We start from the raw sequence: 65,186 nt of genomic DNA, 5'->3' as shown, positions 1-65,186 counted from the left end.
CAGCCTCTCTGTTCCTCGCCCTCTGTTTCAGCCCCTCTGATTCAGCCCCTCGGTTTCAGCCCCTCTGAATCAGCCCCTCTGTTTCAGCCCCTCTGTTTCAGCCCCTCTGTTTCTCGCCCTCTGTTTCAGCCCCTCTGTTTCTCACCCTCTGTTTCAGCACCTCTGTTTCAGCCCCTCTGTTTCTCGCCCTCTGTTTCAGCCCCTCTGTTTCTCGCCCTCTGTTTCAGCCCCTCTGTTTCAGCCCCTCTGTTTCTCGCCCTCTGTTTCAGCCCCTCTGTTTCTCGCCATCTGTTTCAGCCCCTCTGTTTCTCGCCCTCTGTTTCAGCCCCTCTGTTTCAGCCCCTCTGTTTCAGCCCCTCTGTTTCTCGCCCTCTGTTTCAGCCCCTCTGTTTCTCGCCCTCTGTTTCAGCCTCTCTGTTTCTCGCCCTCTGTTTCAGCCCCTCTGTTTCAGCCCCTCTGATTCAGCCCCTCTGTTTCAGCCCCTCTGATTCAGCCCCTCTGTTTCAGACCCTCTATTTCAGCCCCTCTGTTTAAGCCACTCTGTTTCAGGCTCTCTGTTTCAGCCCGTCTGTTTCAGCCCCTCTGTTTCAGTCCCTCTGTTTCTCGCCCTCTGTTTCTCGCCCTCTGTTTCAGCCCCTCTGTTTCTCGCCCTCTGTTTCAGCCCCTCTGTTTCTCGCCCTCTGTTTCAGCCCCTCTGTTTCAGCCACTCTGTTTCAGCCCCTCTGTTTCAGCCCCTCTGTTTCTCGCCCTCTGTTTCAGCCCCTCTGTTTCTTGCCCTCTGTTTCAGCCCCTCTGTTTCTCGCCCTCTGTTTCAGCCTCTCTGTTTCTCGCCCTCTGTTTCAGCCCCTCTGTTTCAGCCCCTCTGTTTCAGCCCTTCTGTTTCAGCCACTCGGTTTCAGCCCCTCTGTTTCTTACCCGCTGTTTCAGCCCCTCTGTTTCTCGCCCTCTGTTTCAGCCCCTCTGTTTCTCGCCCTCTGTTTCAGCCCCTCTGTTTCAGCCCCTCTGTTTCAGCCCCTCTGTTTCAGCCCCTCTGTTTCTCGCCCTCTGTTTCAGCCCCTCTGTTTCAGCCCCTCTGTTTCAGCACCTCTGTTTCAGCCCCTCTGTTTCTCGCCCTCTGTTTCAGCCCCTCTGTTTCTCGCCCTCTGTTTCAGCCCCTCTGATTCAGCCACTCTGTTTCTCGCCCTCTGTTTCAGCCCCTCTGTTTCTCGCCATCTGTTTCAGCCCCTCTGTTTCTCGCCCTCTGTTTCAGCCCCTCTGTTTCAGCCCCTCTGTTTCTCGCCCTCTGTTTCTGCCCTCTGTTTCAGCCCCTCTGTTTCAGCCCCTCTGTTTCTTGCCCTCTGTTTCAGCCCCTCTGTTTCAGCCCCTCTGTTTCAGCCCCTCCGATTCAGCCCCTCTGTTTCAGCCCCTCTGTTTCTGCCCCTCTGTTTCAGCCCCTCTGTTTCTCGCCCTTTGTTTCAGCCCCTCTGTTTCTCGCCCTCTGTTTCAGCCCCTCTGTTTCAGCCCCTCTGTTTCAGCCCCTCTGTTTCTCGCCCTCTGTTTCAGCCCCTCTGTTTCTTGCCCTCTGTTTCAGCCCCTCTGTTTCAGCCCCTCTGTTTCAGCTCCTCTGTTTCTCGCCCTCTGTTTCTGCCCCCCTGTTTCTCGCCCTCTGTTTCAGCCCCTCTGTTTCTCGCCTTCTGTTTCAGCCCCTCTGATTCAGCCCCTCTGTTTCAGCCCCTCTGATTCAGCACCTCTGATTCAGCCCCTCTGTTTCTCGCCCTCTGTTGCAGCCCCTCTGTTTCAGCCCTTCTGTTTCAGCCACTCGGTTTCAGCCCCTCTGTTTCTTACCCTCTGTTTCAGCCCCTCTGTTTCTCGCCCTCTGTTTCAGCCCCTCTGTTTCTCGCCCTCTGTGTCAGCCCCTCTGTTTCGCACTCTCTGTTTCAGCCCCTCTGTTTCAGCCCCTCTGTTTCTCGCCCCCTGTTTCTGCTCCTCTGTTTCTCGCCCTCTGTTTCAGCCCCTCTGTTTCTCGCCCTCTGTTTCAGCCCCTCTGTTTCAGCCCCTCTGTTTCAGCCCCTCTGTTTCAGCCCCTCTGTTTCTCGCCCTCTGTTTCAGCCCCTCTGTTTCTCACCCTCTGTTTCAGCACCTCTGTTTCAGCCCCTCTGTTTCTCGCCCTCTGTTTCAGCCCCTCTGTTTCTCGCCCTCTGTTTCAGCCCCTCTGATTCAGCCCCTCTGTTTCTCGCCCTCTGTTTCAGCCCCTCTGTTTCTCGCCATCTGTTTCAGCCCCTCTTTTTCTCGCCCTCTGTTTCAGCCCCTCTGTTTCAGCCCCTCTGTTTCTCGCCCTCTGTTTCAGCCCCTCTGTTTCTCGCCCTCTGTTTCAGCCTCTCTGTTTCTCGCCCTCTGTTTCAGCCCCTCTGTTTCAGCCCCTCTGATTCAGCCCCTCTGTTTCAGCCCCTCTGATTCAGCCCCTCTGTTTCAGACCCTCTATTTCAGCCCATCTGTTTCAGCCACTCTGTTTCAGGCTCTCTGTTTCAGCCCGTCTGTTTCAGCCCCTCTGTTTCAGCCCCTCTGTTTCAGCCCCTCTGATTCAGTACCTTAGTTTCTCGCCCTCTGTTTCAGCCCCTCTGTTTCAGCCCCTCTATTTCAGCCCCTCTGTTTCAGCCCCTCTGTTTCAGGCTCTCTGTTTCAGCCCGTCTGTTTCAGCCCCTCTGTTTCAGCCCCTCTGATTCAGTCCCTTTGTTTCTCGCCCTCTGTTTCAGGCCCTCTGTTTCAGCCCCTCTGATTCAGCCCCTCTGATTCAGCCCCTCTGTTTCTCGCCCTCTGTTTCAGCCCCTCTGTTTCAGCCCCTCTGATTCAGCCCCTCTGTTTCTCGCCCTCTGTTTCAGCCCCTCTGTTTCTCGCCCTCTGTTTCTGCCCCTCTGTTTCAGCCCCTCTGTTTCAGCCCCTCTGTTTCTTGCCCTCTGTTTCAGCCCCTCTGTTTCAGCCCCTCTGTTTCAGCCCCTCCGATTCAGCCCCTCTGTTTCAGCCCCTCTGTTTCTGCCCCTCTGTTTCAGCCCCTCTGTTTCTCGCCCTTTGTTTCAGCCCCTCTGTTTCTCGCCCTCTGTTTCAGCCCCTCTGTTTCAGCCCCTCTGTTTCAGCCCCTCTGTTTCTCGCCCTCTGTTTCAGCCCCTCTGTTTCTTGCCCTCTGTTTCAGCCCCTCTGTTTCAGCCCCTCTGTTTCAGCTCCTCTGTTTCTCGCCCTCTGTTTCTGCCCCCCTGTTTCTCGCCCTCTGTTTCAGCCCCTCTGTTTCTCGCCTTCTGTTTCAGCCCCTCTGATTCAGCCCCTCTGTTTCAGCCCCTCTGATTCAGCACCTCTGATTCAGCCCCTCTGTTTCTCGCCCTCTGTTGCAGCCCCTCTGTTTCAGCCCTTCTGTTTCAGCCACTCGGTTTCAGCCCCTCTGTTTCTTACCCTCTGTTTCAGCCCCTCTGTTTCTCGCCCTCTGTTTCAGCCCCTCTGTTTCTCGCCCTCTGTTTCAGCCCCTCTGTTTCGCACTCTCTGTTTCAGCCCCTCTGTTTCAGCCCCTCTGTTTCTCGCCCCCTGTTTCTGCTCCTCTGTTTCTCGCCCTCTGTTTCAGCCCCTCTGTTTCTCGCCCTCTGTTTCAGCCCCTCTGTTTCAGCCCCTCTGTTTCAGCCCCTCTGTTTCAGCCCCTCTGTTTCTCGCCCTCTGTTTCAGCCCCTCTGTTTCTCACCCTCTGTTTCAGCACCTCTGTTTCAGCCCCTCTGTTTCTCGCCCTCTGTTTCAGCCCCTCTGTTTCTCGCCCTCTGTTTCAGCCCCTCTGATTCAGCCCCTCTGTTTCTCGCCCTCTGTTTCAGCCCCTCTGTTTCTCGCCATCTGTTTCAGCCCCTCTTTTTCTCGCCCTCTGTTTCAGCCCCTCTGCTTCAGCCCCTCTGTTTCTCGCCCTCTGTTTCAGCCCCTCTGTTTCTCGCCCTCTGTTTCAGCCTCTCTGTTTCTCGCCCTCTGTTTCAGCCCCTCTGTTTCAGCCCCTCTGATTCAGCCCCTCTGTTTCAGCCCCTCTGATTCAGCCCCTCTGTTTCAGACCCTCTATTTCAGCCCATCTGTTTCAGCCACTCTGTTTCAGGCTCTCTGTTTCAGCCCGTCTGTTTCAGCCCCTCTGTTTCAGCCCCTCTGTTTCAGCCCCTCTGATTCAGTACCTTAGTTTCTCGCCCTCTGTTTCAGCCCCTCTGTTTCAGCCCCTCTATTTCAGCCCCTCTGTTTCAGCCCCTCTGTTTCAGGCTCTCTGTTTCAGCCCGTCTGTTTCAGCCCCTCTGTTTCAGCCCCTCTGATTCAGTCCCTTTGTTTCTCGCCCTCTGTTTCAGGCCCTCTGTTTCAGCCCCTCTGATTCAGCCCCTCTGATTCAGCCCCTCTGTTTCTCGCCCTCTGTTTCAGCCCCTCTGTTTCAGCCCCTCTGATTCAGCCCCTCTGTTTCTCGCCCTCTGTTTCAGCCCCTCTGTTTCTCGCCCTCTGTTTCAGCGCCTCTGTTTCAGACCCTCTGTTTCAGTCCCTCTGTTTCTCGCCCTCTGTTTCAGCCCCTCTGTTTATCGCCCTCTGTTTCAGCCCCTCTGTTTCTCGCCCTCTGTTTCAGCCCCTCTGTTTCAGCCCCTCTGTTTCAGCCCCTCTGTTTCTCGCCCTCTGTTTCAGCCCCTCTGTTTCTTGCCCTCTGTTTCAGCCCCTCTGTTTCTCGCCCTCTGTTTCAGCCCCTCTGATTCAGCCCCTCTGTTTCAGCCCCTCTGATTCAGCCCCTCTGTTTCAGCCCCTCTATTTCAGCCCCTCTGTTTCAGCCCCTCTGTTTCAGGCTCTCTGTTTCAGTGCGTCTGTTTCAGCCCCTCTGTTTCAGCCCCTCTGATTCAGCCCCTCTGATTCAGCCCCTCTGTTTCTCGCCCTCTGTTTCAGCCCCTCTGTTTCAGCCCCTCTGTTTCTCGCCCTCTGTTTCTGCCCCTCTGTTTCAGCCCCTCTGTTTCAGCCCCTCTGTTTCTTGCCCTCTGTTTCAGCCCCTCTGTTTCAGCCCCTCAGTTTCAGCCCCTCCGATTCAGCCCCTCTGTTTCAGCCCCTCTGTTTCTGCCCCTCTGTTTCAGCCCCTCTGTTTCTCGCCCTTTGTTTCAGCCCCTCTGTTTCTCGCCCTCTGTTTCAGCCCCTCTGTTTCAGCCCCTCTGTTTCAGCCCCTCTGTTTCTCGCCCTCTGTTTCAGCCCCTCTGTTTCTTGCCCTCTGTTTCAGCCCCTCTGTTTCAGCCCCTCTGTTTCAGCCTCTCTGTTTCTCGCCCTCTGTTTCTGCCCCTCTCTTTCTCGCCCTCTGTTTCAGCCCCTCTGTTTCTCGCCTTCTGTTTCAGCCCCTCTGATTCAGCCCCTCTGTTTCAGCCCCTCTGATTCAGCCCCTCTGTTGCAGCCCCTCTGTTTCAGCCCTTCTGTTTCAGCCACTCGGCTTCAGCCCCTCTGTTTCTTGCCCTCTGTTTCAGCCCCTCTGTTTCTCGCCCTCTGTTTCAGCCCCTCTGTTTCTCGCCCTCTGTTTCAGCCCCTCTGTTTCGCACTCTCTGTTTCAGCCCCTCTGTTTCAGCCCCTCTGTTTCTCGCCCTCTGTTTCTGCTCCTCTGTTTCTCGCCCTCTGTTTCAGCCCCTCTGTTTCTCGCCCTCTGTTTCAGCCCCTCTGATTCAGCCCCTCTGTTTCAGCCCCTCTGAATCAGCCCCTCTGTTTCAGCCCCTCTGTTTCAGCCCCTCTGTTTCTCGCCCTCTGTTTCAGCCCCTCTGTTTCTCACCCTCTGTTTCAGCACCTCTGTTTCAGCCCCTCTGTTTCTCGCCCTCTGTTTCAGCCACTCTGTTTCTCGCCCTCTGTTTCTGCCCCTCTGATTCAGCCCCTCTGTTTCTCGCCCTCTGTTTCAGCCCCTCTGTTTCTCGCCATCTGTTTCAGCCCCTCTGTTTATCGCCCTCTGTTTCAGCCCCTCTGTTTCAGCCCCTCTGTTTCAGCCCCTCTGTTTCTCGCCCTCTGTTTCAGCCCATCTGTTTCTCGCCCTCTGTTTCAGCCTCTCTGTTTCTCGCCCTCTGTTTCAGCCCCTCTGTTTCAGCCCCTCTGATTCAGCCCCTCTGTTTCAGCCCCTCTGTTTCAGCCCCTCTGTTTCAGCCCCTCTGTTTCTCGCCCTCTGTTTCAGCCCCTCTGTTTCTCGCCCTCTGTTTCAGCCCCTCTGTTTCAGCCCCTCTGTTTCAGCCCCTCTGTTTCAGCCCCTCTGTTTGTCGCCCTCTGTTTCAGCCCCTCTGTTTCTTGCCCTCTGTTTCAGCCCCTCTGTTTCTCGCCCTCTGTTTAAGCCTCTCTGTTTCTCGCCCTCTGTTTCAGCCCCTCTGTTTCAGCCCCTCTGATTCAGCCCCTCTGTTTCAGCCCCACTGTTTCTCTTCCTCTGTTTCAGCCCCTCTGATTCAGCCCCTCTGTTTCAGCCCCTCTGATTCAGCCCCTCTGTTTCAGCCCCTCTATTTCAGCCCCTCCTTTTCAGCCCCTCTGTTTCAGGCTCTCTGTTTCAGTCCGTCTGTTTCAGCCCCTCTGTTTCAGCCCCTCTGATTCAGTCCCTTAGTTTCTCGCCCTCTGTTTCAGCCCCTCTGTTTCAGCCCCTCTGATTCAGCCCCTCTGATTCAGCCCCTCTGTTTCTCGCCCTCTGTTTCAGCCCCTCTGTTTCAGCCCTCTGTTTCTCGCCCTCTGTTTCTGCCCCTCTGTTTCAGCCCCTCTGTTTCAGCCCCTCTGTTTCTTGCCCTCTGTTTCTTGCCCTCTGTTTCAGCCCCTCTGTTTCAGCCCCTCCGATTCAGCCCCTCTGTTTCAGCCCCTCTGTTTCTGCCCCTCTGTTTCAGCCCCTCTGTTTCTCGCCCTTTGTTTCAGCCCCTCTGTTTCTCGCCCTCTGTTTCAGCCCCTCTGTTTCAGCCCCTCTGTTTCAGCCCCTCTGTTTCTCGCCCTCTGTTTCAGCCCCTCTGTTTCTTGCCCTCTGTTTCAGCCCCTCTGTTTCAGCCCCTCTGTTTCAGCCTCTCTGTTTCTCGCCCTCTGTTTCTGCCCCTCTGTTTCTCGCCCTCTGTTTCAGCCCCTCTGTTTCTCGCCTTCTGTTTCAGCCCCTCTGATTCAGCCCCTCTGTTTCAGCCCCTCTGATTCAGCCCCTCTGTTGCAGCCCCTCTGTTTCAGCCCTTCTGTTTCAGCCACTCGGCTTCAGCCCCTCTGTTTCTTGCCTTCTGTTTCAGCCCCTCTGTTTCTCGCCCTCTGTTTCAGCCCCTCTGTTTCTCGCCCTCTGTTTCAGCCCCGCTGTTTCGCACTCTCTGTTTCAGCCCCTCTGTTTCAGCCCCTCTGTTTCTCGCCCTCTGTTTCTGCTCCTCTGTTTCTCGCCCTCTGTATCAGCCCCTCTGTTTCTCGCCCTCTGTTTCAGCCCCTCTGATTCAGCCCCTCTGTTTCAGCCCCTCTGAATCAGCCCCTCTGTTTCAGCCCCTCTGTTTCAGCCCCTCTGTTTCTCGCCCTCTGTTTCAGCCCCTCTGTTTCTCACCCTCTGTTTCAGCACCTCTGTTTCAGCCCCTCTGTTTCTCGCCCTCTGTTTCAGCCCCTCTGTTTCTCGCCCTCTGCTTCAGCCCCTCTGATTCAGCCCCTCTGTTTCTCGCCCTCTGTTTCAGCCCCTCTGTTTCTCGCCATCTGTTTCAGCCCCTCTGTTTCTCGCCCTCTGTTTCAGCCCCTCTGTTTCAGCCCCACTTTTTCAGCCCCTCTGTTTCTCGCCCTCTGTTTCAGCCCCTCTGTTTCTCGCCCTCTGTTTCAGCCTCTCTGTTTCTCGCCCTCTGTTTCAGCCCCTCTGTTTCAGCCCCTCTGATTCAGCCCCTCTGTTTCAGCCCCTCTGATTCAGCCCCTCTGTTTCAGACCCTCTATTTCAGCCCCTCTGTTTCAGCCACTCTGTTTCAGGCTCTCTGTTTCAGCCCGTCTGTTTCAGCCCCTCTGTTTCAGCCCCTCTGTTTCAGCCCCTCTGATTCAGTACCTTAGTTTCTCGCCCTCTGTTTCAGCCCCTCTGTTTCAGCCCCTCTATTTCAGCCCCTCTGTTTCAGCCCCTCTGTTTCAGGCTCTCTGTTTCAGCCCGTCTGTTTCAGCCCCTCTGTTTCAGCCCCTGTGATTCAGTCCCTTAGTTTCTCGCCCTCTGTTTCAGGCCCTCTGTTTCAGCCCCTCTGATTCAGCCCCTCTGATTCAGCCCCTCTGATTCAGCCCCTCTGTTTCTCGCCCTCTGTTTCTGCCCCTCTGTTTCAGCCCCTCTGTTTCAGCGCCTCTGTTTCTTGCCCTCTGTTTCAGCCCCTCTGTTTCAGCCCCTCTGTTTCAGCCCCACCGATTCAGCCCCTCTGTTTCAGCCCCTCTGTTTCAGCCCCTCTGTTTCAACCCCTCTGTTTCTCGCCCTCTGTTTCAGCCCCTCTGATTCAGCCCCTCTGTTTCTCGCCCTCTGTTTCAGCCCCTCTGTTTCTCGCCCTCTGTTTCAGCCCCTCTGTTTCAGCCCCTCTGTTTCAGCCCCTCTGTTTCTCGCCCTCTGTTTCAGCCCCTCTGTTTCTCGCCCTCTGTTTCAGCCCCTCTGTTTCTCGCCCTCTGTTTCAGCCCCTCTGATTCTCGCCCTCTGTTTCAGCCCCTCTGTTTCAGCCCCTCTGTTTCAGCCCCTCTGTTTCTCGCCCTCTGTTTCAGCCCCTCTGTTTCTCGCCCTCTGTTTCAGCCCCACGGTTTCTCGCCCTCTGTTTCAGCCCCTCTATTTCTCGCCCTCTGTTTCACCCCTCTATTTTAGCCACACTGTTTCAGCCCCTTTGTTTCAGCCACTATGTTTCTCGCACTCTGTTTCAGCCCCTCTGTTTCCGCACCTCTGTTTCAGCCCCTCTGTTTCTCGCTCTCTGTTTCAGCCCCTCTGTTTCCGCCCCTCTGTTTCAGCCCCTCTGTTTCAGCCCCTCTGTTTCTCGCCCTCTGTTTCAGCCCCTCAGTTTCTTGCCCTCTGTTTCAGCCCCTCTGTTTCTCGCCCTCTGTTTCAGCCACTCTGTTTCTGGCCCTCTGTTTCAGCCCCTCTGTTTCTCGCCCTCTGTTTCAGCCCCTCTGTTTCCGCCCCTCTGTTTCAGCCCCTCTGTTTCAGCCCCTCTGTTTCTCGCCCTCTGTTTCAGCCACTCTGTTTCTCGCCCTCTGTTTCAGCCACTCTGTTTCTCGCCCTCTGTTTCAGCCCCTCTGTTTCAGCCTCTCTGTTTCAGTCCCTCTTTTTCAGCCCCTCTGTTTCTCGCCCTCTGTTTCAGCCCCTCTGTTTCTCGCCCTGTGTTTCAGCCTCTCTGTTTCTCGCCCTCTGTTTCAGCCCCACTGTTTCAGCCCGTCTGTTTCAGCCCCTCTGTTTCAGCCCCTCTGTTTCTCGCCCTCTGTTTCAGCCCCTCTGTTTCTCGCCCTCTGTAACAGGCGCTTTGTTTCACCCCCTTTGTTTCAGCCCCACTTTTTCAGCCCCTCTGTTTCTCGCCCTCTGTTTCTCGCCCTCTGTTTCAGCCACTCTGTTTCTCGCCCTCTGTTTCAGCCCCTCTGTTTCAGCCCATCTGATTCAGCCTGTCTGATTCAGCCCCTCTGTTTCTCGCCCTCTGTTTCAGCCACTCTGTTTCAGCCCCTCTGTTTCTTGCCCTCTGTTTCAGCCCCTCTGTTTCTCGCCCTCTGTTTCAGCCCCTCTGTTTCTCGCCCTCTGTTTCAGCCCCTCTGTTTCTCGCCCTGTTTCAGTCCCTCTGTTTCGCGCTCTCTGTTTCAGCCCCTCTGTTTCAGTCCCTCTGTTTCTTGCCCTCTGTTTCTGCCCCTCTGTTTCTCGCCCTCTTTTTCCACCCCTCTGATTCAGCCCCTCTGTTTCAGACCCTCTGAATCAGCCACTCTGATTCAGCCCCTCTGTTTCAGCCCCTCTGTTTCAGCCCCTCTGCTTAACGCCCTCTGTTTCAGCCCCTCTGTATCTCACCCTCTGTTTCAGCCCCTCTGTTTCAGCCCCTCTGTTTCTCGCCCTCTGTTTCAGCCCCTCTGTTTCTCGGCATCTGTTTCAGCCCCTCTGATTCAGCCCCTCTGTTTCTGACCCTCTGTTTCAGCCCATCTGTTTCTCGCCCTCTTTTTCAGCCCCTCTATTTCTTGCCCTCTGTTTCAGCCCCTCTGTTTCAGCCCCTCTGTTTCAGCCCCTCTGTTTCAGCCCCTCTGTTTCTCGCCCTCTGTTTCAGCCCCTCTGTTTCTCGCCCTCTGTTTCAGCCCCACGGTTTCTCGCCCACTGTTTCAGCCCCTCTATTTCTCGCCCTCTGTTTCACCCCTCTATTTTAGCCACACTGTTTCAGCCCCTTTGTTTCAGCCACTATGTTTCTCGCACTCTGTTTCAGCCCCTCTGTTTCCGCACCTCTGTTTCAGCCCCTCTGTTTCTCGCTCTCTGTTTCAGCCCCTCTGTTTCCGCCCCTCTGTTTCAGCCCCTCTGTTTCAGCCCCTCTGTTTCTCGCCCTCTGTTTCAGCCCCTCAGTTTCTTGCCCTCTGTTTCAGCCCCTCTGTTTCTCGCCCTCTGTTTCAGCCACTCTGTTTCTGGCCCTCTGTTTCAGCCCCTCTGTTTCTCGCCCTCTGTTTCAGCCCCTCTGTTTCCGCCCCTCTGTTTCAGCCCCTCTGTTTCAGCCCCTCTGTTTCTCGCCCTCTGTTTCAGCCACTCTGTTTCTCGCCCTCTGTTTCAGCCACTCTGTTTCTCGCCCTCTGTTTCAGCCCCTCTGTTTCAGCCTCTCTGTTTCAGTCCCTCTTTTTCAGCCCCTCTGTTTCTCGCCCTCTGTTTCAGCCCCTCTGTTTCTCGCCCTGTGTTTCAGCCTCTCTGTTTCTCGCCCTCTGTTTCAGCCCCACTGTTTCAGCCCGTCTGTTTCAGCCCCTCTGTTTCAGCCCCTCTGTTTCTCGCCCTCTGTTTCAGCCCCTCTGTTTCTCGCCCTCTGTAACAGGCGCTTTGTTTCACCCCCTTTGTTTCAGCCCCACTTTTTCAGCCCCTCTGTTTCTCGCCCTCTGTTTCTCGCCCTCTGTTTCAGCCACTCTGTTTCTCGCCCTCTGTTTCAGCCCCTCTGTTTCAGCCCATCTGATTCAGCCTGTCTGATTCAGCCCCTCTGTTTCTCGCCCTCTGTTTCAGCCACTCTGTTTCAGCCCCTCTGTTTCTTGCCCTCTGTTTCAGCCCCTCTGTTTCTCGCCCTCTGTTTCAGCCCCTCTGTTTCTCGCCCTCTGTTTCAGCCCCTCTGTTTCTCGCCCTGTTTCAGTCCCTCTGTTTCGCGCTCTCTGTTTCAGCCCCTCTGTTTCAGTCCCTCTGTTTCTTGCCCTCTGTTTCTGCCCCTCTGTTTCTCGCCCTCTTTTTCCACCCCTCTGATTCAGCCCCTCTGTTTCAGACCCTCTGAATCAGCCACTCTGATTCAGCCCCTCTGTTTCAGCCCCTCTGTTTCAGCCCCTCTGCTTAACGCCCTCTGTTTCAGCCCCTCTGTATCTCACCCTCTGTTTCAGCCCCTCTGTTTCAGCCCCTCTGTTTCTCGCCCTCTGTTTCAGCCCCTCTGTTTCTCGGCATCTGTTTCAGCCCCTCTGATTCAGCCCCTCTGTTTCTGACCCTCTGTTTCAGCCCATCTGTTTCTCGCCCTCTTTTTCAGCCCCTCTATTTCTTGCCCTCTGTTTCAGCCCCTCTGTTTCAGCCCCTCTGTTTCAGCCCCTCTGTTTCTCGCCCTCTGTTTCAGCCCCTCTGATTCTCGCCCTCTGTTTCATCCCCTCTGTTTCTCGCCCTCTGTTTCAGCCCCTCTGTTTCTCGCCCTCTGTTTCAGCCCCTCTGTTTCAGCCCCACTGTTTCAGCCCCTCTGTTTCAGCCCCTCTGTTTCTCGCCCTCTGTTTCTCGCCCTCTGTTTCAGCCCCTCTGTTTCAGCCCTTCTGTTTCAGCCACTCGGTTTCAGCCCCTCTGTTTCTTGCCCTCTGTTTCAGCCCCTCTGTTTATCGCCCTCTGTTTTAGCCCCTCTGTTTCTCGCCCTCTGTTTCAGCCCCTCTGTTTCAGCCCCTCTGTTTCAGGCTCTCTGTTTCAGCCCGTCTGTTTCAGCCACTCTGTTTCTGGCCCTCTGTTTCAGCCCCTCTGTTTCTCGCCCTCTGTTTCAGCCCCTCTGTTTCCGCCCCTCTGTTTCAGCCCCTCTGTTTCAGCCCCTCTGTTTCTCGCCCTCTGTTTCAGCCACTCTGTTTCTCGCCCTCTGTTTCAGCCACTCTGTTTCTCGCCCTCTGTTTCAGCCCCTCTGTTTCAGCCTCTCTGTTTCAGTCCCTCTTTTTCAGCCCCTCTGTTTCTCGCCCTCTGTTTCAGCCCCTCTGTTTCTCGCCCTGTGTTTCAGCCTCTCTGTTTCTCGCCCTCTGTTTCAGCCCCACTGTTTCAGCCCGTCTGTTTCAGCCCCTCTGTTTCAGCCCCTCTGTTTCTCGCCCTCTGTTTCAGCCCCTCTGTTTCTCGCCCTCTGTAACAGGCGCTTTGTTTCACCCCCTTTGTTTCAGCCCCACTTTTTCAGCCCCTCTGTTTCTCGCCCTCTGTTTCTCGCCCTCTGTTTCAGCCACTCTGTTTCTCGCCCTCTGTTTCAGCCCCTCTGTTTCAGCCCATCTGATTCAGCCTGTCTGATTCAGCCCCTCTGTTTCTCGCCCTCTGTTTCAGCCACTCTGTTTCAGCCCCTCTGTTTCTTGCCCTCTGTTTCAGCCCCTCTGTTTCTCGCCCTCTGTTTCAGCCCCTCTGTTTCTCGCCCTCTGTTTCAGCCCCTCTGTTTCTCGCCCTGTTTCAGTCCCTCTGTTTCGCGCTCTCTGTTTCAGCCCCTCTGTTTCAGTCCCTCTGTTTCTTGCCCTCTGTTTCTGCCCCTCTGTTTCTCGCCCTCTTTTTCCACCCCTCTGATTCAGCCCCTCTGTTTCAGACCCTCTGAATCAGCCACTCTGATTCAGCCCCTCTGTTTCAGCCCCTCTGTTTCAGCCCCTCTGCTTAACGCCCTCTGTTTCAGCCCCTCTGTATCTCACCCTCTGTTTCAGACCCTCTGTTTCAGCCCCTCTGTTTCTCGCCCTCTGTTTCAGCCCCTCTGTTTCTCGGCATCTGTTTCAGCCCCTCTGATTCAGCCCCTCTGTTTCTGACCCTCTGTTTCAGCCCATCTGTTTCTCGCCCTCTTTTTCAGCCCCTCTATTTCTTGCCCTCTGTTTCAGCCCCTCTGTTTCAGCCCCTCTGTTTCAGCCCCTCTGTTTCTCGCCCTCTGTTTCAGCCCCTCTGATTCTCGCCCTCTGTTTCATCCCCTCTGTTTCTCGCCCTCTGTTTCAGCCCCTCTGTTTCTCGCCCTCTGTTTCAGCCCCTCTGTTTCAGCCCCACTGTTTCAGCCCCTCTGTTTCAGCCCCTCTGTTTCTCGCCCTCTGTTTCTCGCCCTCTGTTTCAGCCCCTCTGTTTCAGCCCTTCTGTTTCAGCCACTCGGTTTCAGCCCCTCTGTTTCTTGCCCTCTGTTTCAGCCCCTCTGTTTATCGCCCTCTGTTTTAGCCCCTCTGTTTCTCGCCCTCTGTTTCAGCCCCTCTGTTTCAGCCCCTCTGTTTCAGGCTCTCTGTTTCAGCCCGTCTGTTTCAGACCCACTGTTTCAGCCCCTCTGATTCAGTCCCTTAGTTTCTCGCCCTCTGTTTCAGGCCCTCTGTTTCAGCCCCTCTGATTCAGCCCCTCTGATTCAGCCCCTCTGTTTCTCGCCCTCTGTTTCAGCCCCTCTGTTTCAGCCCCTCTGATTCAGCCCCTCTGATTCAGCCCCTCTGTTTCTCGCCCTCTGTTTCAGCCCCTCTGTTTCTCGCCCTCTGTTTCAGCCCCTCTGTTTCAGACCCTCTGTTTCAGTCCCTCTGTTTCTCGCCCTCTGTTTCTCGCCCTCTGTTTCAGCCCCTCTGTTTCTCGCCCTCTGTTTCAGCCCCTCTGTTTCTCGCCCTCTGTTTCAGCCCCTCTGTTTCTTGCCCTCTGTTTCAGCACCTCTGTTTCTCGCCCTCTGTTTCAGCCTCTCTGTTTCTCGCCCTCTGTTTCAGCCCCTCTGTTTCAGCCCCTCTGATTCAGCCCCTCTGTTTCAGCCCCTCTGATTCAGCCCCTCTGTTTCAGCCCCTCTATTTCAGCCCCTCCTTTTCAGCCCCTCTGTTTCAGTCTCTCTGTTTCAGTCCGTCTGTTTCAGCCCCTCTGTTTCAGCCCCTCTGATTCAGTCCCTTAGTTTCTCGCCCTCTGTTTCAGCCCCTCTGTTTCAGCCCCTCTGATTCAGCCCCTCTGATTCAGCCCCTCTGTTTCTCGCCCTCTGTTTCAGCCCCTCTGTTTCAGCCCCTCTGTTTCTCGCACTCTGTTTCTGCCCCTCTGTTTCAGCCCCTCTGTTTCAGCCCCTCTGTTTCTTGCCCTCTGTTTCAGCCCCTCTGTTTCAGCCCCTCTGTTTCAGCCCCTCCGATTCAGCCCCTCTGTTTCAGCCCCTCTGTTTCTGCCCCTCTGTTTCAGCCCCTCTGTTTTTCGCCCTTTGTTTCAGCCCATCTGTTTCTCGCCCTCTGTTTCAGCCCCTCTGTTTCAGCCCCTCTGTTTCAGCCCCTCTGTTTCTCGCGCTCTGTTTCAACCCCTCTGTTTCTTGCCCTCTGTTTCAGCCCCTCTGTTTCAGCCCCTCTGTTTCAGCCCCTCTGTTTCTCGCCCTCTGTTTCTGCCCCTCTGTTTCTCGCCTTCTGTTTCAGCCCCTCTGATTCAGCCCCTCTGTTTCAGCCCCTCTGATTCAGCCCCTCTGTTGCAGCCCCTCTGTTTCAGCCCTTCTGTTTCAGCCACTCGGTTTCAGCCCCTCTGTTTCTTGCCCTCTGTTTCAGCCCCTTTGTTTCAGCCCCACTTTTTCAGCCCCTCTGTTTCTCGCCCTCTGTTTCTCGCCCTCTGTTTCAGCCACTCTGTTTCTCGCCCTCTGTTTCAGCCCCTCTGTTTCAGCCCATCTGATTCAGCCTGTCTGATTCAGCCCCTCTGTTTCTCGCCCTCTGTTTCAGCCACTCTGTTTCAGCCCCTCTGTTTCTTGCCCTCTCTTTCAGCCCCTCTGTTTCTCGCCCTCTGTTTCAGCCCCTCTGTTTCTCGCCCTCTGTTTCAGCCCCTCTGTTTCTCGCCCTCTGTTTCAGTCCCGCTGTTTCGCGCTCTCTGTTTCAGCCCCTCTGTTTCAGTCCCTCTGTTTCTTGCCCTCTGTTTCTGCCCCTCTGTTTCTCGCCCTCTTTTTCCGCCCCTCTGATTCAGCCCCTCTGTTTCAGACCCTCTGAATCAGCCACTCTGATTCAGCCCCTCTGTTTCAGCCCCTCTGTTTCAGCCCCTCTGTTTAACGCCCTCTGTTTCAGCCCCTCTGTTTCTCGGCATCTGTTTCAGCCCCTCTGATTCAGCCCCTCTGTTTCTCACCCTCTGTTTCAGCCCATCTGTTTCTCGCCCTCTTTTTCAGCCCCTCTATTTCTTGCCCTCTGTTTCAGCCCCTCTGTTTCAGCCCTTCTGTTTCAGCCCCTCTGTTTCTCGCCCTCTGTTTCAGCCCCTCTGATTCTCGCTCTCTGTTTCATCCCCTCTGTTTCTCGCCCTCTGTTTCAGCCCCTCTGTTTCTCGCCCTCTGTTTAAGCCCCTCTGTTTCAGCCCCACTGTTTCAGCCCCACTGTTTCAGCCCCTCTGTTTCAGCCCTTCTGTTTCAGCCACTCGGTTTCAGCCCCTCTGTTTCTTGCCCTCTGTTTCAGCCCCTCTGTTTATCGCCCTCTGTTTTAGCCCCTCTGTTTCTCGCCCTCTGTTTCAGCCCCTCTGTTTCAGCCCCTCTGTTTCAGGCTCTCTGTTTCAGCCCGTCTGTTTCAGCCCCTCTGTTTCAGCCCTTCTGATTCAGTCCCTTAGTTTCTCGCCCTCTGTTTCAGGCCCTCTGTTTCAGCCCCTCTGATTCAGCCCCTCTGATTCAGCCCCTCTGTTTCTCGCCCTCTGTTTCAGCCCCTCTGTTTCTCGCCCTCTGTTTCAGCGCCTCTGTTTCAGACCCTCTGTTTCAGTCCCTCTGTTTCTCGCCCTCTGTTTCTCGCCCTCTGTTTCAGCCCCTCTGTTTCTCGCCCTCTGTTTCAGCCCCTCTGTTTCTCGCCCTCTGTTTCAGCCCCTCTGTTTCAGCCCCTCTGTTTCAGCCCCTCTGTTTCAGCCCCTCTGTTTCTCGCCCTCTGTTTCAGCCCCTCTGTTTCTTGCCCTCTGTTTCAGCACCTCTGTTTCTCGCCCTCTGTTTCAGCCTCTCTGTTTCTCGCCCTCTGTTTCAGCCCCTCTGTTTCAGACCCTCTGATTCAGCCCCTCTGTTTCAGCCCCTCTGATTCAGCCCCTCTGTTTCAGCCCCTCTATTTCAGCCCCTCCTTTTCAGCCCCTCTGTTTCAGGCTCTCTGTTTCAGTCCGTCTGTTTCAGCCCCTCTGTTTCAGCCCCTCTGATTCAGTCCCTTAGTTTCTCGCCCTCTGTTTCAGCCCCTCTGTTTCAGCCCCTCTGATTCAGCCCCTCTGATTCAGCCCCTCTGTTTCTCGCCCTCCGTTTCAGCCCCTCTGTTTCAGCCCCTCTGTTTCTCGCCCTCTGTTTCTGCCCCTCTGTTTCAGCCCCTCTGTTTCAGCCCCTCTGTTTCTTGCCCTCTGTTTCAGCCCCTCTGTTTCAGCCCCTCTGTTTCAGCCCCTCCGATTCAGCCCCTCTGTTTCAGCCCCTCTGTTTCTGCCCCTCTGTTTCAGCCCCTCTGTTTCTCGCCCTTTGTTTCAGCCCCTCTGTTTCTCGCCCTCTGTTTCAGCCCCTCTGTTTCAGCCCCTCTGTTTCAGCCCCTCTGTTTCTCGCCCTCTGTTTCATCCCCTCTGTTTCTTGCCCTCTGTTTCAGCCCCTCTGTTTCAGCCCCTCTGTTTCAGCCCCTCTGTTTCTCGCCCTCTGTTTCTCGCCCTCTGTTTCAGCCCCTCTGTTTCTCGCCTTCTGTTTCAGCGCCTCTGATTCAGCCCCTCTGTTTCAGCCCCTCTGATTCAGCCCCTCTGTTGCAGCCCCTCTGTTTCAGCCCTTCTGTTTCAGCCACTCGGTTTCAGCCCCTCTGTTTCTTGCCCTCTGTTTCAGCCCCTCTGTTTCTCGCCCTCTGTTTCAGCCCCTCTGTTTATCGCCCTCTGTTTCAGCCCCTCTGTTTCGCACTCTCTGTTTCAGCCCCTCTGTTTCAGCCCCTCTGTTTCTCGCCCTCTGTTTCTGCTCCTCTATTTCTCGCCCTCTGTTTCAGCCCCTCTGTTTCTCGCCCTCTGTTTAAGCCCCTCTGATTCAGCCCCTCTGTTTCAGCCCCTCTGAATCAGCCCCTCTGTTTCAGCCCCTCTGTTTCAGCCCCTCTGTTTCTCGCCCTCTGTTTCAGCCCCTCTGTTTCTCACCCTCTGTTTCAGCACCTCTGTTTCAGCCCCTCTGTTTCTCGCCCTCTGTTTCAGCCCCTCTGTTTCTCGCCCTCTGTTTCAGCCCCTCTGATTCAGCCCCTCTGTTTCTCGCCCTCTGTTTCAGCCCCTCTGTTTCTCGCCATCTGTTTCAGCCCCTCTGTTTCTCGCCCTCTGTTTCAGCCCCTCTGTTTCAGCCCCTCTGTTTCAGCACCTCTGTTTAGCGCCCTCTGTTTCAGCCCCTCTGTTTCTCGCCCTCTGTTTCAGCCTCTCTGTTTCTCGCCCTCTGTTTCAGCCCCTCTGTTTCAGCCCCTCTGATTCAGCCCCACCGTTTCAGCCCCTCTGATTCAGCCCCTCTGTTTCAGACCCTCTATTTCAGCCCCTCTGTTTCAGCCACTCTGTTTCAGGCTCTCTGTTTCAGCCCGTCTGTTTCAGCCCCTCTGTTTCAGCCCCTCTGTTTCAGCCCCTCTGATTCAGTACCTTAGTTTCTCGCCCTCTGTTTCAGACCCTCTGTTTCAGCCCCTCTATTTCAGCCCCTCTGTTTCAGCCCCTCTGTTTCAGGCTCTCTGTTTCAGCCCGTCTGTTTCAGCCCCTCTGTTTCAGCCCCTCTGATTCAGTCCCTTAGTTTCTCGCCCTCTGTTTCAGGCCCTCTGTTTCAGCCCCTCTGATTCAGCCCCTCTGATTCAGCCCCTCTGTTTCTGGCCACTCTGTTTCTCGCCCTCTGTTTCAGCCACTCTGTTTCTCGCCCTCTGTTTCAGCCCCTCTGTTTCAGTCCCTCTGTTTCAGCCCCTCTGTTTCTCGCCCTCTGTTTCAGCCCCTCTGTTTCTCGCCCTGTGTTTCAGCCTCTCTGTTTTTCGCCCTCTGTTTCAGCCCCACTGTTTCAGCCCGTCTGTTTCAGCCCCTCTATTTCAGCCCCTCTGTTTCTCGCCCTCTGTTTCAGCCCCTCTGTTTCTCGCCCTCTGTATCAGGCGCTTTGTTTCAGCCCCTTTGTTTCAACCCCACTTTTTCAGCCCCTCTGTTTCTCGCCCTCTGTTTCTCGCCCTCTGTTTCAGCCACTCTGTTTCTCGCCCTCTGTTTCAGCCCCTCTGTTTCAGCCCATCTGATTCAGCCTGTCTGATTCAGCCCCTCTGTTTCTCGCCCTCTGTTTCAGCCACTCTGTTTCAGACCCTCTGTTTCTTGCCCTCTGTTTCAGCCCCTCTGTTTCTCGCCCTCTGTTTCAGCCCCTCTGTTTCTCGCCCTCTGTTTCAGTCCCTCTGTTTCGCGCTCTCTGTTTCAGCCCCTCTGTTTCAGTCCCTCTGTTTCTTGCCCTCTGTTTCTGCCCCTCTGTTTCTCGCCCTCGTTTTCCGCCCCTCTGATTCAGCCCCTCTGTTTCAGACCCTCTGAATCAGCCACTCTGATTCAGCCCCTCTGTTTCAGCCCCTCTGTTTCAGCCCCTCTGTTTAACGCCCTCTGTTTCAGCCCCTCTGTTTCAGCCCCTCTGTTTCTCGCCCTCTGTTTCAGCCCCTCTGTTTCTCGGCATCTGTTTCAGCCCCTCTGATTCAGCCCCTCTGTTTCTCACCCTCTGTTTCAGCCCCTCTGTTTCTCGCCCTCTTTTTCAGCCCCTCTATTTCTTGCCCTCTGTTTCAGCCCCTCTGTTTCAGCCCCTCTGTTTCAGCCCCTCTGTTTCTCGCCCTCTGTTTCAGCCCCTCTGATTCTCGCCCTCTGTTTCATCCCCTCTGTTTATCGCCCTCTGTTTCAGCCCCTTTATTTCTCGCTCTCTGTTTCAGCCCCTCTGTTTCAGCCACACTGTTTCAGCCCCTCTGTTACAGCCCCTCTGTTTCTCGCCCTCTGTTTCAGCCCCTCTGTTTCTCGCCCTCTGTTTCAGCCCCTCTGTTTCTCGCCCTCTGTTTCAGCCCCTCTGTTTCAGACCCTCTGTTTCAGTCCCTCTGTTTCTCGCCCTCTGTTTCTCGCCCTCTGTTTCAGCCCCTCTGTTTCTCACCCTCTGTTTCATGCCCTCTGTTTCTCGCCCTCTGTTTCAGCCCCTCTGTTTCAGCCCCTCTGTTTCAGCCCCTCTGTTTCAGCCCCTCTGTTTCTCGCCCTCTGTTTCAGCCCCTCTGTTTCTTGCCCTCTGTTTCAGCCCCTCTGTTTCTCGCCCTCTGTTTCAGCCTCTCTGTTTCTGCCCCTCTGATTCAGCCCCTCTGTTTCAGCCCCTCTGTTTCTCGCCCTCTGTTTCAGCCCCTCTGTTTCTTGCCCTCTGTTTCAGCCCCTCTGTTTCTCGCCCTCTGTTTCAGCCCCTCTGTTTCTGCCCCTCTGATTCAGCCCCTCTGTTTCAGCCCCTCTGTTTCTCGCCCTCTGTTTCAGCCCCTCTGATTCAGCCCCTCTGTTTCAGCCACTCTGATTCAGCCCCTCTGTTTCAGCCCCTCTATTTCAGCCCCTCTGTTTCAGCCCCTCTGTTTCAGGCTCTCTGTTTCAGCCCGTCTGTTTCAGCCCCTCTGTTTCAGCCCCTCTGATTCAGTCCCTTAGTTTCTCGCCCTCTGTTTCAGCCCCTCTGTTTCAGCCCCTCTGATTCAGCCCCTCTGATTCAGCCCCTCTGTTTCTCGCCCTCTGTTTCAGCCCCTCTGTTTCAGCCCCTCTGTTTCTCGCCCTCTGTTTCTGCCCCTCTGTTTCAGCCCCTCTGTTTCAGCCACTCTGTTTCTTGCCGTCTGTTTCAGCCCCTCTGTTTCAGCCCCTCTGTTTCAGCCCCTCCGATTCAGCCCCTCTGTTTCAGCCCCTCTGTTTCTGCCCCTCTGTTTCAGCCCCTCTGTTTCTCGCCCTTTGTTTCAGCCCCTCTGTTTCTCGCCCTATGTTTCAGCCCCTGTGTTTCAGCCCCTCTGTTTCAGCCCCTCCGTTTCTCGCCCTCTGTTTCAGCCCCTCTGTTTCTTGCCCTCTGTTTCAGCCCGTTCTGTTTCAGCCCCTCTGTTTCAGCCCCTCTGATTCAGCCCCACTGATTCAGCCCCTCTGTTTCTCGCCCTCTGTTTCAGCCCCTCTGTTTCAGCCCTTCTGTTTCAGACACTCGGTTTCAGCGCCTCTGTTTCTTGCCCTCTGTTTCAGCCCCTCTGTTTCTCGCCCTCTGTTTCAGCCCCTCTGTTTCTCGCCCTCAGTTTCAGCCCCTCTGTTTCGCACTCTCTGTTTCAGCCCCTCTGTTTCAGCCCCTCTGTTTCAGCCCCTCCGATTCAGCTCCTGTTTCAGCCCCTCTGTTTCTGCCCCTCTGTTTCAGCCCCTCTGTTTCTCGCCCTTTGTTTCAGCCCCTCTGTTTCTCGCCCTCTGTTTCAGCCCCTCTGCTTCAGCCCCTCTGTTTCAGCCCCTCTGTTTCTCGACCTCTGTTTCAGCCCCTCTGTTTCTTGCCCTCTGTTTCAACCCTCTGTTTCAGCCCCACTGTTTCTCGCCCTCTGTTTCTGCTCTCTCTTTCTCGCCCTCTGTTTCAGCCCCTCTGTTTCAGCCCCTCTGTTGCTCGCCCTCTGTTTCAGCCCCTCTGATTCAGCCCCTCTGTTTCTCGCCCTCTGTTTCAGCCCCTCTGTTTCTCGCCCTCTGTTTCAGCCCCTCTGTTTCAGCCCCTCTGTTTCAGCCCCTCTGTTTCTCGCCCTCTGTTTCAGCCCCTCTGTTTCTCGCCCTCTGTTTCAGCCCCTCTGTTTCTCGCCCTCTGTTTCAGCTCCTCTGTTTCTCGCCCTTTGTTTCAGCCCCTCTGTTTCAGCCCCTCTGTTTCAGCCCCTCTGTTTCTCGCCCTCTGTTTCAGCCCCTCTGTTTCTCGCCCTCTGTTTCAGCCTCCCGGTTTCTCGCCCTCTGTTTCAGCCCCTCTATTTCTCGCCCTCTGTTTCAGCCCCTCTATTTTAGCCCCACTGTTTCAGCCCCTTTGTTTCAGCCACTATGTTTCTCGCCCTCTGTTTCAGCCCCTCTGTTTCCGCCCCTCTGTTTCAGCCCCTCTGTTTCTCGCTCTCTGTTTCAGCCCCTCTGTTTCCGCCCCTCTGTTTCAGCCCCTCTGTTTCAGCCCCTCTGTTTCTCGCCCTCTGTTTCAGCCCCTCAGTTTCTTGCCCTCTGTTTCAGCCACTCTGTTTCTCGCCCTCTGTTTCAGCCACTCTGTTTCTGGCCCTCTGTTTCAGCCCCTCTGTTTCTCGCTCTCTGTTTCAGCCCCTCTGTTTCCGCCCCTCTGTTTCAGCCCCTCTGTTTCAGCCCCTCTGTTTCTCGCCCTCTGTTTCAGCCCCTCTGTTTCTTGCCCTCTGTTTCAGCCACTCTGTTTCTCGCCCTCTGTTTCAGCCACTCTGTTTCTCGCCCTCTGTTTCAGCCACTCTGTTTCAGCCCCTCTGTTTCAGTCCCTCTGTTTCAGCCCCTCTGTTTCTCGCCCTCTGTTTCAGCCCCTCTGTTTCTCGCCCTGTGTTTCAGCCTCTCTGTTTCTCGCCCTCTGTTTCAGCCCCACTGTTTCAGCCCGTCTGTTTCAGCCCCTCTGTTTCAGCCCCTCTGTATCTCGCCCTCTGTTTCAGCCCCTCTGTTTCTCGCCCTCTGTATCAGGCGCTTTGTTTCAGCCCCTTTGTTTCAGCCCCACTTTTTCAGCCCTTCTGTTTCTCGCCCTCTGTTTCTCGCCCTCTGTTTCAGCCACTCTGTTTCTCGCCCTCTGTTTCAGCCCCTCTGTTTCAGCCCATCTGATTCAGCCTGTCTGATTCAGCCCCTCTGTTTCTCGCCCTCTGTTTCAGCCAATCCGTTTCAGCCCCTCTGTTTCTTGCCCTCTGTTTCAGCCCCTCTGTTTCTCGCCCTCTGTTTCAGCCCCTCTGTTTCTCGCCCTCTGTTTCAGCCCCTCTGTTTCTCTCCCTCTGTTTCAGCCCCTCTGTTTCTCGCTCTCTGTTTCAGCCCCTCTGTTTCCGCCCCTCTGTTTCAGCCCCTCTGTTTCAGCCCCTCTGTTTCTCGCCCTCTGTTTCAGCCCCTCTGTTTCTTGCCCTCTGTTTCAGCCACTCTGTTTCGCGCCCTGTGTTTCAGCCTCTCTGTTTCTCGCCCTCTGTTTCAGCCCCACTGTTTCAGCCCGTCTGTTTCAGCCCCTCTGTTTCAGCCCCTCTGTTTCTCGCCCTCTGTTTCAGCCCCTCTGTTTATCGCCCTCTGTATCAGGCGCTTTGTTTCAGCCCCTTTGTTTCAGCCCCACTTTTTCAGCCCCTCTGTTTCTCGCCCTCTGTTTCTCGCCCACTGTTTCAGCCACTCTGTTTCTCGCCCTCTGTTTCAGCCCCTCTGTTTCAGCCCATCTGATTCAGCGTGTCTGATTCAGCCCCTCTGTTTCTCGCCCTCTGTTTCTGCCCCTCCGTTTCTCGCCCTCTGTTTCAGCCCGTCTGTTTCTCGCCTTCTGTTTCAGCCCCTCTGATTCAGCCCCTCTGTTTCAGCCCCTCTGATTCAGCCCCTCTGATTCAGCCCCTCTGTTTCTCGCCCTCTGTTTCAGCCCCTCTGTTTCAGCCCTTCTGTTTCAGACACTCGGTTTCAGCGCCTCTGTTTCTTGCCCTCTGTTTCAGCCCCTCTGTTTCTCGCCCTCTGTTTCAGCCCCTCTGTTTCTCGCCCTCTGTTTCAGCCCCTCTGTTTCGCACTCTCTGTTTCAGCCCCTCTGTTTCAGCCCCTCTGTTTCAACCCCTCCGATTCAGCCCCTCTGTTTCAGCCCCTCTGTTTCTGCCCCTCTGTTTCAGCCCCTCTGTTTCTCGCCCTTTGTTTCAGCCCCTCTGTTTCTCGCACTCTGTTTCAGCCCCTCTGCTTCAGCCCCACTGTTTCAGCCCCTCTGTTTCTCGCCCTCTGTTTCAGCCCCTCTGTTTCTTGCCCTCTGTTTCAACCCTCTGTTTCAGCCCCACTGTTTCTCGCCCTCTGTTTCTGCCCCTCTCTTTCTCGCCCTCTGTTTCAGCCCCTCTGTTTCTCGCCTTCTGTTTCAGCCCCTCTGATTCAGGCCCTCTCTTTCAGCCCCTCTGTTTCTCCCCTTCTGTTTCAGACTCTCTGATTCAGGCCCTCTGTTTCAGCCCCTCTGATTCAGCCCCTCTGATTCAGCCCCTCTGTTTCTCGCCCTCTGTATCAGCCCCTCTGTTTCAGACCCTCTGTTTCAGCCCCTCTGTTTCTCGCCCTCTGTTTCTGCCCCTCAGTTTCTCGCCCTCTGTTTCAGCCCCTCTGTTTCTCGCCTTCTGTTTCAGCCCCTCTGATTCAGCCCCTCTGTTTCAGCCCTTCTGATTCAGCCCCTCTAATTCAGCCCCTCTGTTTCTCGCCATCTGTTTCAGCCCCTCTGTTTCAGCCCTTCTTTTTCAGCCACTCTGTTTCAGCCCCTCTGTTTCGCGCCCTCTGTTTCAGCCCCTCTGTTTCTCGCCCTCTGTTTCAGTCCCTCTGTTTCTCGCCATCTGTTTCAGCAACTCTGTTTCTCGCCCTCTGTTTCAGCCTCTCTGTTTCTCGCCCTCTGTTTCAGCCCCTCTGTTTCAGCCCCTCTGTTTCAGCCCCTCTGTTTCTCGCCCTCTGTATCAGGCGCTTTGTTTCAGCCCCTTTGTTTCAGCCCCACTTTTTCAGCCCCTCTGTTTCTCGCCCTCTATTTCTCGCCCACTGTTTCAGCCACTCTGTTTCTCGCCCTCTGTTTCAGCCCCTCTGTTTCAGCCCATCTGATTCAGCCTGTCTGATTCAGCCCCTCTGTTTCTCGCCCTCTGTTTCTGCCCCTCCGTTTCTCGCCCTCTGTTTCAGCCCGTCTGTTTCTCGCCTTCTGTTTCAGCCCCTCTGATTCAGCCCCTCTGTTTCAGCCCCTCTGATTCAGCCCCTCTGAATCAGCCCCTCTGTTTCTCGCCCTCTGTTTCAGCCCCTCTGTTTCAGCCCTTCTGTTTCAGACACTCGGTTTCAGCGCCTCTGTTTCTTGCCCTCTGTTTCAGCCCCTCTGTTTCTCGCCCTCTGTTTCAGCCCCTCTGTTTCTCGCCCTCTGTTTCAGCCCCTCTGTTTCGCACTCTCTGTTTCAGCCCCTCTGTTTCAGCCCCTCTGTTTCAGCCCCTCCGATTCAGCCCCTCTGTTTCAGCCCCTCTGTTTCTGCCCCTCTGTTTCAGCCCCTCTGTTTCTCGCCCTTTGTTTCAGCCCCTCTGTTTCTCGCACTCTGTTTCAGCCCCTCTGCTTCAGCCCCTCTGTTTCAGCCCCTCTGTTTCTCGCCCTCTGTTTCAGCCCCTCTGTTTCTTGCCCTCTGTTTCAACCCTCTGTTTCAGCCCCACTGTTCCTCGCCCTGTGTTTCTGCCCCTCTCTTTCTCGCCCTCTGTTTCAGCCCCTCTGTTTCTCGCCTTCTGTTTCAGCCCCTCTGATTCAGGCCCTCTCTTTCAGCCCCTCTGTTTCTCGCCTTCTGTTTCAGACTCTCTGATTCAGGCCCTCTGTTTCAGCCCCTCTGATTCAGCCCCTCTGATTCAGCCCCTCTGTTTCTCGCCCTCTGTATCAGCCCCTCTGTTTCAGCCCCTCTGTTTCAGCCCCTCAGTTCCTCGCCCTCTGTTTCAGCCCCTCTGTTTCTTGCCCTCTGTTTCAGCCACTCTGTTTCTCGCCCTCTGTTTCAGCCTCTCTGTTTCTCGCCCTCTGTTTCAGCCCCTCTGTTTCAGCCCCTCTATTTCAGCCCCTCTGTTTCTCGCCCTCTGTTTCAGCCCCTCTGATTCAGCCCCTCTGTTTCTCGCCCTCTGTTTCAGCCCCTCTGTTTCTCGCCCACTGTTTCAGCCCCTCTGTTTCAGCCCCTCTGTTTCAGCCCCTCTGTTTCTCGCCCTCTGTTTCAGCCCCTCTGTTTCTCGCCCTCTGTTTCAGCCCCTCTGTTTCTCGCCCTCTGTTTCAGCTCCTCTGTTTCTCGCCCTCTGTTTCAGCCCCTCTGTTTCAGCCCCTCTGTTTCAGCCCCTCTGTTTCTCGCCCTCTGTTTCAGCCCCTCTGTTTCTCGCCCTCTGTTTCAGCCTCCCGGTTTCTCGCCCTCTGTTTCAGCCCCTCTATTTCTCGCCCTCTGTTTCAGCCCCTCTATTTTAGCCCCACTGTTTCAGCCCCTTTGTTTCAGCCACTATGTTTCTCGCCCTCTGTTTCAGCCCCTCTGTTTCCGCCCCTCTGTTTCAGCCCCTCTGTTTCTCGCTCTCTGTTTCAGCCCCTCTGTTTCCGCCCCTCTGTTTCAGCCCCTCTGTTTCAGCCCCTCTGTTTCTCGCCCTCTGTTTCAGCCCCTCTGTTTCTTGCCCTCTGTTTCAGCCACTCTGTTTCTCGCCGTCTGTTTCAGCCACTCTGTTTCTGGCCCTCTGTTTCAGCCCCTCTGTTTCTCGCTCTCTGTTTCAGCCCCTCTGTTTCCGCCCCTCTGTTTCAGCCCCTCTGATTCCGCCCCTCTGTTTCTCGCCCTCTGTTTCAGCCCCTCTGTTTCTTGCCCTCTGTTTCAGCCACTCTGTTTCTCGCCCTCTGTTTCAGCCACTCTGTTTCTCGCCCTCTGTTTCAGCCCCTCTGTTTCTCGCCCTCTGTTTCAGCCCCTCTGTTTCTCGCCCTGTGTTTCAGCCTCTCTGTTTCTCGCCATCTGTTTCAGCCCCACTGTTTCAGCCCGTCTGTTTCAGCCCCTCTGTTTCAGCCCCTCTGTTTCTCGCCCTCTGTTTCAGCCCCTCTGTTTCTCGCCCTCTGTATCAGGCGCTTTGTTTCAGCCCCTTTGTTTCAGCCCCACTTTTTCAGCCCCTCTGTTTCTCGCCCTCTGTTTCTCGCCCACTGTTTCAGCCACTCTGTTTCTCGCCCTCTGTTTCAGCCCCTCTGTTTCTCGCCCTCTGTTTCAGCCCCTCTGTTTCTCGCCCTGTGTTTCAGCCTCTCTGTTTCTCGCCATCTGTTTCAGCCCCACTGTTTCAGCCCGTCTGTTTCAGCCCCTCTGTTTCAGCCCCTCTGTTTCTTGCCCTCTGTTTCAGCCACTCTGTTTCTCGCCCTCTGTTTCAGCCACTCTGTTTCTCGCCCTCTGTTTCAGCCACTCTGTTTCAGCCCCTCTGTTTCAGTCCCTCTGTTTCAGCCCCTCTGTTTCTCGCCCTCTGTTTCAGCCCCTCTGTTTCTCGCCCTGTGTTTCAGCCTCTCTGTTTCTCGCCCTCTGTTTCAGCCCCACTGTTTCAGCCCGTCTGTTTCAGCCCCTCTGTTTCAGCCCCTCTGTATCTCGCCCTCTGTTTCAGCCCCTCTGTTTCTCGCCCTCTGTATCAGGCGCTTTGTTTCAGCCCCTTTGTTTCAGCCCCACTTTTTCAGCCCCTCTGTTTCTCGCCCTCTGTTTCTCGCCCTCTGTTTCAGCCACTCTGTTTCTCGCCCTCTGTTTCAGCCCCTCTGTTTCAGCCCATCTGATTCAGCCTGTCTGATTCAGCCCCTCTGTTTCTCGCCCTCTGTTTCAGCCAATCTGTTTCAGCCCCTCTGTTTCTTGCCCTCTGTTACAGCCCCTCTGTTTCTCGCCCTCTGTTTCAGCCCCTCTGTTTCTCGCCCTCTGTTTCAGCCCCTCTGTTTCTCACCCTCTGTTTCAGCCCCTCTGATTCAGCCCCTCTGTTTCTCGCCCTCTGTTTCAGCCCCTCTGTTTCTCGCCCACTGTTTCAGCCCCTCTGTTTCTCGCCCTCTGTTTCAGCCCCTCTGTTTCTTGCCCTCTGTTTCAGCCCCTCTGTTTCTCGCCCTCTGTTTCAGCCCCTCTGTTTCAGCCGCTCTGTTTCTCGCCCTCTGTTTCTGCCCCTCTGTTTCTCGCCCTCTGTTTCAGCCCCTCTGTTTCAGCACGTGTGTTTCAGCCCCTCTGTTTCAGCCACCCTGTTTCAGCCCCTCTGTTTCAGCCCCTCTGTTTCAGCCCCTCTGATTCACCCCCTCTATTTCTCGCCCTCTGTTTCAGCCCCTCTGTTTTTCGCCCTCTTTTTCAGCCCCTCTGATTCAGCCCCTCTGTTTCTCGCCCTCTGATTCAGCTCCTCTGTTTCTCGCCCTTCGTTTCAGCCCCTCTGTTTCGCGCCCTCTGTTTCAGCCCCTCTGATTCAGCCCCTCTGTTTCTCGCCCTCTGTTTCAGCCCCTCTGTTTCTCGACCTCTGATTCAGCACCTCTGTTTCTCGCCCTCTGTTTCAGCCCCTCTGTTTCAGCCCCTCTGTTTCAGCCCCTCTGTTTCTCACCCTCTGTTTCAGCCCCTCACTTTCTCGCCCTCTGTTTCAGCCCCGCTGATTCAGCCCCTCTGTTTCAGCCCCTCTGAATCAGCCCCTCTGATTCAGCCCCTCTGTTTCAGACCCTCTGTTTCAGCCCCACTGTTTCAGCCCCTCTGTTTCTCGCCCACTGTTTCAGCCCCTCTATTTCTCGCCCTCTGTTTCAGCCCCTCTGATTCAGACCCTCTGTTTCAACACCTCTGATTCAGCCCCTCTGATTTAGCCCCTCTGATTCAGCCCCTCTGTTTCTCGCCCTCTGTTTCAGCCCTTCTGTTTCAGCCCCTCTGTTTCTTGCCCTCTGTTTCAGCCCCTCTGTTTCTCGCCCTCTGTTTCAGCCCCTCTGTTTCAGACCCTCTGTTTCAGCCCCTCTGTTTCTTCCCCTCTGTTTCTCGCCCTCTGTTTCAGCCCCTATGTTTCTCGCCCTCTGTTTCAGCCCCTCTGTTTCTCGCCCTCTGTTTCAGCCCCTATGTTTCTCGCCCTCTGTTTCAGCCCCTCTGTTTCTCGCCCTCTGTTTCAGCCCCTCTGATTCAGACCCTCTGTTTCAACCCCTCTGATTCAGCCCCTCTGATTTAGCCCCTCTGATTCAGCCCCTCTGTTTTCGCCCTCTGTTTCAGCCCTTCTGTTTCAGCCCCTCTGTTTCTTGCCCTCTGTTTCAGCCCCTCTGTTTCTCGCCCTCTGTTTCAGCACCACTGATTCAGCCACTCTGTTTCAGCCCCTCTGATTCAGCCCCTCTGATTTAGCCCTCTGATTCAGCCCCATTGTTTCTCGCTCTCTGTTTCAGCCCCTCTGTTTCAGCCCCTCTGTTTCAGCCCCTCTGTTTCTCACCCTCTGTTTCAGCCCCTCTGATTCAGCCCCTCTGATTCAGCCCCACTCATTCAGCCCCTATGTTTCAGCCCCTCTGTTTCTCGGCCTCTGTTTCAGCCCCTCTGTTTCTCGCCCTCTGTTTCAGCCCCTCTGTTTCTCGCCCTCTGCTTCAGCCCCTCTGTTTCTTGCCCTCTGTTTCAGCCACTCTGTTTCTCGCCCTCTGTTTCAGCCCCTCTGTTTCAGCCCCTCTGTTTCAGCCCCTCTGTTTCTCGCCCTCTGTTTCAGCCCCTCTGTTTCTCGCCCTCTGTTTCAGCCCCTCTGTTTCTTGCCCTCTGTTTCAGCCCCTCTGTTTCAGCCCCTCTGTTTCAGCCCCTCTGTTTCAGCTCCTCTATTTCAGCCCCTCTGTTTCAGCCCCTCTGTTTCTCGCCATGTTTCAGCCACTCTGTTTCTCGCCCTCTGTTTCAGCCCCTCTGTTTCTCGCCCTCTGTATCAGCCACTTTGTTTCAGCCACTCTGTTTCAGCCCCTCTGTTTCAGCCCCTCTGTTTCTCGCCCTCTGTTTCTCACCCTCTGTTTCAGACCCTCTGATTCAGACCCTCTGTTTCAACCCCTCTGATTCAGCCCCACTCATTCAGCCCCTATGTTTCAGCCCCTCTGTTTCTCGCCCTCTGTTTCAGCCCCTCTGTTTTTCGCCCTCTTTTTCAGCCCCTGTGTTTCAGCCCATCTGTTTCAGCCACTCTGTTTCTCGCCCTCTGTTTCAGCCCCTCTGTTTCTCACCCTCTGTTTCAGCCCCTCTGATTCAGCCCCTCTGTTTCTCGCCCTCTGTTTCAGCCCCTCTGTTTCTCGCCCTCTGTTTCAGCCCCTCTGTTTCTCGCCCTCTGTTTCAGCCCCACTGTTTCAGCCCCTCTGTTTCAGCCCCTCTGTTTCTCGCCCTCTGTTTCAGCCCCTCTGTTTCTCGCCCTCTGTTTCAGCCCCTCTGTTTTTCGCCCTCTTTTTCAGCCCCTCTGTTTCAGCCCGTCTGTTTAAGCCACTCTGTTTCTCGCCCTCTGTTTCAGCCCCTCTGTTTCTCACCCTCTGTTTCAGCCCCTCTGATTCAGCCCCTCTGTTTCTCGCCCTCTGTTTCAGCCCCTCTGTTTCTCGCCCTCTGTTTCAGCCCCTCTGTTTCTCGCCCTCTGTTTCAGCCCCTCTGTTTCTCGCCCTCTGTTTCAGCCCCTCTGTTTCTCGCCCTCTGTTTCAGCCCCTCTGTTTCAGCACGTCTGTTTCAGCCCCTCTGTTTCAGCTACCCTGTTTCAGCCCCTCTGTTTCAGCCGCTCTGTTTCTCGCCCTCTGTTTCTGCCCCTCTGTTTCTCGCCCTCTGTTTCAGCCCCTCTGTTTCAGCACGTCTGTTTCAGCCCCTCTGTTTCAGTCACCCTGTTTCAGCCCCTCTGTTTCAGCGCCTCTGTTTCAGCCCCTCTGATTCACCCCCTCTATTTCTCGCCCTCTGTTTCAGCCCCTCTGTTTTTCGCCCTCTTTTTCAGCCCCTCTGATTCAGCCCCTCTGTTTCTCGCCCTCTGTTTCAGCCCCTCTGTTTTTCGCCCTCTTTTTCAGCCCCTCTGATTCAGCTCCTCTGTTTCTCGCCCTCCGTTTCAGCCCCTCTGTTTCGCGCCCTCTGTTTCAGCCCCTCTGATTCAGCCCCCCTGTTTCTCGCCCTCTGTTTCAGCCCCTCTGTTTCTCGACCTCTGTTTCAGCCCCTCTGTTTCTCGCCCTCTGTTTCAGCCCCTCTGTTTCAGACCCTCTGTTTCAGCCCCTCTGTTTCTTCCCCTCTGTTTCTCGCCCTCTGTTTCAGCCCCTATGTTTCTCGCCCTCTGTTTCAGCCCCTCTGTTTCTCGCCCTCTGTTTCAGCCCCACTGATTCAGCCACTCTGTTTCAGCCCCTCTGTTTCTCGCCCTCTGTTTCAGCCCCTCTGATTCAGACCCTCTGTTTCAACCCCTATGATTCAGCCCCTCTGATTTAGCCCCTCTGATTCAGCCCCTCTGTTTCTCGCCCTCTGTTTCAGCCCTTCTGTTTCAGCCCCTCTGTTTCTTGCCCTCTGTTTCAGCCCCTCTGTTTCTCGCCCTCTGTTTCAGCCCCACTGATTCAGCCACTCTGTTTCAGCCCCTCTGATTCAGCCCCTCTGATTTAGCCCTCTGATTCAGCCCCTTTGTTTCTCACTCTCTGTTTCAGCCCCTCTGTTTCAGCCCCTCTGTTTCAGCCCCTCTGTTTCTCATCCTCTGTTTCAGCCCCTCTGATTCAGCCCCTCTGATTCAGCCCCACTCATTCAGCCCCTATGTTTCAGCCCCTCTGTTTCTCGGCCTCTGTTTGAGCCCCTCTGGTTCTCGCCCTCTGTTTCAGCCCCTCTGTTTCTCGCCCTCTGCTTCAGCCCCTCTGTTTCTTGCCCTCTGTTTCAGCCACTCTGTTTCTCGCCCTCTGTTTCAGCCTCTCTGTTTCTCGCCCTCTGTTTCAGCCCCTCTGTTTCAGCCCCTCTGTTTCAGCCCCTCTGTTTCTCGCCCTCTGTTTCAGCCCCTCTGTTTCTCGCCCTCTGTTTCAGCCCCTCTGTTTCTCGCCCTCTGTTTCAGCCCCTCTGTTTCTTGCCCTCTGTTTCAGCCCCTCTGTTTCAGCCCCTCTGTTTCAGCCCCTCTGTTTCAGCTCCTCTATTTCAGCCCCTCTGTTTCAGCCCCTCTGTTTCTCGCCATGTTTCAGCCACTCTGTTTCTCGCCCTCTGTTTCAGCCCCTCTGTTTCTCGCCCTCTGTATCAGCCACTTTGTTTCAGCCCCTCTGTTTCAGCCCCTCTGTTTCAGCCCCACTGTTTCTCGCCCTCTGTTTCTCGCCCTCTGTTTCAGACCCTCTGATTCAGACCCTCTGTTTCAACCCCTCTGATTCAGCCCCACTCATTCAGCCCCTATGTTTCAGCCCCTCTGTTTCTCGCCCTCTGTTTCAGCCCCTCTGTTTTTCGCCCTCTTTTTCAGCCCCTGTGTTTCAGCCCATCTGTTTCAGCCACTCTGTTTCTCGCCCTCTGTTTCAGCCCCTCTGTTTCTCACCCTCTGTTTCAGCCCCTCTGATTCAGCCCCTCTGTTTCTCGCCCTCTGTTTCAGCCCCTCTGTTTCTCGCCCTCTGTTTCAGCCGGTCTGTTTCTCGCCCTCTGTTTCAGCCCCTCTGTTTTTCGCCCTCTTTTTCAGCCCCTCTGTTTCAGCCCGTCTGTTTCAGCCACTCTGTTTCTCGCCCTCTGTTTCAGCCCCTCTGTTTCTCACCCTCTGTTTCAGCCCCTCTGATTCAGCCCCTCTGTTTCTCGCCCTCTGTTTCAGCCCCTCTGTTTCTCGCCCTCTGTTTCAGCCCCTCTGTTTCTCGCCCTCTGTTTCAGCCCCTCTGTTTCTTGCCCTCTGTTTCAGCCCCTCTGTTTCTCGCCCTCTGTTTCAGCCCCTCTGTTTCAGCCGCTCTGTTTCTCGCCCTCTGTTTCTGCCCCTCTGTTTCTCGCCCTCTGTTTCAGCCCCTCTGTTTCAGCACCTCTGTTTCAGCCCCTCTGTTTCAGCCACCCTGTTTCAGCCCCTCTGTTTCAGCCCCTCTGTTTCAGCCCCTCTGATTCACCCCCTCTGTTTCTCGCCCTCTGTTTCAACCCCTCTGTTTTTCGCCCTCTTTTTCAGCCCCTCTGTTTCAGCCCTCTGTTTCAGCCCCTCTGTTTCTCACCCTCTGTTTCAGCCCCTCTGATTCAGCTCCTCTGTTTCTCGCCCTCCGTTTCAGCTCCTCTGTTTCGCGCCGTCTGTTTCAGCCCCTCTGATTCAGCCCCTCTGTTTCTCGCCCTCTGTTTCAGCCCCTCTGTTTCTCGCCCTCTGTTTCAGCCCCTCTCTTTCAGCTGCTCTGTTTCTCGCCCTCTGTTTCGGGTCCTCTGTTTCTCGCCCTCTGTTTCAGCCCCTCTGTTTCAACACCTCTGTTTCAGCCCCTCTGTTTCAGCCACCCTGTTTCAGCCCCTCTATTTCAGCCCCTCTGTTTCAGCCCCTCTGATTCACCCCCTCTGTTTCTCGCCCTCTGTTTCAGCCCCTCTGTTTCCGCCCCTCTGTTTCAGCCCCTCTGTTTCTCGCTCTCTGTTTCAGCCCCTCTGTTTCCGCCCCTCTGTTTCAGCCCCTCTGTTTCAGCCCCTCTGTTTCTCGCCCTCTGTTTCAGCCCCTCTGTTTCTTGCCCTCTGTTTCAGCCCCTCTGTTTCTCGCCCTCTGTTTCAGCCACTCTGTTTCTCGCCCTCTGTTTCAGCCCCTCTGTTTCTCACCCTCTGTTTCAGCCCCTCTGTTTCCGCCCCTCTGTTTCAGCCCCTCTGATTCAGCCCCTCTGTTTCTCTCCCTCTGTTTCAGCCACTCTGTTTCTCGCCCTCTGTTTCAGCCACTCTGTTTCTCGCCCTCTGTTTCAGCCCCTCTGTTTCAGCCTCTCTGTTTCAGTCCCTCTTTTTCAGCCCCTCTGTTTCTCGCCCTCTGTTTCAGCCCCTCTGTTTCTCGCCCTGTGTTTCAGCCTCTCTGTTTCTCGCCCTCTGTTTCAGCCCCACTGTTTCAGCCCGTCTGTTTCAGCCCCTCTGTTTCAGCCCCTCTGTTTCTCGCCCTCTGTTTCAGCCCCTCTGTTTCTCGCCCTCTGTAACAGGCGCTTTGTTTCAGCCCCTTTGTTTCAGCCCCACTTTTTCAGCCCCTCTGTTTCTCGCCCTCTGTTTCTCGCCCTCTGTTTCAGCCACTCTGTTTCTCGCCCTCTGTTTCAGCCCCTCTGTTTCAGCCCATCTGATTCAGCTTGTCTGATTCAGCCCCTCTGTTTCTCGCCCTCTGTTTCAGCCACTCTGTTTCAGCCCCTCTGTTTCTTGCCCTCTGTTTCAGCCCCTCTGTTTCTCGCCCTCTGTTTCAGCCCCTCTGTTTCTCACCCTCTGTTTCAGCCCCTCTGTTTCTCGCCCTCTGTTTCAGTCCCTCTGTTTCGCGCTCTCTGTTTCAGCCCCTCTGTTTCAGTCCCTCTGTTTCTTGCCCTCTGTTTCTGCCCCTCTGTTTCTCGCCCTCTTTTTCCACCCCTCTGATTCAGCCCCTCTGTTTCAGATAATCTGAATCAGCCACTCTGATTCAGCCCCTCTGTTTCAGCCCCTCTGTTTCAGCCCCTCTGTTTAACGCCCTCTGTTTCAGCCCCTCTGTTTCTCACCCTCTGTTTCAGCCCCTCTGTTTCAGCCCCTCTGTTTCTCGCCCTCTGTTTCAGCCCCTCTGTTTCTCGGCATCTGTTTCAGCCCCTCTGATTCAGCCCCTCTGTTTCTGACCCTCTGTTTCAGCCCATCTGTTTCTCGCCCTCTTTTTCAGCCCCTCTATTTCTTGCCCTCTGTTTCAGCCCCTCTGTTTCAGCCCCTCTGTTTCAGGCCCTCTGTTTCTCGCCCTCTGTTTCAGCCCCTCTGATTCTCGCCCTCTGTTTCATCCCCTCTGTTTCTCGCCCTCTGTTTCAGCCCCTCTGTTTCTCGCCCTCTGTTTCAGCCCCTCTGTTTCAGCCCCACTGTTTCAGCCCCTCTGTTTCAGCCCCTCTGTTTCTCGCCCTCTGTTTCTCGCCCTCTGTTTCAGCCCCTCTGTTTCAGCCCTTCTGTTTCAGCCACTCGGTTTCAGCCCCTCTGTTTCTTGCCCTCTGTTTCAGCCCCTCTGTTTATCGCCCTCTGTTTTAGCCCCTCTGTTTCTCGCCCTCTGTTTCAGCCCCTCTGTTTCAGCCCCTCTGTTTCAGGCTCTCTGTTTCAGCCCGTCTGTTTCAGAACCTCTGTTTCAGCCCCTCTGATTCAGTCCCTTAGTTTCTCGCCCTCTGTTTCAGGCCCTCTGTTTCAGCCCCTCTGATTCAGCCCCTCTGTTTCAGCCCCTCTGATTCAGCCCCTCTGTTTCAGCCCCTCTGATTCAGCCCCTCTGTTTCTCGCCCTCTGTTTCAGCACCTCTGTTTCAGCCCCTCTGATTCAGCCCCTCTGATTCAGCCCCTCTGTTTCTCGCCCTCTGTTTCAGCCCCTCTGTTTCTCGCCCTCTGTTTCAGCCCCTCTGTTTCAGACCCTCTGTTTCAGTCCCTCTGTTTCTCGCCCTCTGTTTCTCGCCCTCTGTTTCAGCCCCTCTGTTTCTCGCCCTCTGTTTCAGCCCCTCTGTTTCTTGCCCTCTGTTTCAGCCCCTCTGTTTCAGCCCCTCTGTTTCAGCCCCTCTGTTTCTTGCCCTCTGTTTCAGCACCTCTGTTTCTCGCCCTCTGTTTCAGCCTCTCTGTTTCTCGCCCTCTGTTTCAGCCCCTCTGTTTCAGCCCCTCTGATTCAGCCCCTCTGTTTCAGCCCCTCTGATTCAGCCCCTCTGTTTCAGCCCCTCTGATTCAGCCCCTCTGTTTCTCGCCCTCTGTTTCAGCACCTCTGTTTCAGCCCCTCTGATTCAGCCCCTCTGATTCAGCCCCTCTGTTTCTCGCCCTCTGTTTCAGCCCCTCTGTTTCTCGCCCTCTGTTTCAGCCCCTCTGTTTCAGACCCTCTGTTTCAGTCCCTCTGTTTCTCGCCCTCTGTTTCTCGCCCTCTGTTTCAGCCCCTCTGTTTCTCGCCCTCTGTTTCAGCCCCTCTGTTTCTTGCCCTCTGTTTCAGCCCCTCTGTTTCAGCCCCTCTGTTTCAGCCCCTCTGTTTCTTGCCCTCTGTTTCAGCACCTCTGTTTCTCGCCCTCTGTTTCAGCCTCTCTGTTTCTCGCCCTCTGTTTCAGCCCCTCTGTTCCAGCCCCTCTGATTCAGCCCCTCTGTTTCAGCCCCTCTGATTCAGCCCCTCTGTTTCAGCCCCTCTATTTCAGCCCCTCCTTTTCAGCCCCTCTGTTTCAGGCTCTCTGTTTCAGTCCGTCTGTTTCAGCCCCTCTGTTTCAGCCCCTCTGATTCAGTCCCTTAGTTTCTCGCCCTCTGTTTCAGCCCCTCTGTTTCAGCCCCTCTGATTCAGCCCCTCTGATTCAGCCCCTCTGTTTCTCGCCCTCTGTTTCAGACCCTCTGTTTCAGCCCCTCTGTTTCTCGCCCTCTGTTTCTGCCCCTCTGTTTCTCGCCCTCTGTTTCAGCCCCTCTGTTTCTTGCCCTCTGTTTCAGCCCCTCTGTTTCAGCCCCTCTGTTTCAGCCCCTCCGATTCAGCCCCTCTGTTTCAGCCCCTCTGTTTCTGCCCCTCTGTTTCAGCCCCTCTGTTTCTCGCCCTTTGTTTCAGCCCCTCTGTTTCTCGCCCTCTGTTTCAGCCCCTCTGTTTCAGCCCCTCTGTTTCAGCCCCTCTGTTTCTCGCCCTCTGTTTCAGCCCCTCTGTTTCTTGCCCTCTGTTTCAGCCCCTCTGTTTCAGCCCCTCTGTTTCAGCCCCTCTGTTTCTCGCCCTCTGTTTCTGCCCCTCTGTTTCTCGCCTTCTGTTTCAGCCCCTCTGATTCAGCCCCTCTGTTTCAGCCCCTCTGATTCAGCCCCTCTGTTTCAGCTCCTCTATTTCAGCCCCTCTGTTTCAGCCCCTCTGTTTCTCGCCATGTTTCAGCCACTCTGTTTCTCGCCCTCTGTTTCAGCCCCTCTGTTTCTCGCCCTCTGTATCAGCCACTTTGTTTCAGCCCCTCTGTTTCAGCCCCTCTGTTTCAGCCCCACTGTTTCTCGCCCTCTGTTTCTCGCCCTCTGTTTCAGACCCTCTGATTCAGACCCTCTGTTTCAACCCCTCTGATTCAGCCCCACTCATTCAGCCCCTATGTTTCAGCCCCTCTGTTTCTCGCCCTCTGTTTCAGCCCCTCTGTTTTTCGCCCTCTTTTTCAGCCCCTGTGTTTCAGCCCATCTGTTTCAGCCACTCTGTTTCTCGCCCTCTGTTTCAGCCCCTCTGTTTCTCACCCTCTGTTTCAGCCCCTCTGATTCAGCCCCTCTGTTTCTCGCCCTCTGTTTCAGCCCCTCTGTTTCTCGCCCTCTGTTTCAGCCGGTCTGTTTCTCGCCCTCTGTTTCAGCCCCTCTGTTTTTCGCCCTCTTTTTCAGCCCCTCTGTTTCAGCCCGTCTGTTTCAGCCACTCTGTTTCTCGCCCTCTGTTTCAGCCCCTCTGTTTCTCACCCTCTGTTTCAGCCCCTCTGATTCAGCCCCTCTGTTTCTCGCCCTCTGTTTCAGCCCCTCTGTTTCTCGCCCTCTGTTTCAGCCCCTCTGTTTCTCGCCCTCTGTTTCAGCCCCTCTGTTTCTTGCCCTCTGTTTCAGCCCCTCTGTTTCTCGCCCTCTGTTTCAGCCCCTCTGTTTCAGCCGCTCTGTTTCTCGCCCTCTGTTTCTGCCCCTCTGTTTCTCGCCCTCTGTTTCAGCCCCTCTGTTTCAGCACCTCTGTTTCAGCCCCTCTGTTTCAGCCACCCTGTTTCAGCCCCTCTGTTTCAGCCCCTCTGTTTCAGCCCCTCTGATTCACCCCCTCTGTTTCTCGCCCTCTTTTTCAGCCCCTCTGTTTCTCGCCCTCTGTTTCAGCCCCTCTGTTTCTCGCCCTGTGTTTCAGCCTCTCTGTTTCTCGCCCTCTGTTTCAGCCCCACTGTTTCAGCCCGTCTGTTTCAGCCCCTCTGTTTCAGCCCCTCTGTTTCTCGCCCTCTGTTTCAGCCCCTCTGTTTCTCGCCCTCTGTAACAGGCGCTTTGTTTCAGCCCCTTTGTTTCAGCCCCACTTTTTCAGCCCCTCTGTTTCTCGCCCTCTGTTTCTCGCCCTCTGTTTCAGCCACTCTGTTTCTCGCCCTCTGTTTCAGCCCCTCTGTTTCAGCCCATCTGATTCAGCTTGTCTGATTCAGCCCCTCTGTTTCTCGCCCTCTGTTTCAGCCACTCTGTTTCAGCCCCTCTGTTTCTTGCCCTCTGTTTCAGCCCCTCTGTTTCTCGCCCTCTGTTTCAGCCCCTCTGTTTCTCACCCTCTGTTTCAGCCCCTCTGTTTCTCGCCCTCTGTTTCAGTCCCTCTGTTTCGCGCTCTCTGTTTCAGCCCCTCTGTTTCAGTCCCTCTGTTTCTTGCCCTCTGTTTCTGCCCCTCTGTTTCTCGCCCTCTTTTTCCACCCCTCTGATTCAGCCCCTCTGTTTCAGATAATCTGAATCAGCCACTCTGATTCAGCCCCTCTGTTTCAGCCCCTCTGTTTCAGCCCCTCTGTTTAACGCCCTCTGTTTCAGCCCCTCTGTTTCTCACCCTCTGTTTCAGCCCCTCTGTTTCAGCCCCTCTGTTTCTCGCCCTCTGTTTCAGCCCCTCTGTTTCTCGGCATCTGTTTCAGCCCCTCTGATTCAGCCCCTCTGTTTCTGACCCTCTGTTTCAGCCCATCTGTTTCTCGCCCTCTTTTTCAGCCCCTCTATTTCTTGCCCTCTGTTTCAGCCCCTCTGTTTCAGCCCCTCTGTTTCAGCCCCTCTGTTTCTCGCCCTCTGTTTCAGCCCCTCTGATTCTCGCCCTCTGTTTCATCCCCTCTGTTTCTCGCCCTCTGTTTCAGCCCCTCTGTTTCTCGCCCTCTGTTTCAGCCCCTCTGTTTCAGCCCCACTGTTTCAGCCCCTCTGTTTCAGCCCCTCTGTTTCTCGCCCTCTGTTTCTCGCCCTCTGTTTCAGCCCCTCTGTTTCAGCCCTTCTGTTTCAGCCACTCGGTTTCAGCCCCTCTGTTTCTTGCCCTCTGTTTCAGCCCCTCTGTTTATCGCCCTCTGTTTTAGCCCCTCTGTTTCTCGCCCTCTGTTTCAGCCCCTCTGTTTCAGCCCCTCTGTTTCAGGCTCTCTGTTTCAGCCCGTCTGTTTCAGACCCTCTGTTTCAGCCCCTCTGATTCAGTCCCTTAGTTTCTCGCCCTCTGTTTCAGGCCCTCTGTTTCAGCCCCTCTGATTCAGCCCCTCTGATTCAGCCCCTCTGTTTCTCGCCCTCTGTTTCAGCACCTCTGTTTCAGCCCCTCTGATTCAGCCCCTCTGATTCAGCCCCTCTGTTTCTCGCCCTCTGTTTCAGCCCCTCTGTTTCTCGCCCTCTGTTTCAGCCCCTCTGTTTCAGACCCTCTGTTTCAGTCCCTCTGTTTCTCGCCCTCTGTTTCTCGCCCTCTGTTTCAGCCCCTCTGTTTCTCGCCCTCTGTTTCAGCCCCTCTGTTTCTTGCCCTCTGTTTCAGCCCCTCTGTTTCAGCCCCTCTGTTTCAGCCCCTCTGTTTCTTGCCCTCTGTTTCAGCACCTCTGTTTCTCGCCCTCTGTTTCAGCCTCTCTGTTTCTCGCCCTCTGTTTCAGCCCCTCTGTTCCAGCCCCTCTGATTCAGCCCCTCTGTTTCAGCCCCTCTGATTCAGCCCCTCTGTTTCAGCCCCTCTATTTCAGCCCCTCCTTTTCAGCCCCTCTGTTTCAGGCTCTCTGTTTCAGTCCGTCTGTTTCAGCCCCTCTGTTTCAGCCCCTCTGATTCAGTCCCTTAGTTTCTCGCCCTCTGTTTCAGCCCCTCTGTTTCAGCCCCTCTGATTCAGCCCCTCTGATTCAGCCCCTCTGTTTCTCGCCCTCTGTTTCAGACCCTCTGTTTCAGCCCCTCTGTTTCTCGCCCTCTGTTTCTGCCCCTCTGTTTCTCGCCCTCTGTTTCAGCCCCTCTGTTTCTTGCCCTCTGTTTCAGCCCCTCTGTTTCAGCCCCTCTGTTTCAGCCCCTCCGATTCAGCCCCTCTGTTTCAGCCCCTCTGTTTCTGCCCCTCTGTTTCAGCCCCTCTGTTTCTCGCCCTTTGTTTCAGCCCCTCTGTTTCTCGCCCTCTGTTTCAGCCCCTCTGTTTCAGCCCCTCTGTTTCAGCCCCTCTGTTTCTCGCCCTCTGTTTCAGCCCCTCTGTTTCTTGCCCTCTGTTTCAGCCCCTCTGTTTCAGCCCCTCTGTTTCTCGCCCTCTGTTTCTGCCCCTCTGTTTCTCGCCTTCTGTTTCAGCCCCTCTGATTCAGCCCCTCTGTTTCAGCCCCTCTGATTCAGCCCCTCTGTTTCAGCTCCTCTATTTCAGCCCCTCTGTTTCAGCCCCTCTGTTTCTCGCCATGTTTCAGCCACTCTGTTTCTCGCCCTCTGTTTCAGCCCCTCTGTTTCTCGCCCTCTGTATCAGCCACTTTGTTTCAGCCCCTCTGTTTCAGCCCCTCTGTTTCAGCCCCACTGTTTCTCGCCCTCTGTTTCTCGCCCTCTGTTTCAGACCCTCTGATTCAGACCCTCTGTTTCAACCCCTCTGATTCAGCCCCACTCATTCAGCCCCTATGTTTCAGCCCCTCTGTTTCTCGCCCTCTGTTTCAGCCCCTCTGTTTTTCGCCCTCTTTTTCAGCCCCTGTGTTTCAGCCCGTCTGTTTCAGCCACTCTGTTTCTCGCCCTCTGTTTCAGCCCCTCTGTTTCTCACCCTCTGTTTCAGCCCCTCTGATTCAGCCCCTCTGTTTCTCGCCCTCTGTTTCAGCCCCTCTGTTTCTCGCCCTCTGTTTCAGCCCCTCTGTTTCTCGCCCTCTGTTTCAGCCCCTCTGTTTCTTGCCCTCTGTTTCAGCCCCTCTGTTTCTCGCCCTCTGTTTCAGCCCCTCTGTTTCAGCCGCTCTGTTTCTCGCCCTCTGTTTCTGCCCCTCTGTTTCTCGCCCTCTGTTTCAGCCCCTCTGTTTCAGCACCTCTGTTTCAGCCCCTCTGTTTCAGCCACCCTGTTTCAGCCCCTCTGTTTCAGCCCCTCTGTTTCAGCCCCTCTGATTCACCCCCTCTGTTTCTCGCCCTCTGTTTCAGCCCCTCTGTTTTTCGCCCTCTTTTTCAGCCCCTCTGTTTCAGCCCTCTGTTTCAGCCCCTCTGTTTCTCACCCTCTGTTTCAGCCCCTCTGATTCAGCTCCTCTGTTTCTCGCCCTCCGTTTCAGCCCCTCTGTTTCGCGCCGTCTGTTTCAGCCCCTCTGATTCAGCCCCTCTGTTTCTCGCCCTCTGTTTCAGCCCCTCTGTTTCTCGCCCTCTGTTTCAGCCCCTCTCTTTCAGCTGCTCTGTTTCTCGCCCTCTGTTTCGGGTCCTCTGTTTCTCGCCCTCTGTTTCAGCCCCTCTGTTTCAACACCTCTGTTTCAGCCCCTCTGTTTCAGCCACCCTGTTTCAGCCCCTCTGTTTCAGCCCCTCTGTTTCAGCCCCTCTGATTCACCCCCTCTGTTTCTCGCCCTCTGTTTCAGCCCCTCTGTTTCCGCCCCTCTGTTTCAGCCCCTCTGTTTCTCGCTCTCTGTTTCAGCCCCTCTGTTTCCGCCCCTCTGTTTCAGCCCCTCTGTTTCAGCCCCTCTGTTTCTCGCCCTCTGTTTCAGCCCCTCTGTTTCTTGCCCTCTGTTTCAGCCCCTCTGTTTCTCGCCCTCTGTTTCAGCCACTCTGTTTCTCGCCCTCTGTTTCAGCCCCTCTGTTTCTCGCCCTCTGTTTCAGCCCCTCTGTTTCCGCCCCTCTGTTTCAGCCCCTCTGTTTCAGCCCCTCTGTTTCTCTCCCTCTGTTTCAGCCACTCTGTTTCTCGCCCTCTGTTTCAGCCACTCTGTTTCTCGCCCTCTGTTTCAGCCCCTCTGTTTCAGCCTCTCTGTTTCAGTCCCTCTTTTTCAGCCCCTCTGTTTCTCGCCCTCTGTTTCAGCCCCTCTGTTTCTCGCCCTGTGTTCCAGCCTCTCTGTTTCTCGCCCTCTGTTTCAGCCCCACTGTTTCAGCCCGTCTGTTTCAGCCCCTCTGTTTCAGCCCCTCTGTTTCTCGCCCTCTGTTTCAGCCCCTCTGTTTCTCGCCCTCTGTAACAGGCGCTTTGTTTCAGCCCCTTTGTTTCAGCCCCACTTTTTCAGCCCCTCTGTTTCTCGCCCTCTGTTTCTCGCCCTCTGTTTCAGCCACTCTGTTTCTCGCCCTCTGTTTCAGCCCCTCTGTTTCAGCCCATCTGATTCAGCCTGTCTGATTCAGCCCCTCTGTTTCTCGCCCTCTGTTTCAGCCACTCTGTTTCAGCCCCTCTGTTTCTTGCCCTCTGTTTCAGCCCCTCTGTTTCTCGCCCTCTGTTTCAGCCCCTCTGTTTCTCACCCTCTGTTTCAGCCCCTCTGTTTCTCGCCCTCTGTTTCAGTCCCTCTGTTTCGCGCTCTCTGTTTCAGCCCCTCTGTTTCAGTCCCTCTGTTTCTTGCCCTCTGTTTCTGCCCGTCTGTTTCTCGCCCTCTTTTTCCACCCCTCTGATTCAGCCCCTCTGTTTCAGATAATCTGAATCAGCCACTCTGATTCAGCCCCTCTGTTTCAGCCCCTCTGTTTCAGCCCCTCTGTTTAACGCCCTCTGTTTCAGCCCCTCTGTTTCTCACCCTCTGTTTCAGCCCCTCTGTTTCAGCCCCTCTGTTTCTCGCCCTCTGTTTCAGCCCCTCTGTTTCTCGGCATCTGTTTCAGCCCCTCTGATTCAGCCCCTCTGTTTCTGACCCTCTGTTTCAGCCCATCTGTTTCTCGCCCTCTTTTTCAGCCCCTCTATTTCTTGCCCTCTGTTTCAGCCCCTCTGTTTCAGCCCCTCTGTTTCAGCCCCTCTGTTTCTCGCCCTCTGTTTCAGCCCCTCTGATTCTCGCCCTCTGTTTCATCCCCTCTGTTTCTCGCCCTCTGTTTCAGCCCCTCTGTTTCTCGCCCTCTGTTTCAGCCCCTCTGTTTCAGCCCCACTGTTTCAGCCCCTCTGTTTCAGCCCCTCTGTTTCTCGCCCTCTGTTTCTCGCCCTCTGTTTCAGCCCCTCTGTTTCAGCCCTTCTGTTTCAGCCACTCGGTTTCAGCCCCTCTGTTTCTTGCCCTCTGTTTCAGCCCCTCTGTTTATCGCCCTCTGTTTTAGCCCCTCTGTTTCTCGCCCTCTGTTTCAGCCCCTCTGTTTCAGCCCCTCTGTTTCAGGCTCTCTGTTTCAGCCCGTCTGTTTCAGACCCTCTGTTTCAGCCCCTCTGATTCAGTCCCTTAGTTTCTCGCCCTCTGTTTCAGGCCCTCTGTTTCAGCCCCTCTGATTCAGCCCCTCTGATTCAGCCCCTCTGTTTCTCGCCCTCTGTTTCAGCACCTCTGTTTCAGCCCCTCTGATTCAGCCCCTCTGATTCAGCCCCTCTGTTTCTCGCCCTCTGTTTCAGCCCCTCTGTTTCTCGCCCTCTGTTTCAGCCCCTCTGTTTCAGACCCTCTGTTTCAGTCCCTCTGTTTCTCGCCCTCTGTTTCTCGCCCTCTGTTTCAGCCCCTCTGTTTCTCGCCCTCTGTTTCAGCCCCTCTGTTTCTCGCCCTCTGTTTCAGCCCCTCTGTTTCAGCCCCTCTGTTTCAGCCCCTCTGTTTCTTGCCCTCTGTTTCAGCACCTCTGTTTCTCGCCCTCTGTTTCAGCCCCTCTGTTTCAGCCACCCTGTTTCAGCCCCTCTGTTTCAGCCCCTCTGTTTCAGCCCCTCTGATTCACCCCCTCTGTTTCTCGCCCTCTGTTTCAGCCCCTCTGTTTCCGCCCCTCTGTTTCAGCCCCTCTGTTTCTCGCTCTCTGTTTCAGCCCCTCTGTTTCCGCCCCTCTGTTTCAGCCCCTCTGTTTCAGCCCCTCTGTTTCTCGCCCTCTGTTTCAGCCCCTCTGTTTCTTGCCCTCTGTTTCAGCCCCTCTGTTTCTCGCCCTCTGTTTCAGCCACTCTGTTTCTCGCCCTCTGTTTCAGCCCCTCTGTTTCTCGCCCTCTGTTTCAGCCCCTCTGTTTCCGCCCCTCTGTTTCAGCCCCTCTGTTTCAGCCCCTCTGTTTCTCTCCCTCTGTTTCAGCCACTCTGTTTCTCGCCCTCTGTTTCAGCCACTCTGTTTCTCGCCCTCTGTTTCAGCCCCTCTGTTTCAGCCTCTCTGTTTCAGTCCCTCTTTTTCAGCCCCTCTGTTTCTCGCCCTCTGTTTCAGCCCCTCTGTTTCTCGCCCTGTGTTTCAGCCTCTCTGTTTCTCGCCCTCTGTTTCAGCCCCACTGTTTCAGCCCGTCTGTTTCAGCCCCTCTGTTTCAGCCCCTCTGTTTCTCGCCCTCTGTTTCAGCCCCTCTGTTTCTCGCCCTCTGTAACAGGCGCTTTGTTTCAGCCCCTTTGTTTCAGCCCCACTTTTTCAGCCCCTCTGTTTCTCGCCCTCTGTTTCTCGCCCTCTGTTTCAGCCACTCTGTTTCTCGCCCTCTGTTTCAGCCCCTCTGTTTCAGCCCATCTGATTCAGCCTGTCTGATTCAGCCCCTCTGTTTCTCGCCGTCTGTTTCAGCCACTCTGTTTCAGCCCCTCTGTTTCTTGCCCTCTGTTTCAGCCCCTCTGTTTCTCGCCCTCTGTTTCAGCCCCTCTGTTTCTCACCCTCTGTTTCAGCCCCTCTGTTTCTCGCCCTCTGTTTCAGTCCCTCTGTTTCGCGCTCTCTGTTTCAGCCCCTCTGTTTCAGTCCCTCTGTTTCTTGCCCTCTGTTTCTGCCCCTCTGTTTCTCGCCCTCTTTTTCCACCCCTCTGATTCAGCCCCTCTGTTTCAGATAATCTGAATCAGCCACTCTGATTCAGCCCCTCTGTTTCAGCCCCTCTGTTTCAGCCCCTCTGTTTAACGCCCTCTGTTTCAGCCCCTCTGTTTCTCACCCTCTGTTTCAGCCCCTCTGTTTCAGCCCCTCTGTTCCTCGCCCTCTGTTTCAGCCCCTCTGTTTCTCGGCATCTGTTTCAGCCCCTCTGATTCAGCCCCTCTGTTTCTGACCCTCTGTTTCAGCCCATCTGTTTCTCGCCCTCTTTTTCAGCCCCTCTATTTCTTGCCCTCTGTTTCAGCCCCTCTGTTTCAGCCCCTCTGTTTCAGCCCCTCTGTTTCTCGCCCTCTGTTTCAGCCCCTCTGATTCTCGCCCTCTGTTTCATCCCCTCTGTTTCTCGCCCTCTGTTTCAGCCCCTCTGTTTCTCGCCCTCTGTTTCAGCCCCTCTGTTTCAGCCCCACTGTTTCAGCCCCTCTGTTTCAGCCCCTCTGTTTCTCGCCCTCTGTTTCTCGCCCTCTGTTTCAGCCCCTCTGTTTCAGCCCTTCTGTTTCAGCCACTCGGTTTCAGCCCCTCTGTTTCTTGCCCTCTGTTTCAGCCCCTCTGTTTATCGCCCTCTGTTTTAGCCCCTCTGTTTCTCGCCCTCTGTTTCAGCCCCTCTGTTTCAGCCCCTCTGTTTCAGGCTCTCTGTTTCAGCCCGTCTGTTTCAGACCCTCTGTTTCAGCCCCTCTGATTCAGTCCCTTAGTTTCTCGCCCTCTGTTTCAGGCCCTCTGTTTCAGCCCCTCTGATTCAGCCCCTCTGATTCAGCCCCTCTGTTTCTCGCCCTCTGTTTCAGCACCTCTGTTTCAGCCCCTCTGATTCAGCCCCTCTGATTCAGCCCCTCTGTTTCTCGCCCTCTGTTTCAGCCCCTCTGTTTCTCGCCCTCTGTTTCAGCCCCTCTGTTTCAGACCCTCTGTTTCAGTCCCTCTGTTTCTCGCCCTCTGTTTCTCGCCCTCTGTTTCAGCCCCTCTGTTTCTCGCCCTCTGTTTCAGCCCCTCTGTTTCTCGCCCTCTGTTTCAGCCCCTCTGTTTCAGCCCCTCTGTTTCAGCCCCTCTGTTTCTTGCCCTCTGTTTCAGCACCTCTGTTTCTCGCCCTCTGTTTCAGCCTCTCTGTTTCTCGCCCTCTGTTTCAGCCCCTCTGTTCCAGCCCCTCTGATTCAGCCCCTCTGTTTCAGCCCCTCTGATTCAGCCCCTCTGTTTCAGCCCCTCTATTTCAGCCCCTCCTTTTCAGCCCCTCTGTTTCAGGCTCTCTGTTTCAGTCCGTCTGTTTCAGCCCCTCTGTTTCAGCCCCTCTGATTCAGTCCCTTAGTTTCTCGCCCTCTGTTTCAGCCCCTCTGTTTCAGCCCCTCTGATTCAGCCCCTCTGATTCAGCCCCTCTGTTTCTCGCCCTCTGTTTCAGACCCTCTGTTTCAGCCCCTCTGTTTCTCGCCCTCTGTTTCTGCCCCTCTGTTTCTCGCCCTCTGTTTCAGCCCCTCTGTTTCTTGCCCTCTGTTTCAGCCCCTCTGTTTCAGCCCCTCTGTTTCAGCCCCTCCGATTCAGCCCCTCTGTTTCAGCCCCTCTGTTTCTGCCCCTCTGTTTCAGCCCCTCTGTTTCTCGCCCTTTGTTTCAGCCCCTCTGTTTCTCGCCCTCTGTTTCAGCCCCTCTGTTTCAGCCCCTCTGTTTCAGCCCCTCTGTTTCTCGCCCTCTGTTTCAGCCCCTCTGTTTCTTGCCCTCTGTTTCAGCCCCTCTGTTTCAGCCCCTCTGTTTCAGCCCCTCTGTTTCTCGCCCTCTGTTTCTGCCCCTCTGTTTCTCGCCTTCTGTTTCAGCCCCTGTGATTCAGCCCCTCTGTTTCAGCCCCTCTGATTCAGCCCCTCTGTTGCAGCCCCTCTGTTTCAGCCCTTCTGTTTCAGCCACTCGGTTTCAGCCCCTCTGTTTCTTGCCCTCTGTTTCAGCCCCTTTGTTTCAGCCCCACTTTTTCAGCCCCTCTGTTTCTCGCCCTCTGTTTCTCGCCCTCTGTTTCAGCCCCTCTGTTTCTTGCCCTCTGTTTCTGCCCCTCTGTTTCTCGCCCTCTTTTTCCGCCCCTCTGATTCAGCCCCTCTGTTTCAGACCCTCTGAATCAGCCACTCTGATTCAGCCCCTCTGTTTCAGCCCCTCTGTTTCAGCCCCTCTGTTTAACGCCCTCTGTTTCAGCCCCTCTGTTTCTCGGCATCTGTTTCAGCCCCTCTGATTCAGCCCCTCTGTTTCTCACCCTCTGTTTCAGCACATCTGTTTCTCGCCCTCTTTTTCAGCCCCTCTATTTCTTGCCCTCTGTTTCAGCCCCTCTGTTTCAGCCCCTCTGTTTCAGCCCCTCTGTTTCTCGCCCTCTGTTTCAGCCCCTCTGATTCTCGCCCTCTGTTTCATCCCCTCTGTTTCTCGCCCTCTGTTTCAGCCCCTCTGTTTCTCGGCCTCTGTTTCAGCCCCTCTGTTTCAGCCTCTCTGAATCAGCCCCTCTGTTTCAGCCCCTCTGTTTCAGCCCCTCTGTTTCTCGCCCTCTGTTTCAGCCCCTCTGTTTCTCACCCTCTGTTTCAGCACCTCTGTTTCAGCCCCTCTGTTTCTCGCCCTCTGTTTCAGCCCCTCTGTTTCTCGCCCTCTGTTTCAGCCCCTCTGATTCAGCCCCTCTGTTTCTCGCCCTCTGTTTCAGCCCCTCTGTTTCTCGCCATCTGTTTCAGCCCCTCTGTTTCTCGCCATCTGTTTCAGCCCCTCTGTTTCTCGCCCTCTGTTTCAGCCCCTCTGTTTCAGCCCCTCTGTTTCAGCCCCTCTGTTTAGCGCCCTCTGTTTCAGCCCCTCTGTTTCTCGCCCTCTGTTTCAGCCTCTCTGTTTCTCGCCCTCTGTTTCAGCCCCTCTATTTCAGCCCCTCTGATTCTGCCCCTCTGTTTCAGCCCCTCTGATTCAGCCCCTCTGTTTCAGACCCTCTATTTCAGCCCCTCTGTTTCAGCCACTCTGTTTCAGGCTCTCTGTTTCAGCCCGTCTGTTTCAGCCCCTCTGTTTCAGCCCCTCTGTTTCAGCCCCTCTGATTCAGTACCTTAGTTTCTCGCCCTCTGTTTCAGACCCTCTGTTTCAGCCCCTCTATTTCAGCCCCTCTGTTTCAGCCCCTCTGTTTCAGGCTCTCTGTTTCAGCCCGTCTGTTTCAGCCCCTCTGTTTCAGCCCCTCTGATTCAGTCCCTTAGTTTCTCGCCCTCTGTTTCAGGCCCTCTGTTTCAGCCCCTCTGATTCAGCCCCTCTGATTCAGCCCCTCTGTTTCTTGCCACTCTGTTTCTCGCCCTCTGTTTCAGCCACTCTGTTTCTCGCCCTCTGTTTCAGCCCCTCTTTTTCAGTCCCTCTGTTTCAGCCCCTCTGTTTCTCGCCCTCTGTTTCAGCCCCTCTGTTTCTCGCCCTGTGTTTCAGCCTCTCTGTTTTTCGCCCTCTGTTTCAGCCCCACTGTTTCAGCCCGTCTGTTTCAGCCCCTCTGTTTCAGCCCCTCTGTTTCTCGCCCTCTGTTTCAGCCCCTCTGTTTCTCGCCCTCTGTATCAGGCGCTTTGTTTCAGCCCCTTTGTTTCAGCCTCACTTTTTCAGCCCCTCTGTTTCTCGCCCTCTGTTTCTCGCCCTCTGTTTCAGCCACTCTGTTTCTCGCCCTGTTTCAGCCCCTCTGTTTCAGCCCATCTGATTCAGCCTGTCTGATTCAGCCCCTCTGTTTCTCGCCCTCTGTTTCAGCCACTCTGTTTCAGACCCTCTGTTTCTTGCCCTCTGTTTCAGCCCCTCTGTTTCTCGCCCTCTGTTTCAGCCCCTCTGTTTCTCGCCCTCTGTTTCAGTCCCTCTGTTTCGCGCTCTCTGTTTCAGCCCCTCTGTTTCAGTCCCTCTGTTTCTTGCCCTCTGTTTCTGCCCCTCTGTTTCTCGCCCTCTTTTTCCGCCCCTCTGATTCAGCCCCTCTGTTTCAGACCCTCTGAATCAGCCACTCTGATTCAGCCCCTCTGTTTCAGCCCCTCTGTTTCAGCCCCTCTGTTTAACGCCCTCTGTTTCAGCCCCTCTGTTTCAGCCCCTCTGTTTCTCGCTCTCTGTTTCAGCCCCTCTGTTTCTCGGCATCTGTTTCAGCCCCTCTGATACAGCCCCTCTGTTTCTCACCCTCTGTTTCAGCCCCTCTGTTTCTCGCCCTCTTTTTCAGCCCCTCTATTTCTTGCCCTCTGTTTCAGCCCCTCTGTTTCAGCCCCTCTGTTTCAGCCCCTCTGTTTCTCGCCCTCTGTTTCAGCCCCTCTGATTCTCGCCCTCTGTTTCATCCCCTCTGTTTATCGCCCTCTGTTTCAGCCCCTTTATTTCTCGCTCTCTGTTTCAGCCCCTCTGTTTCAGCCCCACTGTTTCAGCCCCTCTGTTTCAGCCCCTCTGTTTCTCGCCCTCTGTTTCAGCCCCTCTGTTTCTCGCCCTCTGTTTCAGCCCCTCTGTTTCAGACCCTCTGTTTCAGTCCCTCTGTTTCTCGCCCTCTGTTTCTCGCCCTCTGTTTCAGCCCCTCTGTTTCTCACCCTCTGTTTCATGCCCTCTGTTTCTCGCCCTCTGTTTCAGCCCCTCTGTTTCAGCCCCTCTGTTTCAGCCCCTCTGTTTCAGCCCCTCTGTTTCTCGCCCTCTGTTTCAGCCCCTCTGTTTCTTGCCCTCTGTTTCAGCCCCTCTGTTTCTCGCCCTCTGTTTCAGCCTCTCTGTTTCTGCCCCTCTGATTCAGCCCCTCTGTTTCAGCCCCTCTGTTTCTCGCCCTCTGTTTCAGCCCCTCTGTTTCTTGCCCTCTGTTTCAGCCCCTCTGTTTCTCGCCCTCTGTTTCAGCCCCTCTGTTTCTGCCCCTCTGATTCAGCCCCTCTGTTTCAGCCCCTCTGTTTCTCGCCCTCTGTTTCAGCCCCTCTGATTCAGCCCCTCTGTTTCAGCCACTCTGATTCAGCCCCTCTGTTTCAGCCCCTCTATTTCAGCCCCTCTGTTTCAGCCCCTCTGTTTCAGGCTCTCTGTTTCAGCCCGTCTGTTTCAGCCCCTCTGTTTCAGCCCCTCTGATTCAGTCCCTTAGTTTCTCGCCCTCTGTTTCAGCCCCTCTGTTTCAGCCCCTCTGATTCAGCCCCTCTGATTCAGCCCCTCTGTTTCTCGCCCTCTGTTTCAGCCCCTCTGTTTCTCGCCCTCTGTTTCAGCCCCTCTGTTTCAGCCCCTCTGTTTCAGCCCCTCTGTTTCTCGCCCTCTGTTTCTGCCCCTCTGTTTCAGCCCCTCTGTTTCAGCCACTCTGTTTCTTGCCGTCTGTTTCAGCCCCTCTGTTTCAGCCCCTCTGTTTCAGCCCGTCCGATTCAGCCCCTCTGTTTCAGCCCCTCTGTTTCTGCCCCTCTGTTTCAGCCCCTCTGTTTCTCGCCCTTTGTTTCAGCCCCTCTGTTTCTCGCCCTATGTTTCAGCCCCTGTGTTTCAGCCCCTCTGTTTCAGCCCCTCTGTTTCTCGCCCTCTGTTTCAGCCCCTCTGTTTCTTGCCCTCTGTTTCCGACCGTTCTGTTTCAGCCCCTCTGTTTCAGCCCCTCTGTTTCTCGCCCTCTGTTTCTGCCCCTCTGTTTCTCGCCCTCTGTTTCAGCCCCTCTGTTTCTCGCCTTCTGTTTCAGCCCCTCTGATTCAGCCCCTCTGTTTCAGCCCCTCTGATTCAGCCCCTCTGATTCAGCCCCTCTGTTTCTCGCCCTCTGTTTCAGCCCCTCTGTTTCAGCCCTTCTGTTTCAGCCACTCGGTTTCAGCCCCTCTGTTTCTTGCCCTCTGTTTCAGCCCCTCTGTTTCTCGCCCTCTGTTTCAGCCGCTCTGTTTCTCGCCCTCTGTTTCAGCCCCTCTGTTTCGCACTCTCTGTTTCAGCCCCTCTGTTACAGCCCCTCTGTTTCTCGCCCTCTGTTTCTGCTCCTCTGTTTCTCGCCCTCTGTTTCAGCCCCTCTGTTTCTCGCCCTCTGTTTCAGCCCCTCTGATTCAGCCCCTCTGATTCAGCCCCTCTGTTTCAGCCCCTCTGAATCAGCCCCTCTGTATCAGCCCCTCTGTTTCAGCCCCTCTGTTTCTCGCCCTCTGTTTCAGCCCCTCTGTTTCTCACCCTCTGTTTCAGCACCTCTGTTTCAGCCCCTCTGATTCTCGCCCTCTGTTTCAGCCCCTCTGTTTCTCGCCATCTGTTTCAGCCCCTCTGTTTCTCGCCCTCTGTTTCAGCCCCTCTGTTTCAGCACCTCTGTTTCAGCCCCTCTGTTTCTCGCCCTCTGTTTCAGACCCTCTGTTTCTCGCCCTCTGTTTCAGCCTCTCTGTTTCTCGCCCTCTGATTCAGCCCCTCTGTTTCAGACCCTCTATTTCAGCCCCTCTGTTTCAGCCACTCTGTTTCAGGCTCTCTGTTTCAGCCCGTCTGTTTCAGCCCCTCTGTTTCAGCCCCTCTATTTCAGCCCCTCTGATTCAGTACCTTAGTTTCTCGCCCTCTGTTTCAGCCCCTCTGTTTCAGGCCCTCTGTTTCAGCCCCTCTGTTTCAGCCCCTCTGTTTCAGCCCCTCTGTTTCAGCCCCTCCGATTCAGCCCCTCTGTTTCAGCCCCTCTGTTTCTGCCCCTCTGTTTCAGACACTCTGTTTCTCGCCCTTTGTTTCAGGCCCTCTGTTTCTCGCCCTCTGTTTCAGCCCCTCTGTTTCAGCCCCTCTGTTTCAGCCCCTCTGTTTCTCGCCCTCTGTTTCAGCCCCTCTGTTTCTTGCCCTCTGTTTCAGCCCCTCTGTTTCAGCCCCTCTGTTTCTCGCCCTCTGTTTCTGCCCCTCTGTTTCTCGCCCTCTGTTTCAGCCCGTCTGTTTCTCGCCTTCTGTTTCAGCCCCTCTGATTCAGCCCCTCTGTTTCAGCCCCTCTGATTCAGCCCCTCTGATTCAGCCCCTCTGTTTATCGCCCTCTGTTTCAGCCCCTCTGTTTCAGCCCTTCTGTTTCAGACACTCGGTTTCAGCGCCTCTGTTTCTTGCCCTCTGTTTCAGCCCCTCTGTTTCTCGCCCTCTGTTTCAGCCCCTCTGTTTCTCGCCCTCTGTTTCAGCCCCTCTGTTTCGCACTCTCTGTTTCAGCCTCTCTGTTTCAGCCCCTCTGTTTCAGCCCCTCCGATTCAGCTCCTGTTTCAGCCCCTCTGTTTCTGCCCCTCTGTTTCAGCCCCTCTGTTTCTCGCCCTTTGTTTCAGCCCCTCTGTTTCTCGCCCTCTGTTTCAGCCCCTCTGCTTCAGCCCCTCTGTTTCAGCCCCTCTGTTTCTCGCCCTCTGTTTCAGCCCCTCTGTTTCTTGCCCTCTGTTTCAACCCTCTGTTTCATCCCCACTGTTTCTCGCCCTCTGTTTCTGCTCTCTCTTTCTCGCCATCTGTTTCAGCCCCTCTGTTTCTCGCCTTCTGTTTCAGCCCCTCTGATTCAGGCCCTCTCTTTCAGCCCCTCTGTTTCTCGCCTTCTGTTTCAGACCCTCTGATTCAGGCCCTCTGTTTCAGCCCCTCTGATTCAGCCCCTCTGATTAAGCCCCTCTGTTTCTCGCCCTCTGTATCAGCCCCTCTGTTTCAGCCCCTCTGTTTCAGCCCCTCAGTTTCTCGCCCTCTGTTTCAGCCCCTCTGTTTCTTGCCCTCTGTTTCAGCCACTCTGTTTCTCGCCCTCTGTTTCAGCCTCTCTGTTTCTCGCCCTCTGTTTCAGCCCCTCTGTTTCAGCCCCTCTGTTTCAGCCCCTCTGTTGCTCGCCCTCTGTTTCAGCCCCTCTGATTCAGCCCCTCTGTTTCTCGCCCTCTCTTTCAGCCCCTCTGTTTCTCGCCCTCTGTTTCAGCCCCTCTGTTTCAGCCCCTCTGTTTCAGCCCCTCTGTTTCTCGCCCTCTGTTTCAGCCCCTCTGTTTCTCGCCCTCTGTTTCAGCCCCTCTGTTTCTCGCCCTCTGTTTCAGCTCCTCTGTTTCTCGCCCTCTGTTTCAGCCCCTCTGTTTCAGCCCCTCTGTTTCAGCCCCTCTGTTTCTCGCCCTCTGTTTCAGCCCCTCTGTTTCTCGCCCTCTGTTTCAGCCTCCCGGTTTCTCGCCCTCTGTTTCAGCCCCTCTATTTCTCGCCCTCTGTTTCAGCCCCTCTATTTTAGCCCCACTGTTTCAGCCCCTTTGTTTCAGCCACTATGTTTCTCGCCCTCTGTTTCAGCCCCTCTGTTTCCGCCCCTCTGTTTCAGCCCCTCTGTTTCTCGCTCTCTGTTTCAGCCCCTCTGTTTCCGCCCCTCTGTTTCAGCCCCTCTGTTTCAGCCCCACTGTTTCTCGCCCTCTGTTTCAGCCCCTCAGTTTCTTGCCCTCTGTTTCAGCCACTCTGTTTCTCGCCCTCTGTTTCAGCCACTCTGTTTCTGGCCCTCTGTTTCAGCCCCTCTGTTTCTCGCTCTCTGTTTCAGCCCCTCTGTTTCCGCCCCTCTGTTTCAGCCCCTCTGTTTCAGCCCCTCTGTTTCTCGCCCTCTGTTTCAGCCCCTCTGTTTCTTGCCCTCTGTTTCAGCCACTCTGTTTCTCGCCCTCTGTTTCAGCCACTCTGTTTCTCGCCCTCTGTTTCAGCCACTCTGTTTCAGCCCCTCTGTTTCAGTCCCTCTGTTTCAGCCCCTCTGTTTCTCGCCCTCTGTTTCAGCCCCTCTGTTTCTCGCCCTGTGTTTCAGCCTCTCTGTTTCTCGCCCTCTGTTTCAGCCCCACTGTTTCAGCCCGTCTGTTTCAGCCCCTCTGTTTCAGCCCCTCTGTATCTCGCCCTCTGTTTCAGCCCCTCTGTTTCTCGCCCTCTGTATCAGGCGCTTTGTTTCAGCCCCTTTGTTTCAGCCCCACTTTTTCAGCCCCTCTGTTTCTCGCCCTCTGTTTCTCGCCCTCTGTTTCAGCCACTCTGTTTCTCGCCCTCTGTTTCAGCCCCTCTGTTTCAGCCCATCTGATTCAGCCTGTCTGATTCAGCCCCTCTGTTTCTCGCCCTCTGTTTCAGCCAATCCGTTTCAGCCCCTCTGTTTCTTGCCCTCTGTTACAGCCCCTCTGTTTCTCGCCCTCTGTTTCAGCCCCTCTGTTTCTCGCCCTCTGTTTCAGCCCCTCTGTTTCTCTCCCTCTGTTTCAGCCCCTCTGTTTCTCGCTCTCTGTTTCAGCCCCTCTGTTTCCGCCCCTCTGTTTCAGCCCCTCTGTTTCAGCCCCTCTGTTTCTCGCCCTCTGTTTCAGCCCCTCTGTTTCTTGCCCTCTGTTTCAGCCACTCTGTTTCGCGCCCTGTGTTTCAGCCTCTCTGTTTCTCGCCCTCTGTTTCAGCCCCACTGTTTCAGCCCGTCTGTTTCAGCATCTCTGTTTCAGCCCCTCTGTTTCTCGCCCTCTGTTTCAGCCCCTCTGTTTCTCGCCCTCTGTATCAGGCGCTTTGTTTCAGCCCCTTTGTTTCAGCCCCACTTTTTCAGCCCCTCTGTTTCTCGCCCCCTGTTTCTCGCCCACTGTTTCAGCCACTCTGTTTCTCGCCCTCTGTTTCAGCCCCTCTGTTTCAGCCCATCTGATTCAGCCTGTCTGATTCAGCCCCTCTGTTTCTCGCCCTCTGTTTCTGCCCCTCCGTTTCTCGCCCTCTGTTTCAGCCCGTCTGTTTCTCGCCTTCTGTTTCAGCCCCTCTGATTCAGCCCCTCTGTTTCAGCCGCTCTGATTCAGCCCCTCTGATTCAGCCCCTCTGTTTCTCGCCCTCTGTTTCAGCCCCTCTGTTTCAGCCCTTCTGTTTCAGACACTCGGTTTCAGCGCCTCTGTTTCTTGCCCTCTGTTTCAGCCCCTCTGTTACTCGCCCTCTGTTTCAGCCCCTCTGTTTCTCGCCCTCTGTTTCAGCCCCTCTGTTTCGCACTCTCTGTTTCAGCCCCTCTGTTTCAGCCCCTCTGTTTCTGCCCCTCTGTTTCTCGCCCTCTGTTTCAGCCCGTCTGTTTCTCGCCTTCTGTTTCAGCCCCTCTGATTCAGCCCCTCTGTTTCAGCCCCTCTGATTCAGCCCCTCTGATTCAGCCCCTCTGTTTCTCGCTCTCTGTTTCAGCCCCTCTGTTTCAGCCCTTCTGTTTCAGACACTCGGTTTCAGCGCCTCTGTTTCTTGCCCTCTGTTTCAGCCCCTCTGTTTCTCGCCCTCTGTTTCAGCCCCTCTGTTTCTCGCCCTCTGTTTCAGCCCCTCTGTTTCAGCCCCTCTGTTTCAGCCCCTCCGATTCAGCTCCTGTTTCAGCCCCTCTGTTTCTGCCCCTCTGTTTCAGCCCCTCTGTTTCTCGCCCTTTGTTTCAGCCCCTCTGTTTCTCGCCCTCTGTTTCAGCCCCTCTGCTTCAGCCCCTCTGTTTCAGCCCCTCTGTTTCTCGCCCTCTGTTTCAGCCCCTCTGTTTCTTGCCCTCTGTTTCAACCCTCTGTTTCAGCCCCACTGTTTCTCGCCCTCTGTTTCTGCTCTCTCTTTCTCGCCCTCTGTTTCAGCCCCTCTGTTTCTCGCCTTCTGTTTCAGCCCCTCTGATTCAGGCCCTCTCTGTCAGCCCCTCTGTTTCTCGCCTTCTGTTTCAGACCCTCTGATTCAGGCCCTCTGTTTCACCCCCTCTGTTTCTCGCCCTCTGTATCAGCCCCTCTGTTTCAGCCCCTCTGTTTCAGCCCCTCAGTTTCTCGCCCTCTGTTTCAGCCCCTCTGTTTCTCGCCTTCTGTTTCAGCCCCTCTGATTCAGCCCCTCTGATTCAGCCCCTCTGTTTCTCGCCCTCTGTATCAGCCCCTCTGTTTCAGCCCCTCTGTTTCAGCCCCTCAGTTTCTCGCCCTCTGTTTCAGCCACTCTGTTTCTTGCCCTCTGTTTCAGCCACTCTGTTTCTCGCCCTCTGTTTCAGCCTCTCTGTTTCTCGCCCTCTGTTTCAGCCCCTCTGTTTCAGCCCCTCTGTTTCAGCCCCTCTGTTGCTCGCCCTCTGTTTCAGCCCCTCTGATTCAGCCCCTCTGTTTCTCGCCCTCTGTTTCAGCCCCTCTGTTTCTCGCCCTCTGTTTCAGCCCCTATGTTTCAGCCCCTCTGTTTCAGCCCCTCTGTTTCTCGCCCTCTGTTTCAGCCCCTCTGTTTCTCGCCCTCTGTTTCAGCTCCTCTGTTTCTCGCCCTCTGTTTCAGCCCCTCTGTTTCAGCCCCTCTGTTTCAGCCCCTCTGTTTCTCGCCCTCTGTTTCAGCCCCTCTGTTTCTCGCCCTCTGTTTCAGCCTCCCGGTTTCTCGACCTCTGTTTCAGCCCCTCTATTTCTCGCCCTCTGTTTCAGCCCCTCTATTTTAGCCCCACTGTTTCAGCCCCTTTGTTTCAGCCACTATGTTTCTCGCCCTCTGTTTCAGCCCCTCTGTTTCCGCCCCTCTGTTTCAGCCCCTCTGTTTCTCGCTCTCTGTTTCAGCCCCTCTGTTTCCGCCCCTCTGTTTCAGCCCCTCTGTTTCAGCCCCTCTGTTTCTCGCCCTCTGTTTCAGCCCCTCTGTTTCTTGCCCTCTGTTTCAGCCACTCTGTTTCTCGCCCTATGTTTCAGCCACTCTGTTTCTGGCCCTCTGTTTCAGCCCCTCTGTTTCTCGCTCTCTGTTTCAGCCCCTCTGTTTCCGCCCCTCTGTTTCAGCCCCTCTGTTTCAGCCCCTCTGTTTCTCGCCCTCTGTTTCAGCCCCTCTGTTTCTTGCCCTCTGTTTCAGCCACTCTGTTTCTCGCCCTCTGTTTCAGCCACTCTGTTTCTCGCCCTCTTTTTCAGCCACTCTGTTTCAGCCCCTCTGTTTCAGTCCCTCTGTTTCAGCCCCTCTGTTTCTCGCCCTCTGTTTCAGCCCCTCTGTTTCTCGCCCTGTGTTTCAGCCTCTCTGTTTCTCGCCCTCTGTTTCAGCCCCACTGTTTCAGCCCGTCTGTTTCAGCCCCTCTGTTTCAGCCCCTCTGTATCTCGCCCTCTGTTTCAGCCCCTCTGTTTCTCGCCCTCTGTATCAGGCGCTTTGTTTCAGCCCCTTTGTTTCAGCCCCACTTTTTCAGCCCCTCTGTTTCTCGCCCTCTGTTTCTCGCCCTCTGTTTCAGCCACTCTGTTTCTCGCCCTCTGTTTCAGCCCCTCTGTTTCAGCCCATCTGATTCAGCCTGTCTGATTCAGCCCCTCTGTTTCTCGCCCTCTGTTTCAGCCAATCCGTTTCAGCCCCTCTGTTTCTTGCCCTCTGTTACAGCCCCTCTGTTTCTCGCCCTCTGTTTCAGCCCCTCTGTTTCTCGCCCTCTGTTTCAGCCCCTCTGTTTCTCTCCCTCTGTTTCAGCCCCTCTGTTTCTCGCTCTCTGTTTCAGCCCCTCTGTTTCCGCCCCTCTGTTTCAGCCCCTCTGTTTCAGCCCCTCTGTTTCTCGCCCTCTGTTTCAGCCCCTCTGTTTCTTGCCCTCTGTTTCAGCCACTCTGTTTCGCGCCCTGTGTTTCAGCCTCTCTGTTTCTCGCCCTCTGTTTCAGCCCCACTGTTTCAGCCCGTCTGTTTCAGCCCCTCTGTTTCAGCCCCTCTGTTTCTCGCCCTCTGTTTCAGCCCCTCTGTTTCTCGCCCTCTGTATCAGGCGCTTTGTTTCAGCCCCTTTGTTTCAGCCCCACTTTTTCAGCCCCTCTGTTTCTCGCCCTCTGTTTCTCGCCCACTGTTTCAGCCACTCTGTTTCTCGCCCTCTGTTTCAGCCCCTCTGTTTCAGCCCATCTGATTCAGCCTGTCTCATTCAGCCCCTCTGTTTCTCGCCCTCTGTTTCTGCCCCTCCGTTTCTCGCACTCTGTTTCAGCCCGTCTGTTTCTCGCCTTCTGTTTCAGCCCCTCTGATTCAGCCCCTCTGTTTCAGCCCCTCTGATTCAGCCCCTCTGATTCAGCCCCTCTGTTTCTCGCCCTCTGTTTCAGCCCCTCTGTTTCAGCCCTTCTGTTTCAGACACTCGGTTTCAGCGCCTCTGTTTCTTGCCCTCTGTTTCAGCCTCTCTGTTTCTCGCCCTCTGTTTCAGCCCCTCTGTTTCTCGCCCTCTGTTTCAGCCCGTCTGTTTCTCGCCTTCTGTTTCAGCCCCTCTGATTCAGCCCCTCTGTTTCAGCCCCTCTGATTCAGCCCCTCTGATTCAGCCCCTCTGTTTCTCGCTCTCTGTTTCAGCCCCTCTGTTTCAGCCCTTCTGTTTCAGACACTCGGTTTCAGCGCCTCTGTTTCTTGCCCTCTGTTTCAGCCCCTCTGTTTCTCGCCCTCTGTTTCAGCCCCTCTGTTTCTCGCCCTCTGTTTCAGCCCCTCTGTTTCAGCCCCTCTGTTTCAGCCCCTCCGATTCAGCTCCTGTTTCAGCCCCTCTGTTTCTGCCCCTCTGTTTCAGCCCCTCTGTTTCTCGCCCTTTGTTTCAGCCCCTCTGTTTCTCGCCCTCTGTTTCAGCCCCTCTGCTTCAGCCCCTCTGTTTCAGCCCCTCTGTTTCTCGCCCTCTGTTTCAGCCCCTCTGTTTCTTGCCCTCTGTTTCAACCCTCTGTTTCAGCCCCACTGTTTCTCGCCCTCTGTTTCTGCTCTCTCTTTCTCGCCCTCTGTTTCAGCCCCTCTGTTTCTCGCCTTCTGTTTCAGCCCCTCTGATTCAGGCCCTCTCTGTCAGCCCCTCTGTTTCTCGCCTTCTGTTTCAGACCCTCTGATTCAGGCCCTCTGTTTCACCCCCTCTGTTTCTCGCCCTCTGTATCAGCCCCTCTGTTTCAGCCCCTCTGTTTCAGCCCCTCAGTTTCTCGCCCTCTGTTTCAGCCCCTCTGTTTCTCGCCTTCTGTTTCAGCCCCTCTGATTCAGCCCCTCTGATTCAGCCCCTCTGTTTCTCGCCCTCTGTATCAGCCCCTCTGTTTCAGCCCCTCTGTTTCAGCCCCTCAGTTTCTCGCCCTCTGTTTCAGCCACTCTGTTTCTTGCCCTCTGTTTCAGCCACTCTGTTTCTCGCCCTCTGTTTCAGCCTCTCTGTTTCTCGCCCTCTGTTTCAGCCCCTCTGTTTCAGCCCCTCTGTTTCAGCCCCTCTGTTGCTCGCCCTCTGTTTCAGCCCCTCTGATTCAGCCCCTCTGTTTCTCGCCCTCTGTTTCAGCCCCTCTGTTTCTCGCCCTCTGTTTCAGCCCCTATGTTTCAGCCCCTCTGTTTCAGCCCCTCTGTTTCTCGCCCTCTGTTTCAGCCCCTCTGTTTCTCGCCCTCTGTTTCAGCTCCTCTGTTTCTCGCCCTCTGTTTCAGCCCCTCTGTTTCAGCCCCTCTGTTTCAGCCCCTCTGTTTCTCGCCCTCTGTTTCAGCCCCTCTGTTTCTCGCCCTCTGTTTCAGCCTCCCGGTTTCTCGACCTCTGTTTCAGCCCCTCTATTTCTCGCCCTCTGTTTCAGCCCCTCTATTTTAGCCCCACTGTTTCAGCCCCTTTGTTTCAGCCACTATGTTTCTCGCCCTCTGTTTCAGCCCCTCTGTTTCCGCCCCTCTGTTTCAGCCCCTCTGTTTCTCGCTCTCTGTTTCAGCCCCTCTGTTTCCGCCCCTCTGTTTCAGCCCCTCTGTTTCAGCCCCTCTGTTTCTCGCCCTCTGTTTCAGCCCCTCTGTTTCTTGCCCTCTGTTTCAGCCACTCTGTTTCTCGCCCTATGTTTCAGCCACTCTGTTTCTGGCCCTCTGTTTCAGCCCCTCTGTTTCTCGCTCTCTGTTTCAGCCCCTCTGTTTCCGCCCCTCTGTTTCAGCCCCTCTGTTTCAGCCCCTCTGTTTCTCGCCCTCTGTTTCAGCCCCTCTGTTTCTTGCCCTCTGTTTCAGCCACTCTGTTTCTCGCCCTCTGTTTCAGCCACTCTGTTTCTCGCCCTCTTTTTCAGCCACTCTGTTTCAGCCCCTCTGTTTCAGTCCCTCTGTTTCAGCCCCTCTGTTTCTCGCCCTCTGTTTCAGCCCCTCTGTTTCTCGCCCTGTGTTTCAGCCTCTCTGTTTCTCGCCCTCTGTTTCAGCCCCACTGTTTCAGCCCGTCTGTTTCAGCCCCTCTGTTTCAGCCCCTCTGTATCTCGCCCTCTGTTTCAGCCCCTCTGTTTCTCGCCCTCTGTATCAGGCGCTTTGTTTCAGCCCCTTTGTTTCAGCCCCACTTTTTCAGCCCCTCTGTTTCTCGCCCTCTGTTTCTCGCCCTCTGTTTCAGCCACTCTGTTTCTCGCCCTCTGTTTCAGCCCCTCTGTTTCAGCCCATCTGATTCAGCCTGTCTGATTCAGCCCCTCTGTTTCTCGCCCTCTGTTTCAGCCAATCCGTTTCAGCCCCTCTGTTTCTTGCCCTCTGTTACAGCCCCTCTGTTTCTCGCCCTCTGTTTCAGCCCCTCTGTTTCTCGCCCTCTGTTTCAGCCCCTCTGTTTCTCTCCCTCTGTTTCAGCCCCTCTGTTTCTCGCTCTCTGTTTCAGCCCCTCTGTTTCCGCCCCTCTGTTTCAGCCCCTCTGTTTCAGCCCCTCTGTTTCTCGCCCTCTGTTTCAGCCCCTCTGTTTCTTGCCCTCTGTTTCAGCCACTCTGTTTCGCGCCCTGTGTTTCAGCCTCTCTGTTTCTCGCCCTCTGTTTCAGCCCCACTGTTTCAGCCCGTCTGTTTCAGCCCCTCTGTTTCAGCCCCTCTGTTTCTCGCCCTCTGTTTCAGCCCCTCTGTTTCTCGCCCTCTGTATCAGGCGCTTTGTTTCAGCCCCTTTGTTTCAGCCCCACTTTTTCAGCCCCTCTGTTTCTCGCCCTCTGTTTCTCGCCCACTGTTTCAGCCACTCTGTTTCTCGCCCTCTGTTTCAGCCCCTCTGTTTCAGCCCATCTGATTCAGCCTGTCTCATTCAGCCCCTCTGTTTCTCGCCCTCTGTTTCTGCCCCTCCGTTTCTCGCACTCTGTTTCAGCCCGTCTGTTTCTCGCCTTCTGTTTCAGCCCCTCTGATTCAGCCCCTCTGTTTCAGCCCCTCTGATTCAGCCCCTCTGATTCAGCCCCTCTGTTTCTCGCCCTCTGTTTCAGCCCCTCTGTTTCAGCCCTTCTGTTTCAGACACTCGGTTTCAGCGCCTCTGTTTCTTGCCCTCTGTTTCAGCCTCTCTGTTTCTCGCCCTCTGTTTCAGCCCCTCTGTTTCTCGCCCTCTGTTTCAGCCCCTCTGTTTCGCACTCTCTGTTTCAGCCCCTCTGTTTCAGCCCCTCTGTTTCAGCCCCTCTGTTTCTGCCCCTCTGTTTCAGCCCCTCTGTTTCTCGCCCTTTGTTTCAGCCCCTCTGTTTCTCGCACTCTGTTTCAGCCCCTCTGCTTCAGCCCCTCTGTTTCAGCCCCTCTGTTTCTCGCCCTCTGTTTCAGCCCCTCTGTTTCTTGCCCTCTGTTTCAACCCTCTGTTTCAGCCCCACTGTTTCTCGCCCTCTGTTTCTGCCCCTCTCTTTCTCGCCCTCTGTTTCAGCCCCTCTGTTTCTCGCCTTCTGTTTCAGCCCCTCTGATTCAGGCCCTCTCTTTCAGCCCCTCTGTTTCTCGCCTTCTGTTTCAGACTCTCTGATTCAGGCCCTCTGTTTCAGCCCCTCTGATTCAGCCCCTCTGATTCAGCCCCTCTGTTTCTCGCCCTCTGTATCAGCCCCTCTGTTTCAGACCCTCTGTTTCAGCCCCTCTGTTTCTCGCCCTCTGTTTCTGCCCCTCAGTTTCTCGCCCTCTGTTTCAGCCCCTCTGTTTCTCGCCTTCTGTTTCAGCCCCTCTGATTCAGCCCCTCTGTTTCAGCCCTTCTGATTCAGCCCCTCTGATTCAGCCCCTCTGTTTCTCGCCATCTGTTTCAGCCCCTCTGTTTCAGCCCTTCTTTTTCAGCCACTCTGTTTCAGCCCCTCTGTTTCGCGCCCTCTGTTTCAGCCCCTCTGTTTCTCGCCCTCTGTTTCAGTCCCTCTGTTTCTCGCCATCTGTTTCAGCAACTCTGTTTCTCGCCCTCTGTTTCAGCCTCTCTGTTTCTCGCCCTCTGTTTCAGCCCCTCTGTTTCAGCCCCTCTGTGTCAGCCCCTCTGTTTTTCGCCCTCTGTATCAGGCGCTTTGTTTCAGCCCCTTTGTTTCAGCCCCACCTTTTCAGCCCCTCTGTTTCTCGCCCTCTGTTTCTCGCCCACTGTTTCAGCCACTCTGTTTCTCGTCCTCTGTTTCAGCCCCTCTGTTTCAGCCCATCTGATTCAGCCTGTCTGATTCAGCCCCTCTGTTTCTCGCCCTCTGTTTCTGCCCCTCCGTTTCTCGCCCTCTGTTTCAGCCCGTCTGTTTCTCGCCTTCTGTTTCAGCCCCTCTGATTCAGCCCCTCTGTTTCAGCCCCTCTGATTCAGCCCCTCTGATTCAGCCCCTCTGTTTCTCGCCCTCTGTTTCAGCCCCTCTGTTTCAGCCCTTCTGTTTCAGACACTCGGTTTCAGCGCCTCTGTTTCTTGCCCTCTGTTTCAGCCCCTCTGTTTCTCGCCCTCTGTTTCAGCCCCTCTGTTTCTCGCCCTCTGTTTCAGCCCCTCTGTTTCGCACTCTCTGTTTCAGCCCCTCTGTTTCAGCCCCTCTGTTTCAGCCCCTCCGATTCAGCCCCTCTGTTTCAGCCCCTCTGTTTCTGCCCCTCTGTTTCAGCCCCTCTGTTTCTCGCCCTTTGTTTCAGCCCCTCTGTTTCTCGCACTCTGTTTCAGCCCCTCTGCTTCAGCCCCTCTGTTTCAGCCCCTCTGTTTCTCGCCCTCTGTTTCAGCCCCTCTGTTTCTTGCCCTCTGTTTCAACCCTCTGTTTCAGCCCCACTGTTTCTCGCCCTCTGTTTCTGCCCCTCTCTTTCTCGCCCTCTGTTTCAGCCCCTCTGTTTCTCGCCTTCTGTTTCAGCCCCTCTGATTCAGGCCCTCTCTTTCAGCCCCTCTGTTTCTCGCCTTCTGTTTCAGACTCTCTGATTCAGGCCCTCTGTTTCAGCCCCTCTGATTCAGCCCCTCTGATTCAGCCCCTCTGTTTCTCGCCCTCTGTATCAGCCCCTCTGTTTCAGCCCCTCTGTTTCAGCCCCTCAGTTCCTCGCCCTCTGTTTCAGCCCCTCTGTTTCTTGCCCTCTGTTTCAGCCACTCTGTTTCTCGCCCTCTGTTTCAGCCTCTCTGTTTCTCGCCCTCTGTTTCAGCCCCTCTGTTTCAGCCCCTCTATTTCAGCCCCTCTGTTTCTCGCCCTCTGTTTCAGCCCCTCTGATTCAGCCCCTCTGTTTCTCGCCCTCTGTTTCAGCCCCTCTGTTTCTCGCCCACTGTTTCAGCCCCTCTGTTTCAGCCCCTCTGTTTCAGCCCCTCTGTTTCAGCCCCTCTGTTTCTCGCCCTCTGTTTCAGCCCCTCTGTTTCTCGCCCTCTGTTTCAGCCTCCCGGTTTCTCGACCTCTGTTTCAGCCCCTCTATTTCTCGCCCTCTGTTTCAGCCCCTCTATTTTAGCCCCACTGTTTCAGCCCCTTTGTTTCAGCCACTATGTTTCTCGCCCTCTGTTTCAGCCCCTCTGTTTCCGCCCCTCTGTTTCAGCCCCTCTGTTTCTCGCTCTCTGTTTCAGCCCCTCTGTTTCCGCCCCTCTGTTTCAGCCCCTCTGTTTCAGCCCCTCTGTTTCTCGCCCTCTGTTTCAGCCCCTCTGTTTCTTGCCCTCTGTTTCAGCCACTCTGTTTCTCGCCCTATGTTTCAGCCACTCTGTTTCTGGCCCTCTGTTTCAGCCCCTCTGTTTCTCGCTCTCTGTTTCAGCCCCTCTGTTTCCGCCCCTCTGTTTCAGCCCCTCTGTTTCAGCCCCTCTGTTTCTCGCCCTCTGTTTCAGCCCCTCTGTTTCTTGCCCTCTGTTTCAGCCACTCTGTTTCTCGCCCTCTGTTTCAGCCACTCTGTTTCTCGCCCTCTTTTTCAGCCACTCTGTTTCAGCCCCTCTGTTTCAGTCCCTCTGTTTCAGCCCCTCTGTTTCTCGCCCTCTGTTTCAGCCCCTCTGTTTCTCGCCCTGTGTTTCAGCCTCTCTGTTTCTCGCCCTCTGTTTCAGCCCCACTGTTTCAGCCCGTCTGTTTCAGCCCCTCTGTTTCAGCCCCTCTGTATCTCGCCCTCTGTTTCAGCCCCTCTGTTTCTCGCCCTCTGTATCAGGCGCTTTGTTTCAGCCCCTTTGTTTCAGCCCCACTTTTTCAGCCCCTCTGTTTCTCGCCCTCTGTTTCTCGCCCTCTGTTTCAGCCACTCTGTTTCTCGCCCTCTGTTTCAGCCCCTCTGTTTCAGCCCATCTGATTCAGCCTGTCTGATTCAGCCCCTCTGTTTCTCGACCTCTGTTTCAGCCAATCCGTTTCAGCCCCTCTGTTTCTTGCCCTCTGTTACAGCCCCTCTGTTTCTCGCCCTCTGTTTCAGCCCCTCTGTTTCTCGCCCTCTGTTTCAGCCCCTCTGTTTCTCTCCCTCTGTTTCAGCCCCTCTGTTTCTCGCTCTCTGTTTCAGCCCCTCTGTTTCCGCCCCTCTGTTTCAGCCCCTCTGTTTCAGCCCCTCTGTTTCTCGCCCTCTGTTTCAGCCCCTCTGTTTCTTGCCCTCTGTTTCAGCCACTCTGTTTCGCGCCCTGTGTTTCAGCCTCTCTGTTTCTCGCCCTCTGTTTCAGCCCCACTGTTTCAGCCCGTCTGTTTCAGCCCCTCTGTTTCAGCCCCTCTGTTTCTCGCCCTCTGTTTCAGCCCCTCTGTTTCTCGCCCTCTGTATCAGGCGCTTTGTTTCAGCCCCTTTGTTTCAGCCCCACTTTTTCAGCCCCTCTGTTTCTCGCCCTCTGTTTCTCGCCCACTGTTTCAGCCACTCTGTTTCTCGCCCTCTGTTTCAGCCCCTCTGTTTCAGCCCATCTGATTCAGCCTGTCTCATTCAGCCCCTCTGTTTCTCGCCCTCTGTTTCTGCCCCTCCGTTTCTCGCACTCTGTTTCAGCCCGTCTGTTTCTCGCCTTCTGTTTCAGCCCCTCTGATTCAGCCCCTCTGTTTCAGCCCCTCTGATTCAGCCCCTCTGATTCAGCCCCTCTGTTTCTCGCCCTCTGTTTCAGCCCCTCTGTTTCAGCCCTTCTGTTTCAGACACTCGGTTTCAGCGCCTCTGTTTCTTGCCCTCTGTTTCAGCCTCTCTGTTTCTCGCCCTCTGTTTCAGCCCCTCTGTTTCTCGCCCTCTGTTTCAGCCCCTCTGTTTCGCACTCTCTGTTTCAGCCCCTCTGTTTCAGCCCCTCTGTTTCAGCCCCTCTGTTTCTGCCCCTCTGTTTCAGCCCCTCTGTTTCTCGCCCTTTGTTTCAGCCCCTCTGTTTCTCGCACTCTGTTTCAGCCCCTCTGCTTCAGCCCCTCTGTTTCAGCCCCTCTGTTTCTCGCCCTCTGTTTCAGCCCCTCTGTTTCTTGCCCTCTGTTTCAACCCTCTGTTTCAGCCCCACTGTTTCTCGCCCTCTGTTTCTGCCCCTCTCTTTCTCGCCCTCTGTTTCAGCCCCTCTGTTTCTCGCCTTCTGTTTCAGCCCCTCTGATTCAGGCCCTCTCTTTCAGCCCCTCTGTTTCTCGCCTTCTGTTTCAGACTCTCTGATTCAGGCCCTCTGTTTCAGCCCCTCTGATTCAGCCCCTCTGATTCAGCCCCTCTGTTTCTCGCCCTCTGTATCAGCCCCTCTGTTTCAGACCCTCTGTTTCAGCCCCTCTGTTTCTCGCCCTCTGTTTCTGCCCCTCAGTTTCTCGCCCTCTGTTTCAGCCCCTCTGTTTCTCGCCTTCTGTTTCAGCCCCTCTGATTCAGCCCCTCTGTTTCAGCCCTTCTGATTCAGCCCCTCTGATTCAGCCCCTCTGTTTCTCGCCATCTGTTTCAGCCCCTCTGTTTCAGCCCTTCTTTTTCAGCCACTCTGTTTCAGCCCCTCTGTTTCGCGCCCTCTGTTTCAGCCCCTCTGTTTCTCGCCCTCTGTTTCAGTCCCTCTGTTTCTCGCCATCTGTTTCAGCAACTCTGTTTCTCGCCCTCTGTTTCAGCCTCTCTGTTTCTCGCCCTCTGTTTCAGCCCCTCTGTTTCAGCCCCTCTGTGTCAGCCCCTCTGTTTTTCGCCCTCTGTATCAGGCGCTTTGTTTCAGCCCCTTTGTTTCAGCCCCACCTTTTCAGCCCCTCTGTTTCTCGCCCTCTGTTTCTCGCCCACTGTTTCAGCCACTCTGTTTCTCGTCCTCTGTTTCAGCCCCTCTGTTTCAGCCCATCTGATTCAGCCTGTCTGATTCAGCCCCTCTGTTTCTCGCCCTCTGTTTCTGCCCCTCCGTTTCTCGCCCTCTGTTTCAGCCCGTCTGTTTCTCGCCTTCTGTTTCAGCCCCTCTGATTCAGCCCCTCTGTTTCAGCCCCTCTGATTCAGCCCCTCTGATTCAGCCCCTCTGTTTCTCGCCCTCTGTTTCAGCCCCTCTGTTTCAGCCCTTCTGTTTCAGACACTCGGTTTCAGCGCCTCTGTTTCTTGCCCTCTGTTTCAGCCCCTCTGTTTCTCGCCCTCTGTTTCAGCCCCTCTGTTTCTCGCCCTCTGTTTCAGCCCCTCTGTTTCGCACTCTCTGTTTCAGCCCCTCTGTTTCAGCCCCTCTGTTTCAGCCCCTCCGATTCAGCCCCTCTGTTTCAGCCCCTCTGTTTCTGCCCCTCTGTTTCAGCCCCTCTGTTTCTCGCCCTTTGTTTCAGCCCCTCTGTTTCTCGCACTCTGTTTCAGCCCCTCTGCTTCAGCCCCTCTGTTTCAGCCCCTCTGTTTCTCGCCCTCTGTTTCAGCCCCTCTGTTTCTTGCCCTCTGTTTCAACCCTCTGTTTCAGCCCCACTGTTTCTCGCCCTCTGTTTCTGCCCCTCTCTTTCTCGCCCTCTGTTTCAGCCCCTCTGTTTCTCGCCTTCTGTTTCAG

The sequence above is a fragment of the Chiloscyllium punctatum genome, chromosome 21, assembly GCF_047496795.1.
Source record: "Chiloscyllium punctatum isolate Juve2018m chromosome 21, sChiPun1.3, whole genome shotgun sequence".
NCBI classification, from domain to species: domain Eukaryota; kingdom Metazoa; phylum Chordata; class Chondrichthyes; order Orectolobiformes; family Hemiscylliidae; genus Chiloscyllium; species Chiloscyllium punctatum.
Note: the sequence above shows the minus strand (reverse complement) of the source record.